General features: G+C 38.5%; 5 protein-coding genes across 6 annotated transcripts in view; 1 reads left to right on the top strand and 4 right to left on the bottom strand.

The window, feature by feature from the left end:
* The window catches only part of LOC137180222 (cell surface A33 antigen-like), a 5784-nt gene extending 3881 nt beyond the window's left edge, over positions 1-1903 (bottom strand). Inside the window, exons 1-3 of the mRNA XM_067585523.1 lie at positions 1598-1903; positions 559-728; positions 234-447 (exon numbers count right to left, since the gene is read on the bottom strand). Coding sequence (XP_067441624.1) covers positions 234-447; positions 559-728; positions 1598-1637 — 424 coding nt within the window. The 5' untranslated portion in view covers positions 1638-1903. The remainder of the gene's footprint in view (positions 1-233; positions 448-558; positions 729-1597) is intronic.
* A 6400-nt stretch (positions 1904-8303) lies between these two features.
* Positions 8304-19681, top strand: LOC137189341 (gastrin-releasing peptide receptor-like). Its single transcript, XM_067599125.1, has 4 exons — positions 8304-9028; positions 16581-16932; positions 17600-17713; positions 19007-19681. The coding sequence occupies exons 1-4, from the start codon at positions 8658-8660 to the stop codon at positions 19286-19288; spliced, it is 1119 nt and encodes a 372-aa protein (XP_067455226.1). The 5' UTR covers positions 8304-8657; the 3' UTR covers positions 19289-19681.
* Positions 19682-27965: 8284 nt separating this feature from the next.
* Positions 27966-38299, bottom strand: vegfd (vascular endothelial growth factor D). Its single transcript, XM_067585498.1, has 8 exons — positions 37256-38299; positions 33669-33882; positions 33464-33584; positions 31973-32042; positions 31701-31828; positions 31484-31599; positions 30241-30406; positions 27966-29799 (listed from the first exon to the last, which is right to left on the bottom strand). The coding sequence occupies exons 1-8, from the start codon at positions 37364-37366 to the stop codon at positions 29790-29792; spliced, it is 936 nt and encodes a 311-aa protein (XP_067441599.1). The 5' UTR covers positions 37367-38299; the 3' UTR covers positions 27966-29789.
* A 298-nt stretch (positions 38300-38597) lies between these two features.
* pir (pirin) lies at positions 38598-62817 on the bottom strand. Of its 2 annotated transcripts, XM_067585509.1 has the most exons (10): positions 62670-62817; positions 60968-61074; positions 60794-60886; positions 56851-56931; positions 52723-52929; positions 50581-50665; positions 48328-48372; positions 40225-40307; positions 39407-39473; positions 38598-39287 (listed from the first exon to the last, which is right to left on the bottom strand). In XM_067585509.1, exons 2-10 carry the CDS (start codon positions 61061-61063, stop codon positions 39169-39171), a joined length of 876 nt encoding a protein of 291 aa, XP_067441610.1. In that variant the 5' UTR covers positions 61064-61074; positions 62670-62817; the 3' UTR covers positions 38598-39168. The 2 variants fall into 2 exon arrangements, with proteins under 2 accessions (XP_067441610.1, XP_067441618.1); XM_067585517.1 differs by lacking the exon at positions 48328-48372.
* A 364-nt stretch (positions 62818-63181) lies between these two features.
* zgc:113276 (uncharacterized protein LOC553748 homolog) lies at positions 63182-69341 on the bottom strand. Its single transcript, XM_067598515.1, has 9 exons — positions 69134-69341; positions 67456-67649; positions 67147-67362; positions 65368-65785; positions 64970-65091; positions 64638-64877; positions 64301-64462; positions 63990-64079; positions 63182-63891 (listed from the first exon to the last, which is right to left on the bottom strand). The coding sequence occupies exons 1-9, from the start codon at positions 69339-69341 to the stop codon at positions 63727-63729; spliced, it is 1815 nt and encodes a 604-aa protein (XP_067454616.1). The 3' UTR covers positions 63182-63726.
* Between the last annotated feature and the right edge of the window lie 2748 nt (positions 69342-72089).

Genomic DNA, 72089 nt, shown 5'->3' with positions numbered 1-72089 from the left:
GTCATGCATGTGGCAGTAGTTATGCTGACTGCACACATTGCAGTCAGCATAACCAGGCACAATAGCCCACAAAATAGAGAACTGGTACAGTAAATTCTAAACATTATACCGGCTGAGTTTTAACATCTCAAATACTTAGAGTAGGACACCTTATGCACCAATGTACCACTCTTATCACCCACTTTTAAACACTAAGTAGCAGAATATTTCTTTGAAAACAAATGAAACATTACCTAGAACCACCAAACGTGTAGTGTCGGCTGGCTGGCCCTCATCGTCACCTGGGATCTGGACACGACACTCAAACTTCTTGTTGTCTGCTAGTGTGATGGAGGAGAGTTTCAGGTTGCCCTTTCCAGTAGCAATGTCCACGTCAGCGGACACTCGGCCTTCATATCGCTGTTTGATGTCGGTAGTCCCAGTTGAGTAGTAGCTGAGGATCAGGGTCTGTTAGAGGTTACATCAGAGGAACATTAAAAAGAGGAAGAAAACAAAGTTTCTTGTTGTTATTATTCAGAATACTGATGAATTAGGATTATGTTGATAGACAGATCTGACCTCTGGAACAACACTATCTTGCTTGTCCTGAACAGACCATGAGACGATGACCAGCTTGGGCTTGGCAAGTTTGGATTTAAACGTGCAGGGCAGTGTGATGTTGTCACCTCTGGCGTACTCATACTCCATCTTTGGGATGTCCACAGTGAGGGCACCAACCCCTGACACCACTGTCATAGGTTTCAAAACAGAGTCAATCAATATGGATTATTACTGTTGGACATCATACTCTTCAATTTACAAAAGCAGCAAATTTAGGCAGGTGAATTTATAACATTAATCTGCATTAAAGCCTTTATGTGTGTGAAATGTGTAAAATGTTGCAGTGATTCAGAACTTGAGATCTGCACAAATAACTCATTACCCCACCCTCTTACCCACATACACACAAAGCACAGAGAACACACATGGGTTTAAAGCTGAAACAAGTGACCAATTAATTAATTAATCATGGACAGAAAAGAAATTTGCAACAATTTAGTCTTCAATAATAGATTTTGGATTTTGTCGGAAAAAACAAGACATTTTAATTCACTAGAAACATGTGAAGGGTGTTTTTCACTATTTTCTGGCATTTTATAGGCCACAGGTTTTCTCAATTCACAGGAAATAATTGGTAGATTAATCGATTACGAAAATAAAAACACTAACATGATTATGTTATTGTTTAACTCATTATCACCCCTAATTTTAAAACGATTCTCAAGTTCTATTTAGAAACCACAACCAGGCCTTCGTTGCCTGTGTTAGATCCAGAATATGGGAAAGGAAACAATACCCTACAAGTTGAGTTAAAAGCATTTTAAATATTGATTATGTGGATTTCGAGAGCTTCCATATTTTTAGTTTGTTTGCTTATATTATTAAAAGAAAAACTGCAACTCAAGAACAAACAAATAAGACAGATCACCGTCATAACCAGGCTACGGGCCTGTTCAGTTTTAGAATACCTAAAGGTGCGCAAACAGGTGTGGCACAGGTACAGCTCGGTAAGGAGCAAAGGAAAGAAGTAAATGTTATTTATTACAGGAATACTCACGGAGACACAGCAGGGTCCAAGTAGAAATCCTCACTTCCATCGCCAAATCTTCTACTTTGTCGATCTAACCGATTTTAACTGATTCTTTTCCGTGTTCTTCCTCCTAAAATGAAACAGGGGACCGCAGAAGTCCGGTACTAATTTACATCGAAACCCGACAGTGTTCCCTGAGTGATGCGCCTGCTGGGTGCGCCCGGTCTCTTCAAGATGATTGACAGCGCTCTCCTCCAATCACCACCTGCTGTTCACGTAACATTCTTGTTCCGCCCACTTGACGTGTTTCTGCTTGTCCTCTCATCCAGTACACCTGTAGGTTATCTGGCTCTGCAGAAATATTCCGTCCCTGAGTGAGACAAAGTTTTTTTTTCAGGATTGTTTTGACACAGGAGTTGACCAAAGATATAACCAAAGCTGTCACAATCGCACATTTTTCATCATGAGCACTGCAGCTTTTAGTGTGAACCAATAGTCCTATTACTAGAGAGACTTAGTCTATAGAATGAATTCTTTATTCTTTGTATTTTAACGAGTAGATTTATGTTGTGTGAGAGAGATAAAAAAGGAGGGCATTAAAGGAATGACAAACACTTCACAGTGGGTGGGTGGAGACGTGAAAAACTGATGTGTGCTGTTTGAACATGAGAAGTGTTTTACCCTGTCAGACTGGTTTGACGAGGGTTTACCACCGAGAGGCACAAACACACACATAAATACACACACACACACACACACACACACACACACACACACACACACATACACGCACACACACACACACACATACACACACACACACACACACACACACACACACACACACACACACACACTCAAGCCAACAAACAACGAAATAAAAAGAGATAGAGAAGGAAAGAGGATGAGTTAAAGTGAGTGTAGGCTATTGTGAGTCTGCAGATTGACCCACTTGCATAACATTGTGAACTTCAAGGTTTGTCTTTGGCTCTATCTTGAATCTATTTATCTATCTATCGTACTGTATTGCTGTGTTGTACTATAGCACCACACAGTGGATGTGATTACTACATCCTGTTGCACACAGATGGAACCAGCTAACTGATATTAAATGCACCTCTCCTAACCCTTGCTCAACTTTCAAATAAATGAATGAATGAATAAACAGGAGAGCTTCTTGTGTTTAAAAAGACTTAGTGTTAGAAAACGAAATACATGTCCTTTATACCTTGACCCTGAATAAAAAATCTTAAAAGTGTGGAGTGAATCAGAGGTCTGGAGCCATGAAAATATCAGTCAGTGCTCTTTCTGACTAAGGTTAATTTGAAATTTGAAAGAAAAAAATTATAAGAAAGGATGTTAGGTGGTTTAGTTGGTAAGTGTCCATTCATATTTGGAATCATATGTAGTTGTTAATGTGCAAAAAGTCTTAATAAATCAGACTCTTGACAATTCTATAACTGACAGAAAATACTCATTGTATATACTTTACATTATATACTGTAATACTTTTCATTGTGTATTTCTGTGTGTCAAACTAGATTTTAGCATATTAGATTGTTTCTTAAAAGATCTGTGATGAGCGCATTTCTCCTGAACTACCAGTTTACATGACCCTCACGAGCAGTTACACAGTACACACACTTTTAGGAAACTGCTGGAAAAATGCCCTGGAAATTAGCAGGAGAGTAAGCGATCTGTAAAATAGAGTGTTGCCGAAATTGTTCATAGATGCTCACTCATTAAAGCATTTTCAAGAAACAACCATAATATATCGTTTGACGCACAGAACTACACGTTGTAAAAAGTAGTCTGTCAAACAATTGTTATGAAACAAATTTACTACGATTTTTTGCAAATTAAGAACAACATATGAACCACTTATCTACATATTTTCCATTTTTTACTACAGATACTATAATGTTTTTCATGTTTTAAACTGTAAGATATGACAGAGTTAGCATTGCTGATCTGTTATCATGGTTCTCTGCCCGTTTCTTTCAGAAAACAAAATGCTCAGTCATCTGTTACAGGAATTAAAATGATGTTCCTGTTTGCAGATTGTAGAAGTAAATGATCATTTATGACACATGAGTGCAGTAGGTGTAACTTTCAATAAGTTTCATTCTCTCTGGCCTCATGTCAAGCTGACATTTATGGCCTCAAGCTTTCTTCCTTAAGGTGTCATCAGTCATTGGTGACTGTGGAGCAAAGATGAAACACTGTGCCTTAAATTAAGATACAGTCAAGGTTGGGGGTTGTTATCCAATCACCCACCTTTTTATTTAGTCACTTGGAAGGTCTGTGACTCTGGTAACACCTGCTGCCTCAACACACTGTTAAATTCATGTAAATTCTGCAGCATTTCATTTAACTCGGTGCAAGTTCACATGAACTTCGATATGGCATTTTGCAACATACCACATATACCACACATAACAGGCAGTAAACTGCAACTAAAGACAAATGAGCTGTGTATTTCCGCTGTAAAATTAGGCAGTTATAGTGACTGAACGTAAGTGCCTCACAACATCTTTTGCTTGATATTTATGTGACATTTTGTGCTTCCACCTTTTCCTGGTGTAAATGATTAATTTCCTTTATTGTATTTTCACAAAACCAGAAGCCTTTTCAAAGGGTGAAAAATAATCATGAGTGTCTGTTTGCACTCATTTTTGATTTTTCCACCCATGCACATGTGTATATATGTGTGTATGTATGTGAAAATGTACAGTTTGTGTTTTACTCAGACCACATTCTCCTCTCTCCTCCAGGTTTCTTTTCCTGCCCCTCATCCCCTCCTTCTCCTCTGCTTTACACTGTAACCAATCTCATCTCTTGTGCACTTGCCAGTCTTATCTTGCCTCCACATAATGACTCTGGACCCCACGGCACCTTTCATTTTCTATCTCATACAATTAAACCACGCAAAATTGCCTGGCACCTCTTGACAAACCACAGAGATAAACAGGGATTAAGAGATGTTCTTTCTCTGTGGCATATTACATCCGGCTGGATTACCGGTAATCATTGTTTCTGTGTTTGTATTTGTGATATCTTGTTGAAAAAAAAACATTTCAGTGCATCACCTTCTTGAGTGCCTACTGATGGCCTTTTTCATCTCTGGTACCTGTGAAGTTCCATTATCCTGAGGCAGCCATGGGTCCATCACTTTCGACAGGAACCCCCTGGGTGTGGATGTGGAGCCACCAGGAGATCAGGTTAATGCAACCAGTCAGTCTGTGAAAGAACCACGTCTCATAGCCTTCACAGGAGCACAACATGACTCACACACTGGTTAATGCATCTGAACCACTTTGGGACTACCTGGGTCACAGTGGTACAGCCTGGCTCTGAGCTGAGCACAGATTCTCAGCATGCAATTTAAAAGTTCACTTTGCACTGGCCAATGGGAAAGGCTGTAATAGATGATTAAAACCATTAAACATGCCGCAATTCAAAACTTTTAGGGAATCTAAGTGATTATATTTAGAGGTTTAACTGTATTTATAGCCATGCTAGCAGTGTGGCTCTGTAGATGGCGATTCCCGTCAGTCCATCCACCACTTTGGCCCAGACTGAAATATCTAAACAACTGCTGGATGGATTGTATAGACATACATGGTCTCCAGAGGATAAATTATAATGACTTTGGTGATTTCCTGACTTTTCATCTGGCACCACCATGAGGTCAAAATTACAATTTGTCCAAATACCTGCAAAACCATCCGCCTCAGCTGTATTTTTTTAGTGCTAATTGGCAAATGTTAGTATGCTAATATGCTAAATTAAATTGTTGCACATGGTAAACATTATACTTGTTAAACATCAGCACATTAGCATTGTTGGAGTGATATGGTGGTGCACTGGTTAGCGCTGTTGCCTTGCAGCAAGAGGGTTCTGGGTTCAAACCTACCGGCAAGCCGGTGCCTTTCTGTGTGGAATTTGCAAGTTCTCCCCATGCCTGTATGGTTTCTCTCTGAGTGCTTCCGGCTTCATCCCGCAGACAAGAAACATGCAGCGTAGGTTAATTGATGACTCTAAATTGCCCATAGGTGTGAATGCAAATGGTTGTCTGTCTCTATACTATATTTTAGCCCTGCGATTGACCTGTCCAGGGTGCACCCTGCCTCTTGCCTAACGTCAGCTGAGATTGGCTACCCCGCCTGTAGACTCTTCAATCTTGTTCCAAAATGAATTTTGGTGATAGCAGATCATACATTTGATTTGATTTTCTAAACCACTCATCATGTTCAGAGTTTCTGGGGGCTGCAGTCTATTTCAACACACATTGTACAAGAGGCAGGGTACACTGTTGACAAGTTGGCAGTCTGTAATAACAATTCAGTTCGCTTCAAGTGAAAAAATCTTCATTTATTCCTATTATGTAGGCTTTGAATGTTTGTCTGTGATAGCCGGTTACTCAGTCATTGATCGTTGTGGAGCATTGGTAAGAAATCATATGGACCTGCCTTCAACTCTACAGATGAATCTTTACTCCAAACAAAATTATCTTGGTATACTTGGGACTTGGGTCTGCCTGTGTGTGTGTGTGTGTGTGTGTGTGTGTGTGTGTGTGTGTGAGTGTGGTTCTAAATGGAAATGCACATAGAAACAAACCACTTACACTGCATTGTCTGTAATGTATAAACTAGGTAAATTACTGTACGTAACTTTTATATTCCCATTGATAACAAAATTACTGAAACATAATGATCTTTACCAGGTATACAGCATTTCACTACTGTGAAATACTAAAGCACTTAACCCGAAAGATGTACTATTACTAAATCATCTTACATGCAATCAACAATATATCAAATCCTGACTTCAAATTTGCATATCCCTTACACAGAATTAGCCCAAAACTCCTTTAAATATTAAAAACAACACTGGACTTAAAATTAGCTTCAGTCACACTTTACACAGGAACCAAATGCTTCCAAAGAACCCAAAAACATGTGAAAGAAAATCTCTGTCTCTCTCCAGGCTGCGCAGACAGTTGTGTGCTGCAACTGCACAGACAATTGGTTTTCTAACGTGATTGGGATCTCTAGCCTCTGCCTATTCAGAACAATCTCTGTTATAGCAGTTGTTGAGGACATCTTCCAAATACACCACACATAAGGGGAAAAAGCACAAACAAGATAGTTAAAGGGCTATATGAACTTCTGGCTAGTTTGTCAGAAAATAAACAGACAAAACACAAAATATTAAGCATTGAATGAGCTATATATAAATATATAGTATAGGTACTTTAACTCATGTTTATATTGTATAAATAAGCTATACAAATGGATAGTAGAATGAAAGATGACTATTTTAAAAAGCAGGAGAAGTACAAGAGTGTCCTGATGGCAACTGTGAAAAGTGCTTTAATAGTACATTCATCAATTGTCATTGATTTGTTTGGTGTGAAACAAAGAAAAAGAAGTCAAATCTTTCTCGTTCACTCCAACAATAATTCAACAGATCTTTACAGTGCTGCTCATGCTGCCTCTGTCTTCCAGGGATATGCTGTGAATCCAGCGTATAAAAGAAAAGGTCAGAAGACTGAATAGCAGATTGCTATAAATGACGACCAACAGCTGCACTGGCTGAGAAGCAATAAAGTCTAAGAAGAAGGTCCTGTTCGTGCTCAACAATCACCTCTGTGTTTACACCCAGAGTTAATTGATTTTCAGACACTGTTTGAATTTACTCTCTATGATATTATCTCTGTCACATCATGTACAAGGTTTTTAGTTTTAGATACATTAAACTCATGACCCAGTTCTCTACCCTGCAGGAGAGACATTAATGCAGTTTGGGGGAGTCCTGGTGACCTAGATGTTTTAGACACTGATCATGTAATAGTAGCATCCCTTGTTCGAAACCATCAGGAGACCTGTTTTGCATATCACCCCCTATCACCATTATTTCCTGTGAGCTTCAATGTCAATGTCCATTAGTGGCAAAAATACCCAGTTTTGATAAAAACATCTAATAGGGTACATAATGGCTTTTGCAGTAGTCAGTTAACAGGATGAAAGGTAATTGAGATAAGACAAATATGCTACCTGTGCATCTAGCTATGGTTTTATAAAAACAGCCCATGAAACCTATGTTCTGTCCAAGTTTTAAAAAACTAACATTGTATTGTAATGTTGTATTTTATTTGAGTCATTTATGCTGTAAATCCATTTTTTTTTCTCCTTCAAAGCTGATTTTAACAAAATATCTAACAGTACACAATTTTCAGTCAATGATAGATAGATTTGACAATATTAAAAGTAAATACAAGGCTGTATCACTGTGTTAACACAAAATGTGTTTCCATTTTGATTCAACATCAGAAAGGAGAAGTGAGATGACAGATTTGGAAGCAAGACAAGACAGGTAAACAAAAAAAAACAAAAAAACAAAAAAAACAAAATAAACAAATGTAGAGCTGCAAGGACTAGTCGATTAATCGAGTAGTCAATATACAGAAAAGTAATTGCTAACTATTTTTTACAATCATTGTGAGTAATTTTTAAAGAAAAAATAGTAACATTCTCTGGTTCCAGCTTCTTAAATGTGAATATTTTCTCGTTGCTTCAGTCCTCTATGACAGTGAACAGAATGTCTTTGTGTTGTGGATGTTGACATTTTAAGTTGCATCTTGGGCTTCTGGAGACATTTTTCACCATTTTATGATATTTTATAGACCAAACGACTAATCGATTAATCGAGGAAACAGATTAATAATGAAGCCCTAAACAAATACTTATGATTCAATATTTAACATTACTTTTACCAAGAGCTTTGAACCCCTTTACAGCATTCTCTCTTAAGTACAACTGCACAGACACACATATTGATTGATCTTTATTGGTGCATGTTGTGTGCCGTTGAGCGCACTGGGTAGCAGCCCCCATAGCGGACCCCCGCGCTCAAACACTTGACATGAACACCACTCAAAAGCAGGACACAAAATTTTCACCACTGAGTTTTTACCTTTTCTCTGGAACCCCAAAGGACCTGCCCGTCTGTCTCTGAGTTTCAACTTTTATTTAAAAAAATAAATATATATATATATCTTGGGTTGGTTTGATCGGTGGGAGAGATGGAATATCTGTATCCAAATGCGTCGCGCAGCGTCACTGCTCTCCAAAGCTCGGCACGGACGATGTGGTACACCGGCGTGGCCATCGCTTCAGTTTACGGTGTAATCAGTGTGTTGGGGCTGATCGGCAACATCACCCTCATCAAGACGTTTAGCTCTGCCAAATCTATCCGCAATGTGCCGAATCTCTTCATGTCCAGTCTTGCGCTCGGAGATGTTTTACTGCTGGTGACCTGCGCTCCGGTGGACGCCAGCCGCTACCTGACAGAGGAGTGGCTGTTCGGGAGAGTGGGCTGTAAAGTCATCCCCTTCATTCAGCTTACCTCGGTCGGGGTGTCTGTGTTCACTCTCACAGCCCTCTCTGCTGACAGGTAGGATACGGTTTTGTTGTTATATATATATATATTTTTTTTTTAACTGACCCTATAAGATGTATAACTTTAAAAATGGCTTTAATGGCAGCCAAATGATCCAAATGCCATGTTGCATTTGTCGTTATAAAGAGTGGTACAGCTAGAACATATGTCCAAACTTGATGTTTATCATTACAGTGGAAAGCAAATATTTGTCCGTGTATTGATGAGGGGAGTATTACGCATGACAGAGCTGAGTGCCTCTGTTTTGAGGCTGTTGACGCGTAAAACCGATAATGGTAATCAAATGCTACAGAATCGATTGTAAATTAATAGCTGTCAATTAAAGATTTCCAAGATTTTTTTGTCAAATGGCAAACCCCTTAGAAGGAACTTTCACAGTTCAGGTGGCGAAAAAGTCACATAAGCCACAAGCTTAATAACATGCATGATATCAAAAACATTTAAAAGCCTTTCAGCGTAAATTTGAATGGTGTTGGAAAGTCAAGATGTGCTTCAATGATTCAAACAAGTTTAATGTTTATGCTATATATTTGAAGAAGATGCTTTAATATTAATATCAGAGCTTCCTTTTAAAACCAGAGAAAGAAAAAGCTGGATATCTCTAAATTCACAACAACCTTATGGGAAATATTATTTTAGTCACTTTCGTGTGTGTGATGTGTGCTTGCGAGCGTGCACGAATGAATGTCCAAGCGTGCATACTTTAATTCATCCTCTTATTATCTCCCATCGACTTCCCACGTCGTTATTTTTTCTCGCCCAAAGCGGCAGGAACCCCTTATTAACCTGTGTCACATAAGACTTTTCTACTGTTATAAATGAGCAACCTTGTGAGCACAAGAAACTGGATGAAAAGAATAATTTAAAAAAATGGCACTTTGGCGAATTTTAATTGACTTCGTGGTCCATATCTGTATAAATAATAATATTGTTTAACTCAACTTGATCATCCCTGACGTGTCAGTTTTAATTGAGACCATGGCCATGATGCACGTCCGTTTTGAGCTGAAAAAAAAAAAACACATTCAAAGCTTGAATGTATGATAGGCATGTTATCATGCTGTATCATTTTCTTTTACAGCACTGGCTATTTTTCAATTAAGTTACATCTGAATAGAGACTGCATTTTTCTTCTTGTTAAGGTAAGTCAATTTTCGCTTCAAGGTTGCATAACAACCTGCAAACTTTACGCAGATGTACATAGCTACTTATCTGTAGTGTGAAAAACACATTTTTGCAACAAACTATCATCACCACTGACATAATTTGTGACTGGTTTACTAGGCAGACTATAATGCATAATGCAACTATCAAGTTGCATTATGGGAAATGTAGGATCCACTGTTTTTGGAACTTGAAGCATATTAAAAGTCAGGATAACTCAGCTTCTTCTGCTTCAGTTTTAATCATCTATATAAAATCTGTGCTTTGTGAGTCCTCTATAGAAGCACATGAATAAAGGCATGTAAATCATTAAGTTTTACATACATGCATACATACAAATACATTCAATTTAATAAATATTCACTGTCAGGGTCCCAAGGCTATAGATGACACACTACTTGTAATGCTGGGCAGCTAAAAGTTATCTAACCTCATTTGTGACCTAAGCGATCTGTATATTAATGTGTGGTTTTGTCACATTGAATTATCCACACAAACCTCAGGGGAAAAAATAAAAATATAACTTTTTGACCTGTTATCCAGCACAGATTGTATCTTAAAGGGAATGTTTTGTCATCTCACAGGTGTCTACTGTCTGCCTGGAATGGAAAAATGTTTGCCTGTCGTGAAACCAAAGTGTAAATCTAATATTTCCACAGACTGCACCCACCACTGCCCCGTCCTGCCATAGCCAGTAGAGATGGAAATCACAAATCACTTTGCTGATTTGAATCATCTTGCTCAGTTCAGTTCAAATGTACTCTGTTCACTTTTTTCCTAAACTAAGCAATCACGTCACTGTTCAAAATGGCCAGACATTCAGCACTAATTCTGGCTGTCTTCAGTTCAGTAGCACGTTCAGATGTTGTTCAAGCTGTCACATTCAGTTCAGTACAGCACTATACAGGCACTGCACATATGTTTAATAGCTCAGCAGCCTATTATTTATGACAGAGTTATCCAATCATGATTGGTTCTGTTGCTTTTTGCAGTCTTTTAACACTAGAACTGCCAGGGGTCGCAACAGGTAAAATTTACCTGCGCACCTGGCTACTACATTTCTGATAGGATACTAAAAAATGTACTCTGTCATTGTATTAAGGCATTGTCTTCACAAAGGAATGTCTAAAGTCACAAAATCAGTTCTCTTGTTTTATAATCTTAGTCTCTCTAAAAACACTAATTGCTTTGCATGGCCATCAGTATGGCTTAGTCTAAAATAGACAATAATGAGCCATAATAATAAACAACCACTGCGCTTTGGGTATTTAAAAGACCAGTGTGTAGGAGTTAGTGGCATCCAGCGGTGAGGTTGCATATTGCAACCAACTGAATACCCCTCCCTTTCCAAGCGTGTAGGAGAACCTACGGTGGCCTTGAAAGTCACGAAAAACATGGAAGGCCCTCTCTAGAGCCATTGTGTGGTTTGTCCATGCTGGGCTACTGTAGAAACATGGTGATGCAACATGGCGGGCTCCGTGGAAGAGCACCCGCTCCCAATGTAGATATAAAGGGCTCATTCTAAGGTAACAAAAACATAATGATTCTTATTTTCAGATGATTAGACACTAATTAAAACATACATGAATATTATATTCCATTTCTGCCAAATCTGTTCCACAAGATGCCACTAAATTTTACACACTGCACCTTTAATGTTGCAACAAAATCGACATGACAAAGTCAGGTGCAAAATTTCACCTAATCAATTATTAATGATGTGTGAATAAGAAAACACCACCAAGAAATTTGAGGTAACCAGTAAAGCTTTTTTTTTTTTTTTAAATTTATAACATCACAACACAAATATATATTTTTCTTTTGATGTTCCATTCAGGAAAACAGTGTAAGGCAACAGGCAAATTAGGCTAAATCGCTTATAAACAATTAATAGTAATTTTACTTTTTTTTACAATTTTAGCAGACATTCACCTTGACTGTGGATTTTTCACAGACAGCGTTCCTGCACTTGGGGCACTTGGTGAAGGTGTTTTTGCAGGTCATTCTCCTCTGATCTTTTTATTATCTAATTATGACTTGACGTAGTTGTCAGATAACGCACTCCTACGAGTGAGTCATGAGTCATGACCTAACTGAAGCTGCAAGAATCTTGCGATTCTTCCTGGATTTCTCTCACAGTGGTGAATCTTCTCCTTTTCATGTATATTTGCAGCAAATCCAATAACTACACCTTACTCCTATGCTATCTATGGTGTCTGGGAATTTTGGGGTGCACACTCGTATAACGTACAGAATGCTGAGGTCACAAAAGGGGTTAATTTTACCTAACAGCAGCTCTTTTTCTCCTTATGTGAATGAATATTTATCCATCATACAGCTATAGTTACAGATTGGAAGAGAACCACATGAAAAACAAAGTTAAACCTTTGAGTCACGTATTAGCCACTTGCCTACAAGCTTCTAGTTCTAAAAGCATGTTCAAAGAAAGAAACCCTATTAACGTCATAAGTTTGCCACAGTAGGCTATTTTTCTACTAAAGGTCATCACTGCTTACTTCACATTGGGAAATAATTGGAGTGGCGGTAGAGGAAATAAGCTCCAAGGCTTCGAGGTTTACCTATTTGGTTGGATAAGCTTTGTTGTGTATTACTGGTAATCAATAATTTTAATTGCATGTCTTCTGCAACAGGAAGACGTTCAACATGTGGGTGAGAGTTGATGCATCCAAGGTGAAATGACTGCTGGGGAGGTGAGTGCTGATGTGTCCTAATTGTCTGCTGGAGACACATTTCACCAAACCCTTGTGTCTGTCAGCAAGCTCCAAACTTTTCCCACTCGTTTAATTCAGTGTCTTTAATTTGTCATTTGGCAGCATGCCAAGCAGCATCATTGAGGAAGAAGCATTCAGTACTGACAAAAATGAAAGACTCTTGTGGTATGCCTCAGATGAGAACTGAAGCCTGCAGCAGCTGGAAGAGGAGATTTGTTTTTCTGCAAATTATTTTGTATTTTACTTTGTATTTTTATTTTGTATTGCACATGTTTTAATTAATGATAATTAAATATATTTTATAGCGGAAATGTTCAAAGAAAAATGGGAATTTGAAATGGAAATTCTATTTTCAGATGAAATGAAGGGGGAAACATTTGAAACTGGACATAGACAAAAAGCTCAATGTGGAGAGAATTTGAATTTCATGCTGACATAATTAAATATAATAATTAATCTGATTGATGTTAGAGTTGGTGAGGCTTGGTAGGAGACTGTACTGTATATTTGGGACTGCCCAAAACTCCAATTGAATATTTTGCCAATATGTATTGGAAACATATTCAAATAAAGATTGAGATGATTTTGACTTGGAAAGCAGTGATTTTTATTCTTGGTGCCCTACCTGTGAACAACAAAATGAAGACACAGCAAAAAATAACAACAAAAAAACCAAAAATAAATAAACAAACTAAAACCTGGCTACAATTTTTCATATATGTGGTTATCTTTCAGAGCCTCCATGAGTTGTAAAGCCACTGTCTTTTCAAGGAGTGTTGCTATAAATTGCATCTTAGAAATGGGTTCTATTGCTGTAATTTAATGGTTCAAGGCCAGATGTTTTTTAAGAGAGAATGAATTAATGAATGATAATGTTGCCCTGTAGCTGCTGGATGTGGAAACAAGCAACTGTCTGCTAACAAGTTCAACATATCAACTCAAAAGGTTATGATTGAAGTGTTGTGTTCTCAGCTTGTTTCTGCTGCCCGAAAGCGGCCAAAAAATCTGTTAATGCAGGTTTAACTAACTCATCCAGTCTACACCAAATTTGGCACAAAGCAGATCTGGAAAAATCCAAAAGAAATGTATACTTTTTTTGTTTTCTGACATGCCATACTATATTGATATCCCTGTAACTGATTGTCAGTTCTTGTAAGTGTGGCCTATTTGACTCTCATGATTCTTTAATGCATCAAAAACTGCAACCAAATTTTAGACAAGTTATTATGTATATTATATGTTAAATATATTATATAAATAAGTTATTTTTTCAGATTCAATGGGACTTTTAATGTGACACCAGAGCAATGTTATATAAAGTTAAATGACTGCCAGAATGGCTGTCGATAGGTATGTATTTTAATATAGAAATGGATCCACATTATATGTATTACTATGATAAATTGTAAAGCTTTATTGTTTTAGCACTCTATTCCTCTGTTTAAAGTATTTCTTTTTAAAATCTCCCACATCAAGTTATTATTAGTATTACTTTTACTCTTCACACCTTGTAATATGTGTGAAAAATGTGGGAATTTTTCTGGCTGACCTCACATGCACATAGTGTTTATCAATGAGGAAGAGCTGGACGTGACCCTGAGGTTTCTATGCCCTGAGCAGTGTTGCTAAGATACTGTGGCAATTCTGTTATTCTGTTATTATATGAGTATATAATTGCTATAATTGCCATAGGGGGTCCCTGTTACTTTATATTCAACAATCTGACATCATGCTGACGCTGGAGCCATGGTTAGTTGCCAGTTTCTTAGGTACACCTAGTTAAAACTAATGCAGTCTAATACAACAGCCCTGCAATAAACCCGACCATAATGTTTAGTTTATGCTGAAATGGTCTCAGAGAGATGTTGATTCAACTTCATGGTCATTTTGGAGGCTTCAGTTTGTGGTGCTATTGAATATTATAGAGGTGTTTCTAATATTTTGCACACCACATTTATATCAATTAGGTAAATAACAGAAAAGCATCCCAGAATAAGTCAGTAAATAAATCAGTCCAATTCAACAGCACCACAAACTACAGCCTCCGCAATGACCGTAAAGTTGAATCAATACCTCTGTAACAATTTTAACAAAAACTGGACATTACTGTCTATCCATCATGTAGGATTCATTGCAGAGGTGTTGTATCCGACTGCATCACAGTTTTAGCAAGGAGTATTTAATAAACTAGCAGCTGATGGTATGTCACTAAATAAATTCAAAAAGCTGTATTGAAAGTGTTTACATGCTTTATTTAACATACTTTACGTAAAAGCAGCAGTATTATGATGCCAAAAACTCCATTACTATTGAAAGTCCAGAGGTATTAATGTAATTTCGAATTGCACAATTTTAACATGTAAGGATTGTCTGGATAATAGGTGAACCTCGGGTTTTGTCTACTTCATATAACTGTTGAGTAGTTAATAACTTATGAGCAATATTTTGTGTGTAATATTTTAAGTAGAAATTTCTGAACTCTGTACTCGATATATGTCAGCTATATTTATGGGAGTAACAGCTACAATATTTCTCTCTGTTGAGAAATGTAGTGTGAACAGGATATTCTATTTAATACACTGTTTTTCAGAGAAATACAAGCGCATGTTGTGTGGTTCAGTTATCTGAATCTGGGCTGTTGGATTGCTCAGTGCCACAATGTTATCAGTTCAGTTATGTTTTTCAAGGACTTTAATCAAGCAAAGGACTTTATTTATTGTAAAATATCCTTGAATTGAATGGTGTTTTCAAAATAGCATTTTTCACGTATTTTCTAAGAACTACTTCTCTATAAACTACTGCCCTAGAAAGGTGAAAAAAGGGGAGGATTGAGAACTAGGAGGGTAAATAGAAATGAAATGACAATGAAATGTAATAGATTGTGGAGGTGAATTGGTCAAAGACATTTAAGTACTTGACTTCCAGCTTTTCTTTCACCACCTTTCACGCTCTAAAAATTGGCTCAGAAATCTCTGTTTTTATTAAATTACATGGCTGAACACAAAGCCAGATGTTTCGGCATAGACACCTTCTTCAGTGCGGAAAACCCATATTATACCGCAGATATTTCTGCCTACACAGTGTGGCCAGTGCAGGTGGCACTGATGACACTCACTAGGGCTGACTCATCTCAATCAAAGCTCACTCTAAACAAAGACCAAACCAAACAAACAAAAACTACAATAGCCTACTTTAGAACAGCAAACGAATATAATGCAAAAAATACAAATACATAGTCATACATTTACACAAATGAACACATACGTAAATTAAATCAAATCAGAAACTCCAACATTTGAATTGCAACCATCAAGCTGCAGGCCATCATGCACAGTTCAAAATATCAGGGGGCTTTATGAAAGGTGTGAGAATCAGTTCTTCATTCATGCCATTGGGAATAAACTATTTAATCTATAAATCCACTTTGCCTCAAGTTTTAACAATGCATTGTTCATGTCACCTCCTGACTTCTTGGCTGTATGGTATCAACACCAATGCACTTAGGATCTTCATTCTGTGTGGTTTTTAACTGCATTATTACCAAATAGAAACACTAAAGTAAAACAGAGCATACTCCTGAAATTGATTCTTTATTGAAACAATACAATAAGAACTTCCAATCTCTAAGGTATCTATCTCTAATCTATCAGGTACAGAGCTATCGTGAAGCCCCTGGACATCCAAACATCAAGCACCCCTACCAGCATTGTCTCGCGGGCAGCACTCATCTGGCTCTTCTCACTGGTCCTGGCAATCCCCGAGGCGGTATTCTCTGACCTCCACACCTTCAACATCACCTCCACTAATGAGAGCTTCATCACCTGCGCACCTTATCCCCATGCTGGGGAACTGCACCCCAAGATCCACTCCATGGCCTCCTTCCTCATTTTCTACATCATTCCCCTACTGGTCATATCAGTTTATTACACCTTCATCGCCCGCAGCTTGATGAGGAGCGCTTCCAACCTGCCTGTGGAGGGAAATGTGCATGCAAGACGACAGGCCAGTGTTTAAGTCCAGCTGAAATTAAATTGCATGTTTTTTTGTCTGCTACACTATACATAACCACTATGTGAATCACTTTCTTACCTTCATTTAGAAAAAACAAAAAACTAAAAGGTAGAAATTCATACTTATTGTTATCCATCTAGGTATTTGGAGAAGATGTTTCCATATAGCCAAGCAAATCACTTCACTCTAAACCATATTTGCAGTAACATCAGTGTTGTATCATAGGCAGAGCAGATAGTCACACTGAGCCCGATAGCATCCTGCTCCAGGCTTCTTCTTATCTAACTTACAAACATGGACACACGCCTTGTCCTGCACCTTAGCTTGTTAAACGATCCACCAAACAAACATTCACAGGGGAAATGTGCACTTGTAACTTGAGTTAGCAGGTGAAAAAGCTAATTAGCTGGTCAGCTGCAGAATATCAAACATGTAAACATACCTGAAAACATCACTTTGGTCCATTTAGATGTTGGTGTAGTCCTTACTCCTCAGTACCACTGCTAATAACACCCTGTCCGCCCATGACTGGTGGGCTACAGTGCAAGTTTGTTTACTTTGAGTTTTGTTTTTTTGTTTTTTTTTTATTAAATAATGATTAATCAATCATCCAACAGAGTTGCTCTTTGGTTTTGAAGTTTTTTTCTACAACCAACAGGTTGAATCAAGAAAGCGACTGGCCAAGACTGTGCTGGTGTTTGTTGGCCTCTTTGCAGTATGCTGGCTACCGAGTCATGCCATCTACTTATACCGCTCCTATCACTACTCCCAGGTAGACAGAAAGCACTTCTCTTTATTTCGGAGTACACTTGTTTCTATCTGTTTGTATACACCAGCTGTGTTTCACAAAGATACTATCTATATCTGTTTTTTTTCACAAAAATGTTTCCATTAGAATCTGTAATCATATTTATACCTGAAGTGGGCAGGGCTTATAAAAATCAATTACTTTTTACTGCCATTTATACTCCTCATTTAGCTGTCCATCAAACATACAAAACATAACAATAACATATACAATATACAATAACACTTGTAGTATAATATTATAGCCATGTTCCTACATTAATTAGTCATAAATCAGCTATGTAACTGTTAACTGTCAAATAAATAAATATAGTGGAGAGGAAAGTACAAGTCAGAACTGTGTCTGGCATATATATATAGTTGATGCATCATCAGGGACAATGGACAGTCATTGACTGTCCCAGAGTTAGCTAGATAGCTAAATTTCATCAGCAGTCCCTGGGCAGGCAAATTAGTTACAGTATCAAATGTTACAATTCCTATAGGAGTATAGTAAATAAACATTATGTCATACAACACTAAAAGCACTATCCATTTTAAGTATTACATCACACAAAAAATAAGATAAAATACTCTCTGTTTACTATTAATGTGATTGTGGGTAATTTTCAAAAAATACTTGGCAGGTGATTGGCTGAACCATTTGTCTATCATCGTCTACCATCGTTTCACCTTGCGAGGCAGCTGGCTTTGCAAGATCACGCAAGAATCCTCATAGGATGCTGATTGGTCCAAACCAATGGTGGTTCAGACACAAGTGCATAACTTGAAGCGTAACAAGATGGATTCCTACATGATCTCATGATGTTGTGATCTTGTGAGTCAAACTGCCTTGTAAGATAATGAGTTTGCAAGGTAAACAAAATTAGCAAAGTTCAAAAGGTTGTACTTTGTAATTGTATGGCAGTGATGATTCCTTGTAGGCTATGACAGCATAGCATGATTTCTCTTCAAAATTGGAGGTTGTTTAGATAACGGGATGAGCCGCAGATGAATAAAAAGTTGGTCTGAAGTGTCTGACAAATAAATGTGAACACTTTTGACAAAAAATGGGCCATTATAGCTCAGTGAGCAAGATGAAAAGATGAAAGTCAGATGAAAGTTGGTATGAGGTGTCTGGAGGTGTTTTGTATCTGAATAGTGTATTCATATTTGTATACACACATCTCTATTCTGTATCTGTATCTCCATCTTATAATCTTGTAGAAAAAATTTTCTCAACCCTCTTTCTTCGTCCTCTGTCTCTCCCCTGCACTAGGTTGACACTTCGCTGGTTCACTTTGTGTGCAGCGTCGTAGCGCGTATCCTGGCCTTCACCAACTCATGCCTCAACCCATTTGCCCTTTATCTGCTGAGCAAGACCTTCCAGAAGCAGTTCAACCAGCAGCTGTGCTGCTGCTGCCGTATGATCCTCAAGCACTCCTCGCAGAGCCCGACACATTTCAACACACGTGTCACCTCTGTCCGCAGCACACATCACTCCATGGCAAGTCTGAGCATGATAAATGGCAGGCAGGGCTATCAGGAGGATTGTGTGTGAGGGAAGTGTGTGTGTGTGTGTGTGTGTGTGTGTGTGTGTGTGTGTGTGTGTGTGTATGTGTCTGTATTCCTCACTTTTTACTTTTTGTCCTTATGGGGACAAAAAGTAAGTCCCCTTAATGTAAATCATTAATTTTAGAGTGAAGACTTGGTTTAAGGTTAAGGTTAATGTAGGGTTATGTTAAGGTTAGGGTTAGGCATGTGGTGGTTATGGTTAAGGTTAGGATAAGTCTTCAGGAAATTAATGTAAGTCAATATTATGTCCTCTGAAGTGATGGAAACATGACTGTGTGTGTGTGTGTGTGTGTGTGTGTGTGTGTGTGTGCGTGTGTGTGTGTGTCTGGACATACAATTATGCAAACAAAAGAATATAGTCAAAATTATTTTACAAAATATTTTGATCATAAGAACATTACATAATTCATCAAAATATAAAAAAGATACATAGTAGTAGTACTGTAAAAGGCTACTCCAGCGATTAAATATTGCATTTCTATAAAGTTTGGGGACTTGAGAGACAGTGTTCAGAATCCAAGCACCAGAGGCCAGTATATCCCGACTATGACTACGAGTATTGGTCAAACTCAACAACACTGGATCCTACATTTTCCTGTCTCTCCCTAACAAATTACAATTTCATACATAAAACTAATTTTTTTCCCCAATTACATCTTGATGGGAAACACAAATGTTGCCTGGATTATGTTCACGGGCAATCTTTAATCCATCAAAGCAGGTGTTACATTTTTGCACCACGTGGAGGTCATGGTGGCAGTCAGGTGGAGGGTCAGTGTAAAAAGCTCAGTTCTTCAACAGTGCAGACTGAGACCCACATATGTTTAGATTTAGGCAACAACAGCATATATCATGGGACATATCATGGTTTTTGTGATTTTATGTCATTTATATGCTGTTAAGCTGTCTGATATTTATGTTAAACATAGTCAAAGGCCCAAAACTTGAGATGAACATATGTAAAAATGCTCCCTGCAAGTCAAAAGCTCAGGCTTTAACCTGCTCTCGAGATGATGACAGATTTTTCGCACATGCCCACGAACATCCTTTCATTCCGTAACCTTTGTTGCTAAGGTTGTCCATTGGGTTGTTCGTGTTGGCCACTTGGATCTGATTCAGGCTTGAGTATGTGCGGATACATTTGAGCGAATGAGAAAGAGAAGTGAAATCCTACTACTGCTGTTGTTTACCCTCCCGAACCACTGAGGGACAGCTTCCAGAAGCTGTCCAATCAGAACAGAATGGGTTTAAGTGGGTTGAACTGAGGGGCTGCATAAAGGGCCAGTATAAGATAAACAGGGAGATTTTTGAATTGTAAATCATGCAAAGATATTCGAGTAGAAGTTAGAGAAAGATGGTTGCTTTGGTTAAATGTTAATAAACTGTCTGTAAACTGTAAATGTCTCGTGCTTCAAGTCACTGTGGAATTTTTTCCTATTAAACCAAACCCACAATCTTTCCCTAACCTTCACTGTCTGTGTGTGTGCCTGAACATAGCCATAGTTAGAGTAGATATTATGGACAAACAAATGAATTTTCAGGTAATGTTTTGCAGTCTCTACTGAACCTATCTGCATATGCCAGATACGAAAATTAACAAACTTTCTTCATTGTGTTGCTAAAAATGTCACCCATGGGGCATTGTGTTTCTAGCCTATTAAAAAGTATTTCCTGTTGCAAATCAGTAATATGTAAATGTAATTTCTAGGAAATGGGGTAGACCCTCGCCATAATGCAACACAATAAAATCTCTGACATACACCCTGTGCCTGTGTTTCAAACTGCACATCTCGCGTTTGTGTTGCAGGCTCCAAGCCCAAACTGAGATAACTGGAATCAGGGGTATTTATTTAGATGTGGCAAACCTCCTCCATAGCGACAGAGGACATTATTCAACTGTTTCCGCAGGCTGTAACTGAACTCCATGTGTAAAACTGGTTGAGTGTCCCTTGATGGGTTTCATCAAGCTTACAACTTCTGACAGAGGTACAGTGTTTGGCAGAAGTTGAGAGAGGAGAGGCATGAAAGGATTGCATTTTGCTTCTGTGAACAAAAATAATCTCTAATGAAGCTACATGTACAGTATATGCTGTATGTAAGTGAAAACATCAACAAAGAAGAAAACAATGTCAGTCTAAGAATAAGATCATCAAGATTATGACACCTTAAATTAAGTAAAATAAACCCCCCTAAATCATAAACATTGTACTTTGTTATGATTTTGGCACCAGATTATGGTGTGTGATGTCACCAAAAGACAAAAGTTCAATCATTGTGCTGGAGAGTGTGGTTTCTTTTTATATTAGTGTATTTTCAGCTTAATATTGATATATATTATTCTGCCTGCACCCTGTCACTGTGTATGTACAATATTTCTAGATGTCAGATACTGTGATAACTGTGAAGTTCAGAGATGTATTTAAATGTTGTTCTCTGGTTACAGAATGTTTATTGATCTGTGTATCAGTTGCACACAGTGTGAAAAATAAACAGTGAATGTAAATGTGTGCATTAGAAATCATATTTGTGATTTGGATTACACTAATAATGTGTGTTTATATTTTTTGTAGTTGTGTGTGTGTTAATGCAATTTATATGTATTTACAGAAGGTTCAAACTGTTGGTGTTTAGCTTAAACATATTGCACCATGTATTTCTCTCACTGATCAAAAAAAAAAATAATGTAAAATCTATAAAATCAATAAAAATGGCAGACAGTTTAGTGTGCTCTATATCTCTTTCTACATCATTTTGAGGTTGTACTCCATAGTGAAGGTGGATACTCATAGTCGTCTTTGTACTTTGGTTATATTAAGAGTCTTAGTCCTGTTGACTGTGTATACAACACATAGTCCCTGCACCCCTGGTTTCACTGGGCATAATTATTCTGCACTGTCACATGCTACGTTTACAGTCACCGTATCACATCGTAATGTCCTAATTTGGTGTTTCACAGAGGGTGAGGATTATGCCCAGGCTGTGATGAGTGGGTGTATAATTCAGTCTGGATAGTGTTTGTTTAATTATGGTGTGAGCACCATTCCAAATTTCTGTCCTGCATGGTCTCAACCATCTACTTAACATGTCATCTTTATAGTCGCGCTCATTCTGTGGGAAGTCTGGAATGTAAATATGGATTTGTCGTTATCGTTTTAATTTAAGGAATGAAAGGAGCACAAATTAAATGAACAGGGTTTAGTTGAGACTAATAAAAGCATATTAGCACATGTTTGAAATCCCTTTAAAAATGCCCTAAAGGAGAAAAAGGTCACTTCATGGCCTTTTTAAAAGTCCTGTATTTAGAGCTGAAATGATTAGTCAGTTAATCGATTAGTCAATTGACACAAAAAATCAATCGCAGCTATTGTGATAATCGAAGTATCGTTTTTGTCTTTACTAAGCAAAAAAGCCAAACAGCTGGTTGCAGCCTCTCAAATGTGAGTATTTGAAGCTTTTTGGTGTCATACATGATGGAAACTGAATTTCTTTGTATTTTAAACTGTTAATCAGACAAAACAAGACATTAGAAGACGTCACCATGAGCTCTAAGAAATTATAACAGACATTTTTCACAATTTTCTGACATTTTACAGACTAAACTTGTTTAGTTGAGAAAATAATCAGCAGATTAATCGATAATGAAAATAATTGTTAGTTGTAGCTCTAGTTGCGTTTTCATGCAGGACTTTTAAGGTTCAAGAGGGAATTTTTTTAGGAATTTAAAAGGAATCCAACAGAAATTCTAGATACATTTTGCAGGGACTCAAGATGAATCCAGCACAATTCTCCGCTTCCTTCAGGAATTCAAGATTTTTTCTGCTTTTATAACTCCAGCATGATACTGTTCACTGAAGGAATTCTGCATTGCCACCTCTCATACTTGCACCTGCAGGATTACAGCAGCAAATATGACATCAAGTTTAAATATGATGATGAATAATGCTAATGATTTTCGTAATCAGTTAGGTTCATTAATTGTTTAAAGATCCCCTCCAGACATGTTTAAAGACATTTAAAGGTACTCTGCTTTGAATAATTTCTGTCTGATATGGGTTTTACACAAAAGATTCAATTAACAAGTTAAAAATCCTTAAAATGGCACCTCCTCCATGTCCCTATATCCCTATATATATCTATAAATATTCAATATTTTTCATTTCAAAAGTTTAACTATTAGGCACAAGATGTCTCCTACTTCACTGAAATGTCAGATCTCAGTCTGTGTGCGCTGGAGGCTTCAAGTTTCCATATCACATATTATCACACAGCAGTAAAACAATAAATCTGTTATTTATGGCGTGTTTCAACATGTGAATGCATTTGTGACAACATACATGACCTCTCCTTCCTCTCTGTTAGTTTCGAAAAACTTGGTGAAGTAATAGATAGAGAGAGGGAAGTGTGTCTCAATGAGTCACGTGAAGTTTGAACTTTGAGTTTCAGCGTCATATCTCTATTGAAAGTTTTCTCTTGTCATATGAACAGGAAGTGAGACTACTCAGAACTCTCTCCATAAGAGGAAAGAAATGAAAAGCAGAAACACCTCCAGCTGTCCTAAAACTGTAATTCAGTCATCTTAAAGGTCAGTGTTGAGTGTAGGTGTTGTAACTGCTCACTGAGCAGTGTATTGATCCATATGTGGTTGGCACCCTTGTTCGCTTATGTGCTAACCAACCATGCATTTCAGAACTGTCAAAGAACATCAGTGGACTGAATGTCTTCATGTCACTTCATAGGAAACGTATCCCCTTCAGATTAAGAATCTGTGACATGGGAGCCTTCTTACATCTGATCTGTAATCGTCCTTCAGTAGAGCAAAGTGAGTCTTCTTTCAGACCTTTATGCCATGTTTCAGTTTGCAGTGAGTTTTACCTTGAGACAAAGTCACACCATGATAGTAAGAATGATATATTAAAGTTTTTTTTTCTGATTTCCTGTTATTTATATTATTTTGTAATGTTGAATATCTATACTAAACATGGTCACAGTTCCAAAACTTGAGGTGAACATATGTAGAACGTTTTGTTTGTGATTGTTTTTTCTACTTTACTGACAAGCTGACGTCAGCTTGTCACTCATGCCCATAAACAGCAGTACGTTCCATAGGCTTTGGTTAGGGATGCACAATATTATCGGCATGTCATTGGTATCGGTCGATAAAGGCTCTAAAATGAAATATCTGTATCGGCCATTTCTGCCGATTATGAGAGGCCGATTTGTTGCCTTCACCTCCGCCACCTGACTGTGCTTCCCTCCACGGACTGTTTCACCCTGATGGTCCCGGTGCTTCCCACGCAGGCTCCACTTCACTTAAGATGCCCGTCAGACCCGCTTAGGTGCATTACCGCCACCAGAGATTAAATCCTACACATTAATCCTGTCTGTCTAATGAACTCAAAGAAAACTCTACTGCTCCACCCACTTGGCAGGTTCATTAAAGTTTTATGGCTGAGCTCCTGAACTCCAGTCTACCTAAATTCTTCCTTCATATATTGTCTTTCTTGATCATACTTAGTTCAATCTATGCTTGCATGCATAATAGTCTCCTCAGCCAGCTGGAAAAAAATATGTGCCTATATCGGTATCGACATTGGCAATTGACCACCGTGAGTTGGAAATATCGACATATCGGATATCGGCAAAAAATCAAATATCGTGTATCCCTAGCTTTGGTGCTAAGATTGTTGCTAAGGTTTTTCCATGTTTTGTGTGCGTCATATTTCAGATCAGATATCGGCTCAAACATGTACAGACGTATTTGAGAAGTTGAAATTTTGAGTAAAGAACAAGAAAAAGTTGTGAATTCATACTACTATAGTTTGTTGCATGGTTTGTTGATGTATATGTCTGATGAGAGGCAGCTTCCAAGAACTTCCGATCAGAGCAGAGTGGGTTTCTTGGGAGGGAGGCCAAAGGAAAGGGCTGTCTGATGGCAAGGTAAAGTGGTGAAAATATTCTAAATATAGCGTACACTTAAACTGATATTGATTTTTTTTAGGTGGCTAAAAGTGAGCTGCTGGCCTCGTCACAGCAGTATATTGCTTAGCTTCTGTGCCGGTACTCCTGTCTGCTTCTCCAAACTGCGGGGGTGCTGACTCCTGAAGGAGGACAACCGCTTGTTCTTTAATTCTGTTAACTAATCTTTGATTCTTAAGGAAAATCAGGGACAGACTCCTTGGATTCCTAAGTTTGTAAGAGCAGACCCTCGGCCTGCAGAACTGACCTTTGTAACCCTCCAAGTGGGGGTTTGATCACCTCCTGGAAACGATTTTGATAAGTTGAATTATGACACGAACTAAAAGCATGAAATGACCCTAAAGGCCACTTGGACCGGAGAAAAACAACTCCCACCTTATAGATGGAAGACAGGCTCTTATCACCAAAGCCATAAACAAATCCACACTCCTGAGGACTTCGTGAAGCCCCTTTCAAATCTGAGACAAACCTGAAATTCATGTAAATTAAATGTCTAATCATCATGTAACTTATATCATGTTATTTGTCATGTAAATACAAGAAGAACAGTATAACTTTCATAGGTGTATGACTACCTACTAAAGAGATAGAAGACTTAGATTGTATTATCCTTTTATACTAACAGGTAACAATACTGCTCCTCTATTGACAAGAGTTAAATTCCCTTCTGTGAAGAGTTAATGAATGTTTAATAACCATGTATTTGTATTTTAAGTGTTTAACTTGTGATCCATTAACTTCATAAACAATCATATTTTAGTAGTTAAATTAGACAAGTAGTTTGGTTGAAAGAAGAAGAAGAAGGAGAAGGAGAAGGAGAAGGAGAAAGAGAAAGAGAAAGAGAAGAAGAAAAAGAAGAAGAAGAAGAAGAAGAAGAAGAAGAAAAGGAAGAAGAAGAGGAAGAAGAAGAAGAGGAAGAAGAAGAGGAAGAAGAAAAAGAAGAAGAAGAAGAAGAAGAAGAAGAAGGAGAAAAAGAAGAAGAAGAACGCTTGAAACTGCTCTCTGAGAGCAAGACTGCAACCCAGAAGTGAAGCTGGCCTGAAGACTCTTTCAGAGCAGCCTGAAACGTCTTGATTCTTTACTGGCATTCAACACCTCTGCATCCACTGAGATGCGCCACAGCCCACAGCTGATACAGGCTTTTCCACTGCAACACCGTTGGTGATGCTGCGTCAAACAACCTGGACCTGCCAAGATGACGCCTCGACCACGACGACCTCAACAGTAAGGCATAACGTGGCTTTGTGATCAAGGGTTGATGTCGAGACTATGAGACTGATTCATTGATTAAACTGAACAAGGGTTAGTGCTCCCTCTTGGCACTAACAAATCCTAACCAAAAAGGAGGTGGTGCCCTAATGATGAGGTAATTCATTAATAAAGTATTAATACTCCTACACTCCCATACACTGACTATGGATAACTACATCATACAACAACACTTCAAAAAATGAGAACTATCCCTTTGAAGAGACAGGAGCTAAAACAGCCTGTTTCTGATAGAAGTTGAACTCAGAGGCTGTGTAAAGGGTCAGTATGAGTTAGTGTGATTCATGCAAAGATATTCCAGTGGAGATTGTATCATCATCATCATCATTGTCATCATCATCACCTCTCATTCTTCATTCTTTATTTGGATCCTCCTTCGCTCTGACAAAGTGGTCACTAGTCTTCTTGGGGTTCACACAACAGCAACAATAAAACAAATAGCAATTTAAATCACATTGATCAAGAAAACAAGCCAAGCATAATTTAAAAAATAAGTGTGAGGCTTGGTAAATGTAAATATAATCATATTATTAGAGTCAATAGACCTTCCACAAATGATATTTCCCCATTACTACAGCATGTAGCTTTTCCTCAGTGCAAACAGTTTGTATTCTAAATATCATCTATATTTATTTATTTTTGTATTTTTTTTTTTAAGTTTATGCTCAGTTGTTCTCAAATTAATGGAAATCATAGTCTCATACCTTTAGATTTATCTCTTAGTTTCATATTTTCAATATATGGCTCTGCTTATTTTTTCCCTTCATGAAAAATAAATGTTATCCAAACAAAACATAAATGGGACACACAGTGTCACACACAGTGATGGATATTCTTCTCATAATTTCTTTTTAACAGTGTAAAAAAAAAAAGAATTTTCAATGATGTAACAGTGAGAAAACGGGAGTACATGTTAGGAAACAGCAGTACACAAACAGTACAGCAAGGGGGAGACAAACCTCCTTGTAACTTCAGGCCTCTTTAGTAGTTTATATCATTATATAATCTGCAATGTAAAGTGTTAAAATAATAATTTAAATTTCATTTCGTGAAATATATAGAAATTTATATTTTCATTTTAGTTCTATTACCACATGGACAAGGATCAGTCTCGGAGTTACAAGCTTAATCCAATGAGAGGACTAAAAAGGTGACAGCTTCTACTCGGTGTCTGCCTGTCATTTCCAACTGATACATTTTATTGTGACCTTGGTAACAGCCTGTATGGACCTGAAAGACAGAGTGGGGCTGTCATGAAAGAGGAGCAAGAGCACAGATGCTGCTTACTGTAATGTTGCTTTTAGACATCTTTGTTAATGTTATCCTGTCTCAGAGCTCTGAGAAATGATTACATTGACACATTAGGGTCTGGCCATTTTATGATGGGTGTGAAATCACTTGTGATGCAAACAAAATGATGAAGAACATATACTGTACCCTTTAATGTTTACATCTTATAGATCAGCAGCACTGCTGAGGTGGGAACACCAGACTGGAAATCAATACATTCACCAAGCAACACCAGTAAAATAAACACATTTACAATGACGGTCCTGTTTTATGAGTCGTATTTACAGTCCACTCTGTCTTCTGCTGTTGCTGCTGCAGGTTTTCAAACACTATTAGAGAGATGCAGCTTGCCCGGAGACTCAAATACTTTTCAAAACACACACAGGTGTAGACTTCGATCTCCTCTGCCACCATCTGGCTAAAAAAGCTTTCTCGGATACAGAAAGGATAGCAAGGCAGCAGAGACATTTCTTGTTTAGTGCCTATGAAAAATTATTACCCCACCCGTGGAAGTTTCCATGTTTTATTGTTTTATAACAGTGAATAAAAGTAGATTTAATGTAGCTTTTTATCCAAAAAATAATCTTTAATGTCAAAGCGAAAACATATCTCTAATTTATGACAATTATAATACACAAAATACTTGTTATTCACCCCTTGTAAGTCAGTATTTAATAGATGCACCTTTGGCAGCATTGAGTCAGTGAAGAAATGTCTTGTTCAGGTTTTGCATATACTGTATGGACGCTGCAGTTTTCTTCCAGTCTTCTTTGCAAAACTGTTCAAGCTCTGTCAGGCTGCACGAACAGCAAACAGTAAGCAGCCTTTTTCAGTTCCTGCCACATCATCTCCTGACTCTCGGTAAACCACTCCAGGACATGATCATTTATGTTGTTTTTAAACCATTCGTGTGTAGCTTTGACTTTAATCTTGGGCTCATTGTCTTGCTGGAAAACAAATCTTCTTCCAAGTGGAAGGTTTCTTGTAGACTGCATCAGGTTTTCCTGCACTTTGATGCATTCACCTCACCCTCCATCCTCACAGAGTTACTATCAATTAAAACCCATTGATTACTCACAGCTTATCTATATTTAACTAATTATGTGACTTTTTAAAACCAATTAGCTGCATCGGTGGTGATTTAGGTGTGTCTCATTAAGTGGGTGAATACTTACGCAAACGTGCATTTTGTGTATTTGTCATTCATTTCGATCACTTTGCAGAGATCTGTTTTCACTTTGGCTTTAAAGGGCATTTTTCTGTTGATCAGAGTCACAAAAGGCACAAGGCTTTGATTAAAAGCTGTAAATTGATAAAACATGAAAACTTCCAAATAGGGTGGATATTTTTATAGACTCTGTTTGAAAATGAAATTTAAAAGAACAAGATCAGCGTTAATGTCTTACTGAAGTAACCAGACTTAACTTACTTACTTGGCATTTCTCAGTTTACAACTTCTTTTTTCATGACAGAATTTAGCAGCCCTTTGTTGCCCTCAAATCATTCAACAAGCTTAAAACTTTTCTGTCTCAAGTTGTGTTTTGCAGCCTCTAAAGGCAAAGTTCTGTACTCAGTGATTTTGAATAACAAGAAGAAATGAAGATTAAAAACAGAGGAATACTGGTGAAAAGTCTGCCAGAAGATGAACAATAATCCATAAATTCATAACAAGTTCAAATTATAAAAAATAATCTTTTAATATAAACTACATGTTCAGTGCACAAAGAACAAATGTACAAATCATAAACTTTACACATTGATTGAAACATAAAGGAAAGCATGTTAAAAAAATTAATTAACATGGTCATGTGAGTTAATATCATCTTAATTAGTTAAAGTGATCGGCATAAATAGGATTGTAAATAAATTATGAGCCTTTTTTTTCTCTGCCTCCAAACATCCTTGGCGAGCAGGTTGTCGTAATTTATTCCACCAGAGGACTTCTACTTGGGCTACTTGCATCTATGAATAAAAGAGGGATCAATTAAAAAATGTGCATGAATTTACACACAACAGACCTCATAAAGTCTTCTGTCTGGATGAAGTGGAACTCAGCAAGAGGAAATGATAGGAAACAATCACCTTGTTTATTCAGTTTGTCATGTCTGAGAGGCCACTTATGTTTCCAAAACCATTCGAGCATTTTCTGCTGATGGTTCGATAATGATAGGCACACAAATGAAAATAAACTATCAATATTTAATGAGTGTGGTAAAGTAACCCTTTAATTATACTGGATTCTTTTATCCCCAGCTGATGTTTAATAATTCCTGATAAAAATTTTCCTCTCAGTATTTCCGTTTTTCTTACCACTTACAGTATATGATAATGATGAGGACATGTCTACAGTAAATATCGTCAGACAAGAGCATCATTATATCAAAGTCTCTCTCTGGCACCTACCTGCAGGAGGCTTGATCGAAATGTTGGTGCTTGTGGGCACAGATGGAAGAGTTGAGATGACAACGATGAATCGGCCTTGGCTGGCGAATCGGCTCAGGTCTCGGAAGACAGTCACAGCGCTCTACATCTATCTCACAGTCAGGCATCCATGAGCCGAGTGGAAACTCTAAGCAAGAAGTAAAAATGATTATTCAACTCACAAAGACAGTATAAGTACAAGAAATTAATTTTCATCTTGTTAGCTGAATCTCCATCTCTATGAAAACAAATCTCTTAATTTTTTTTACCTTAAAATTCCATTAATTTACCCATTAGTAATGATGGAATTAAGATATTTGTTAATGGGTTTTTAAGTTAAGTTAAGGTATTTTTAATGGGTTATTTGAACAGTTTAAGCAAAAGCCTTTTAAAATGGTACAAAAACCATGAAAACCACATCTTAATTTATATCTTAAAATGCCTTAATTTTCTGATAAAGGGGAAAATTCAGTAGGTGTTTTCATGAGTTTTGCTCCATTTTAAGGTTTTGTTGTTTTTTTATCCTTAATTGTACTTAATCAGAAAATTAAGGGCTTTTCAAATTAATGGACAAATTAAAGGATCTCTGGCTACCATACTAAACATATGGCATGTTTTCAGGGGTAAATTAAGGACTAATTAATGATATTTTGAGGGATTCATGTTCCATAGTGCGTACTATAACCATACAACACTGGTCATACTTTGAAACTAGTGTTAAACACCTGATCTAGATATGGGGCTGGATTTTGGATCACAACATCGCTAGTGCTTTTTTAAAACAGACAAGACAGAAGACAGCCATGCTAGCAACTCTGTGAGACTGTACTTGGGCACAGTGATGCTTTGGGCTAAATGCTAACATGCTGATGTTTAGTAGGTATAACTTTGTTTACCATTGTAGTTTAGTTAATTAGCACTAAACAGAGAGTATAACTGAGACTGATGGGAATTCAGTCAGGGACTTTTCATCTATAGCATTCACCAAAGTTATTAGGATACATCCTCTAGGAACCGAGAATGTCTCTACGAAGTTTTGAGCCTTTAATAGTTGTTGAGATATTTCAGTCTGGATCAAAGTGTCATAATTTTGAATTCCTATTTAAAGTACAGTTGTTGAACATAAAATCTGAAAATATGATGTTTTGAACACCTTAAAAAACAACAACTGGGGCACACATCCAACAAGCCTTTCTATATACAGTATATATTTCCAAACACACACCTGGTCTGCTGGAGGGGTAAGGTATGCATCTGTCACTTGAGCAATCCCAAATCAAGCCACTGGCACAAAGTCTCCTGGAGTCCTCTGCCTCTGACAGCTGTCCGATTGGAGAACAGCTGCGAAAAAACCAGATGGATTAGAACAGAAATTTAAAAAAAAAAGAAACATCTCACTAAATTCAGTTGGAAAATAAGACTGACGGAAATTTTGGACTCACCCACTGCTCCTGTGAGGTTGAGCATTACGTCGTATTATGGCAGGCTCCATGCATCTGCATTCAGTATGATTGGCTACTTTTATAAGCACAGGCTCTGGTACAAACTTGAATGGAATCACACTAAGGACCTGAAATGCACAGAATCACACACAGACACACGCACATCCGTGTAAGAGCTTTTGACTGCTGAAAACAAGTGCTGTTTGTACCATGTAACATCCAATACTCAAAACTCAAAAGGATATTTGGTTGTCTGAGATTTAGTCACTCACAGTTTTATTGACAAATACAGTAGTTGTGTTTCTGCAGGTGACGCCCTCTTGATTGCAGCAGCCACTGCACCTGTCAGTAGGAAAACAAATTCACATCTGGGTAAAGTGACATGCATGGCATAAAATATAGAAAATAAAGTGGGTTGTTGTAGTTTATTCTGAGGAGAGGTTGTAACTATGGGATTTTTCTATATTTAAAAGATCATGTTTGGTCAGAGGTTAAACTGAATCTACAGCATATGAATACTGATAAAAATAAATCATCCCAATAAATCAATGTACAATGTTCGCTTTCTTGCCAAAAGTTAGATGAGAAGATTGATACCACTCTCATGTCTGTATGATAAATATAAAGCTACAGCCAGCAGACGGTTACTGCACCCAGCCAAGATATATACCGTAGTCCAGCACATAACTTTCCATAAAACCACTACCTGTCATTTTTACACTTCCGTTTTTGTACAGACTTAAAAAACTAGATAGAGCATGTGAATCAGTGAGCTTTAGAGGTGCTGGTAGGGAGAATTGTTCGCTTGGCAGAGCCAAGCTAGCTGTTTCCAGCCTTTATGCTAAGCTATAAGCTAACCAGCAGCTGGCAAAAGCTTCATATTTAGCATAAAGACATGAAAGTGGTATTGATTTTCTAATCTAACTCTTGGCAAGAAAGCAAATAAGAGCATCTCCCAAAGTGCAGAACTATACCTTTAACAATATGATTAATACATCATATGAAAATGGTTTTATAAATTGTTTTGAGCTGAAATAAAAAGAGATTTGCTGTATTATATTAAACACAATATGTTTTTGATGGGCTCTTGTTGTTTGCAGCAATGTTTCAATGCCACCAACAGCCGCTAGATGCTGGCTCCAAAACATCCCTGGCTTCAACTGAATTGAGTCATTATGGTCTCAATCGCTAAATTTGGGCCCTCTAATAAGTGTGCTGGTGGTCATTTTGGAAATTATTGCTCAATTAATAAGATTTGAAGACTTATAGTAGCTCTGATGTCTGCCATTGACAGCTGTGACTCACAGTTATACTGCTGTATACTATTGATTCACAGTTATACTACTGTTGTGATTTTTCAGTAGGTTTAATGTTACTTGATTATGATACCTCCCCCGTGGGCACAATTTAGCTAAAGTAGCTAACATTAGCCTAAGTGTGCAAAGTGTTCCCAGTTCTGCATCTGGTTTCATGTTCAACTAGTCTCACATAGCCAGATCTATCTCCACACTTGATTTAAGCACTGTGTCAGCACTGGAGAAAGGTCTGGCTGAACCCATTATCATGCTATGGGGGGAAAAAAAACACTAGCTTGTCTGTATTTCTTTTTAACCATTCGAAGTTTGTTGTTGTTTCACAGGCATTTTGAAAACTGTAACACGCAGATAGCGGAAGAGGAGGAGAATTCTGACTGAAATAGTCTGCCAATGGCAGGCTTATACCCACAGTCTACATCCTGTGAGTCAGACTAATGTTCAACAAACCTGTGGACGGACACACAGGGAGGCTTGAAGAACATTGAGGGGTCGGTGCCCAGTTCCTTGGCTACGTCGACACACGTTTCCCTGGGCATGCACTGAGTCCGCTGCCACTCTTCATCTATGGCTAAATGGGAGACAGACAATGTTCACAACACACATATACACACAGACTTGAACACTTGAACACGTGCTGTATGTTTTATCCAACCTCTAAGTATCTCCAAGCTGTAGGATTCGGCAGCGTAGCGTGTAGAGCGATGTGACCCTGCTGAAGGTGGAGATGATAGGGTCTCTGTCTGGGTCTCTGGCTGCTGAAGCCTCATACGACACTTCCACAACTTCCAGTCAGGAAAGTCCGCAAGCCTCAGCAGCTCATCAAGGCTGGAGGCTGACCGCACCTTCCTTTCCCACTGTTTAATTACCTGCAGGGATCACAGTGAGTCATACATATGAAAAACCTCCTCCATTAATTCATAGTTTCACTTGATGTAATTTTGAATGTCTTTTGGGTCCCTAAAAAAATACACATTTATTTAACTTTTTAAAATCTGACAGAGTTGTGCAACACCAATCACGCATCATGTGCAGCACAGGAAAAACTTCACAAATGTTCTCTCTAATCTCAAGGATGCACGCACTGCAAGATTTGAAAATAATTGCACATCACACACTAAAGGATATTATTAAGATGATCGTGCCAGAGGGAGTAATGACCCCTTCATGTGATCTCACGTGATCTCATGGGGAAGCAGACATAAACAAAATGAAGACTGACATGGTGCAACAACTTGCTTTAGTGATACTATGCAGTAAGAAAAAAACTAAAGCAGAAGGCCAAATAAGTCTGGATGAAAAATGGTTGGGGAGACGCTGTCAGCACACGTTGTCTGTTCTTCAGCGAGAACTGGAGGTAAGATTTTAACTGTCAGTTTTAATATCTCTCAACAGTAGTATGCTAGCTAATGTTAGCCTCAAGGGCTAGAAGATTTACCGTTGCTTGACAACACTGTCAGCTGCTCCGGGACTAACGTTAGCTTGTAGCACTAATGTTTAGCTAACTGGTTTTAACTAACTGGAATTGTTTTGGTATAATGAAAATAAACCATTGGTGCTATTGTGAAAAAAAACTGTCAACATGTTCCAACATAGAGGCAGGAAATGTAGCCATTTCAAAAATCCTCTCATTCACTCTCATCTCCTTGTAGACTTGTCTCTCTCATTGGCTATTGTGGTCCCGCTCGGAAAGCAGTGACCATCCAGTAATCATTCAGATTTTAGCTCCTAAATATCAAATATGTTTGAAATTATCAGGGCGGCCCCGATAAGTCTGAAAGCATTTCTTGAAGTTTAGGAGTGAAGTTTAACCCCTTACATTACCAGATATCTGATCTATCAGATCTGGGCTGGACATCGGTACCAATCAAGGTCCCAGAATAGATTTCTCTTCCAATTGTCAGGAGGGGTGAATCAGGGATAAATCTTTCCAAAACTCCTGTAGTTTGAGCCCGGTTTTAATCTCTGCCATCGCTGTTGGTTGGTGTGAAATGTATCCTGGGATACTTAGCTTTGGTGGCCTTTGGCCAGCGCGGGAATGTCATACCAGACTCCAGATTTAAAAACTCTGTATACTGTGAAATAGAGAGAGATTTATCTGGTGGTCATAGGCTTAATCAGCACTGTGTGCTCATTTGGCAAGGGCTTGAATGTAATGGACATTCATTTATATGTACAAGTCCCACACTCCAGCTTTAAACATGTTAGAGACTATAATGTCTAACAGTCTGTCTATCACTTTGTTCCAGACTGAAATATCTCAACAACTATTGGATGGATTGCCATGCAGTTTGGTACATATACCCATGGGCCCCAGAGGATGAATCCTATTGATTTTGGTGATCTCTGACTTTTCCTCTAGCGCCAACATTAGGTTTGTGGTTCTGAGTGAATACCTTGGTAACTATGGTAACTATGATTTGTAGATACAATCTGTTGTAGATATTCAAGGGCCTTTTTTTGATACCTTGACTTAAATTCTAATGCCACCAGCAGGTTTTTGGATTAAGTTGAACTATCTTGACAACTATCGGATGGATTTCCAATTAATTCTGTTTGTACAGCCTCACAGAACTTCTAGACAGGCTGTAGACCGTTTCAAAAATTATCATGCAAAATCAAGTAAGTAAAACATAATAAAAAAACTGAACTGGGTACAATTAAATGCATTCATAGCTACATTACCACGCATCATTATCTACTAACATGTGTCTTACACTGACGCTGAATTGATATGACTTTCGCTTCAGTGTGGAGTTACTTGAAGCACTTGGCCTGATGTAACACCCATTAGTCAGAGTATGATTATCAACAGCTGCTCTGGTCTGCCCTTAAACCTCTCCGTCTCTAAACACTGCTCACTCTAAAGTCTCATGACGCTGCCACTAAAGAGTTTGGATTTATGTACTAGAAGGATGACATGCATATAATGCCTAAACCACCAGCATGCAGTATCAGATTGTCCTTGGCACCTCTCCCTAGAGTAGAAGAGCTGTGATTCAGGGGTGGGAGAAAACCATAAAAACACCTGTCATGCTACCACAAAGGGCAAAGTTCCCATGATGACATAACCCAGAACAAAATGGAAGCAGAGTAGATGATTTAAACACTAGATGTCTATGGTTTGTGCGGGATGAGTTATGCAGAGTCAAATGCTTAAGTTTAACTTTTTGTTTAACATGAAATGTAAGGTAATAATGTTTGTGTCCTGGTGAAATAAATCTTTTTTCTTTTTTTTAAACTGTTTTGCTTTTGTTTTAACTTGTTGAAAATTTTTTAGGGGGTTTAGGGGCAAGAGTGTGATTCATCTAAGTGGGACAGGGGTTAAAATTTAGGACTTCCAAGGCTCATTTTTGAGGCGGGAAAGCCAAAGCCTGACACCGGATGGTCTACAATGGGGGTGTAGGCACAGCAGAGAGGACAATCATGGAATATTGCACTTGTCTACGCAATGTTTGCTTTATTTCTGCTGGACAACTGTAATTATCTGAGCCCTCTGATGTATTCAGTGTGTTACAGAACAGGGTGGGGCGGGCTGGCTGACTGACTGCTTCCACTTAAATCAGAGAAGCAACAACAGAAAATAAGGAGGTTTCCCCTGAACAACTTCAACCAGGGGATAGACCCACTAATGAGAAACAGAGAGGGACAGAATCAAAGGGGAGGTAAAGACTAACAAAGTGAATGGGGAGAGAAAAATAGTGAAGATGAATGACAGTTAGATAAAGGCAATCGATTTAAGTAGCGGCGAGAAGAACAGGAGTGAAGTGGCTCAATAATCCCTCTGATGCACATACAATGTCAGTGTGCATTTTACTACCTGACATGCATTTCCTCTTTTACTCATTTACTTTTACAAGAAGTAAGCACACACATGATTAATATTGATTATGGTTCCAAGGGACAGAACAGAGTTAGCACGTTAGTGTATGGCACTGGTAGCGACTGGTCAAGTGTGAGGTTTATGAGATAGTGAGGGAAAAGAGGGAAGAGGCTACACTTGCAAAGTGTGCACAAACACAAAATCACAAAAAAAAGATTGAAATCAATTTAAGAGAAATGCAATGGACAGTTTTAGATACTAAATTTATGTTATCCTTATCGCCAGGGGAAACAAAATCCATCTTTATAGACTACAAAAAGTAATACATTTCAAGGGGTTTCTTGAGTTGCTGCCTTTATAAGTTTTTTTTTTAAGATATAAGCTACACTTGATTGCATAAAGGTTCATGCTACACTTACCCTACTTCCTCCCATGTGCATGCTGTGGCCCACGTTTATCCAGTTCAGCTCCACCAACAGAGTCACCAAGCAGGAGATTCTGCACAGAGTCCGTTTTGTCTTCATCATCATCCCCTTGACTCTGCTTGCTGTCTCTGAGAAGCACTCAGCAGTATGAAGTTGTCTTCCTTTTACTGCTGGAAGAAACCACTTAGAGCTGGCTGCCTCTCTGACTCAGTTTCCCAGACCAGCTGAGTCCTTCAGACCACACACACTCAATCCTCTCAGCGCAGGTATGTGCAACACTAACTCTTGATCTTCCAGCTGCGCAGGAGTGTGTGTGTGTGTGTGTGTGTGTGTCTGAGCCAGACGTAACCTGTCACAGCAACCCAGACACCCGTAGGCCAAATGGAGAGGGCTAAAGAGGCTTTAAAACATGCACCTCTTACTGCTGACGCTTTGATGCAGAACCTGAGGTGTCCGGTTAAGTAACGAGGCTACTAGGAGTTAGAAACTGAAAATTAGCTCAGAAAAAAAAAAATTAAGTAAAGATTCCTTTGAAGACTTCTTATCAGCACACTCGCTTTTGTCCAAATGGATTGAAGGCCTGTGAGATATTTCAGAGCCTTGAACTAGATGACCTGAAAAACCTTTTTCTTTTATATATTCCCACTTCCTGAAAAGCCTGCAGACTTTTGGCTTCCCCAGACACATAAACTGCTAATTTCAATGGTTACAATATCTGTATGTTAAACTTCCTCTCTGTCATTCCTCGGTTCACCAGCTCTACTGCGATTTGTCCGTGTTAAAAGGCCCTGAGGTGCAAGAGAAGAGACAAATACTTCCCCTAAGATCTGGGATACTGCTGGGAAAGTTTCTATGAGAAGCTAGTGTGTCTGTCTTGGTGTGTGCCCTTAAGTCTCTCCCGCTGCTGCTGGTCCTCCTGCCTTTTTATTTGCTTGTGTGATCCCGTCTTCTCTTTTCTAATGTCTGCCTGTTTGTCTGTCAAGTGATCAAGTCCCCTGCCTGTTAAATCCCCTATCAATGTCTTTTCCTCTGGAGTTGCCAAACCGCACACAGCCAAAGAGCAGTAACATGTGTTTTAAATGTGATCCAGACCTCTGTAACGCGTGAGGGGGAAATAAGATGCCGGCACCACCCCTGTCCCACCGACACCCCACCCACTTGCCCATCCAGGCCCATTTGACTCTTAATGTAATCTGCTGTGAATATACATAATGGAGGAAATATGAGAACAATATTCATAATTTCTATGCAAATGAGAAATCCCAGCTTGGGCATCTTTTCTGCCAGCTGAGAAACAATGCTTGTAACAATTAAGAACAATTAAACAACACAAAAACATTTTTAAAACAATGTTTTTATGACGTCTATGGAGGTTTTGGTTATAGAGGTTATCTAGCAGCTGGAAAACTGGTTACTTTTGTTTTACAGCAGCTGGATAAATTACGTGAATGTTTCTTTAACATCAAGACATTTGTAAAACCTTCATACTTACAGTATGTTAAATTATTTTCATAACAACAGTGTGCAACTTGTACAAAACATTGTTTCAGAATTTAATACCAGCTGAACTACAGTGTTATCTTGAACAGCAGAAGGAAAATGTCATAAACCTTAAATTTAACAAGGGGAGTGGAGAGCAGTTAGAAGCACATTTTCCCTAAAATCTATGTTTTACAAGGGAGAAGGGGTAAACTACAAACTCCACTCCCACATGAAGCTCTTCTACATGTAACATGTTAAAACAGAGGTTGGAGAAAACTTAATGACCTGTAAGAATGTACAGCACGTATCCTGAAAAATAAATATGCACATTTTCACACATTGAACATGAAGGGAGTATATCTAGTAATATGTCAAACAAGTAAGGCAAACATCTGTATCAGGGACAAGAGTGCAACATATAGTGTTCAGACAGAATCTCGGATCTTGGATCTCCAGTTAATCGCCCTTTCAAAGCCATTTCTGCCCATCTGGTAATCTTTGATAGTCTGTCTGATCTCTTCCTCTGTGGTCATTACAAATGGACCTGAAGAACAGACACAACATAGACAAGTTTTACACTGTAGGTATTGATTATGTTCAGTTTGTTTCTTCCTAAACATTTTTTTTGTTCAGTGACTTGAGAGAATAACACACATGACATACCGTGTTGTACTACGGGCTCTTTGATTGGTTCTCCAGCAATCAGCACAAAATGGGAAACTTCAAAGTCCTGAGGAGAAAATAAGAGGAAATGGTACTCAACTTTGTCTGCATGTGAAGAATTGGCTACAGACTTTCACTTGTGATGTCTAAATCACTGTTTAATTCACGTTTCTTCTGGTGAAATTTTTAATTTGTCCAATACTTTGATTCATGAACAAACAACTGCAAAACTAATGACATCCTCATTGGCCTCAACAGTGTTTAGTGCTAATCGGTCTCACATTGCTGCTAGCATGCCTGTAGACTTGTTGTCTTGTTTTATCTAAGCTCTGATTTGTTTCTTGTGAAATATTTTAACATTTTCTCATAATAATCTTTTATATTGAATAATCTGAGAAGCAAAAATCTCATGTCCACACTAAGACTATAACATGTGAGGACGGGTCACAAGTAGCTTCATTTTAAGGGGTAATGAGCCATAAAGGATGGGGAACACTGGTCTTAATCAGTGGTGTATCAAAACCAGGGGGAAAAAGTGGAGCAGAATACATTTATCTGATTAATTTGGGAAGAATAACCACACAAAAATGATTTGATGCTAGCAGGACAAGTAAGATTCAGGTTAGCAAGTTTTATTCAAATTGAAATATTAAATGTGAAGTACAGGATGGACAGACTTAACAGGGATGGAAATAAAACAGGTTATGCTCATCAAACAAACACATTAGTCAAATTCAATATGATGAAAGACATCCAAACAGGGGCATGATAGAAACACTTTGGAAACCTCTGGTCTTCATACAGAGAACATCTCTCACCTTGTTTTCAACTTTGACACAGTCTCCATCTCCAAACACCACTGTGTGATGGGGCTCCACCTTCTGCTGCTCCTGATCTGGGCCTTGAAAACAAGAAAGTCCAATGTTTTGTCCTTAAACAATACTGGAACTCATGACCATTTTGAACATCGCCTGTGTCTCTGTGTGAGACGACAACAATTTGTTGTCTAAACTGAAATCTGAACCTACTTTGTTATGATTTTAATTGATCTGGGCCTCACTCAAATACATATCTGAGCCGCTGTGATCTTGTGTGTAAGACATTTAGTCTGACATTAGATAAAACCAACCAATTCATTTCTCATGGTTCCTGTTAGTTTCAGAAATACACTAAAAAGCTCAAACATACCAACTCATGTATAGCATAATCCATCATTTTAAATAATGTTCATTGGGTTTTATGTCCCTCAATGTGACTCAATCATGCAGCTAATTATTAGATTCAAACAAGAGTATTTTCACTTTTTTCCATTATGACAGCAGGAGTCAGTGCAATAATATCTACACATTCAATTCTGGCAAAATGGGACTCCTTCGTAAGTCATCTTAGGAAAGAAACAACACAATAAACATGCTATTTAAGATGATCCATTGGGTTTTTGGTCTGTGAGCTCTCTTTGTTGTACTTTGAAAACAAGAGGGAATCTATGACATCTGGGCAATAATAAAAAAAAAAAGCATTGGTAGACTTAAAGCTGTGTTGGTCATTTGGAGCAATAGGGAGGGAAATGAGAAGAAACCTGAAACCTGGGTGAATTCACCCAGAAACCAAATCAAGTTTACTTGCTGTTTATGAGTTGGCACGTGCATCATTAGTAATAATTACATTTGTTTCACAAATAATTTCCACATGGCTGTCTATGTGTCATAGAAAACCCACTGTGAGTAAAATGGAAATATAGGCACCTGCATGTATCAGACATTTTGACCTGGTTTAGCAGTTTCTTTGAACCACTTACTGAAACTAAACACTGAGAAAGCCTGACACTTCCACTTGCGGTTGGACGCATTCAAAACCAGCTGGTCCTGATTTGGCCAGACGACATGCAGAGTTGGAGACTCAAGATTCAAATAACTTCTTTAATGTTAGCAGCCATTTTCATCCTCTCATGTCATCAAAACATCTGGCAGTAATTACAACCAGTCTTAGAGATCCTGCAGAGTAATGATGGGGAGTAATCAAATCTTAATGAAATTCTACGAAAGAATATTAAAAGGGGGAATTCTGACTGAAAACAACAGGTTTCAACAAACCAACAAAACCTCTGAATATGAGTTCACTGTCTTAAAGGGTTTCTTCTCATGCAAGGGGAATTCCCTGATCACATGATGCTGTCAAATAAGCAGGAAATGCAGTATTTCACAGTATAATGTCAAACAGAAACATTGATACAACACCATACTGCTTTGTTATAACCTGTGGGTATGATTGATATGAAACCAAAATATGAGACGGTCATATTTTATTCAGAGTAGCACAATAAATGTAAAAAATATGATGTGATGATTTAATTTTTTTTTCTCCTGTCTGGAGAGATCATAGTTTAGTGACGGTATGAATACATCAAGATGTAAGGTGGAACACATGGGTGTTTTGACTGACTGTAGAGGAGAAGTTGCAATTGGACTGAGATCACACACATTTATAGGAAGGAAAGTGAGGGGGCAATCAAATACACAGAAAAAAGTTCATGAATCCAACTAAAGAATATTGGTATTACCTTGGCTATTACTGTCTAGATAGATAGATAGATAGATAGATAGATAGATAGATAGATAGATAGATAGATAGATAGATAGATAGATAGATAGATAGACTGATTTTGTATCAAGATGGCAAGAGGAAAAGATCCAAGTGACTTTGAAAGAGGGTTCATTGTTGGGGCACAGATGGCAGAAGCTTCAGTCACAAAGACTGCTCAACTGGCTGGTGTTTCAGTGACAGTGACCAAAGTGACATCTGCTTTTAGATCTATGGGAAAGACATTGGTAAATAGGGTTGGACATTTTATAACCGTGATGCTTGTGCATTAGTGTGATATGTAATAAAAACAGAAGAGCAACTCTTCCTCAGGTGACTGAGAATGTCAATGCAGGACGTGATAAGACTGTGTCAGCAAGAACAGCCTGTTGACAATTACATAGAGAGGGATATTATAGTAGAGTTGCAGTGCATAAACCCCTCATTACAAAAATGAATGCATATTTGAGAGTTCAATGGTACAAAATCATAGGCACTGGTAGAGATGTGGAAAAAGTGATATGGTTAGATGAGTCATCCTTCACCATATTCTCAACAAGTGGGCAAGTGCATGTGTGGCATACAGCAAGAGACTGGTACAGGCCTGAATGCTTGACCCCTACAGTGAGGGGATCTGGTGGCTCTGTTATGCTTTGGGGGGCATTTTGCTGGTATGGTTTGGGTCCACTTGTCCCCTTAGAGGGAAGGGTCACTGCAAATCAATACAAATCAATACAAAGTTGTTCTAAGTGATCACCTTTATCCTATGATGAAACATTTCTATCCTAATGGGAGTGGTCTCTTCCAGGATGACAGTGCCCCAATTTATGGGGCATGAGAGGTCACTGAATGGTTTGATGAATATGAAAATGATGTGAATCATATGCTATGAAGAATGGTGTTCCTCAGCCTTGGCATTGATTCTACAAGTCTCTGGAACACTTCCGGAGGGATGAACACCATTCTTCAAAAAGATATTCCCTCATCTGGCATTCTGATGATGGTAATGGAGAGCGCTGTCTTACACATCAGTCCAAAATCTCCCATAGGTGTTCAATTGGGTCGAGATCTGGTGACCGCAAAGGCCACAGCATGTGATTCACATAATTTTTATACTCATCAAACCATTCAGTGACCCCTTGTGCCCTGTGAATTAGGGCATTGTCATCCTGGAAGAGACCACTCCCATCAGGACATAAATGTTTCATCATAGGATAAAGGTGATCACTCAGAACAACTTTGTATTGATTTGCAGTGACCCTTCCCTCTAAGGGGATAAGTGGACCCAAACCATACCAGCAAAATGCCCCCCAAAGCATAACTAGCATTCAGGCCTGTACCGGTTTTTCCTTTAATTTGTCACCCATCTGTATATATCTATAGAAAAATAAACACAAAAATATATGATATAAACTCATTACAAAGAATATTCTAGATAAATATAATAAAACATAAACATAGGATAACATACTATATACACATTAGATAAGTGTGCAAAACTGCTTAAGTTTTAAAAATGCAAAGAGGTAGAGTAGGAGTATAAAAAAATGTGCAAATTCACCATGAGCAAAGTTATTGAAGGAGCAAAACAGAGTTTGGTTGAGACAGAAACTATAAAGCTGAGAGCTCAGAGAGTTCTCTGTTAGACAGAGGTGAGGTGTTGTAGAGAGTTATTGCTTTGGGCAGAAAGGATTTCCTGTATCGGTGCTTGTGACAGCGAGGTTGAACCAGTCTGTTAGAGAAAGTGCTCCACTGTCTGTCCAGTAGGAGGTGGAGAGAGAGTGGTCAGGATTATCCATAATGGATAACAGTTTGTTCAATGTCCTCCTCTCCACCACAGCTTCAAAGGTGCCTGGTTTGCAGCCAATTGCGTAGCTGGCCTTGTTAATCAGTGTATTAAGTCTGTTGGTTCTGCCAGCTCCAATGCTGCTCTCCAAGCAGACTACAGTGAAGTACAGTTCACTGGCCACAACAGACTGGTGGAAGATTTCCAACATCTTTCTGCACGCGTTAAAGGATCCCAACTTCCTCAGGAAATAGAGTCTGCTCATCCTCTTCTTAAACGCAGCCTTGGTGTTGGTCTTCCAGCTAAGTCTGCTGTCGATGTGGATGCCCAGGTACCTGTAGTCCTCCACCACGCCAACATCCTCTCCCAGAATACACAGGGGTTGTGTAGCTGTCCTCTTCCTTCTGAAGTTGATCGAGATCTCCCTGGTTTTGGCCACGTTCAGAAGCAGATGATTTCTTCCAAAGCACTCCACTCCACCAGTGCTTTGTAGTCATCCTCCCATCCATCACTTATACACCCAGCCACAGCAGAGTTGTCAGAGAACTTCTGCAAGTAGCATGACCCGGAGTTGTAATGAAAGTTTGAGGTGTACAAGCTAAAAAGGATAGGAGACGGCACAGTCCCCTGAGGAGGTCCTGCACTATTCTCAACCACTTCAGACAGAGCACTGCCCAGTCGGACAAACATTAATACACAAAACACACATTTGTAGTAAACATGTCTTCATTCAATGGATGTTAAGAATTATGCCCTCGGACCTTAAATCAGAGGTCTCAGCGACATCTTCAAGGCACTAAGTCTTTCTAAACTGTCAACAAAAATGAGGGTGATACAAGTCTTGACGACAGGCTTTCTAGCAGAAAAACAATACAACCCAGCCAACACTCAACAGCAATCATACAATTCAAAATAATCTAAAATGACAACAAAGCTCACTCAACGCAAAGAAAAAATGAATACTGTTGATGTGAGGTGTGAATGAAGATATACACCAACAACGTGAAAGAAAGAAACATTCTATTATACACAGATGTTATCCGTAATTCCTCCAATAAGATGATTTACCGATTGCCTTGAGTGCACAAAAGGAATATTTTCCAGTGCATAGAAAAGAGGTTTTCAGTGTCCTTTTAGGTGGAACTGCCAGAATGACTGGAGGGATTTAATTATGTTTAATGGGCTCTCGACCAGCCATGACAATATCCTGTAAATACCCAAAAACAATATATGAGAAACATGTGGCCAAATGTGACAAACAATAAAAACAAATTCCAGTTCGATACTAGATTAGCTACAACATTGTCGGCTCAGCAAGTGGCAGAACAGGAGCTACTACAAAAAGTTGCATCACTGACGATCTATCCATTGACATGGGGGCCCCCTGGGTCAGATGGATGTCGATTGACAAGATCTATCCATTAAGGAGGTGGCCCCTGTACTGTACTGGGTGAGAGCCATTGATTGGCTTTATGTCTCCCAGCAACTTTCTTTATTTAAAAAAAAAAGGATTTGCGGGGCCCTACGCAATTGTGTATTCAGCATATAGGGCAGGTCAATGCTGGGTCTAAAGTCGGCCAAAACCAGCCTCTCCAGCACCTTCATCACATGAGATGTGAGGGCAACTGGTTGATAGTCATTGAGGCCAGATGGAGTCGTCTTCTTGGGAACAGGAACCAGGCAGGACATCTTTCACAGCTACATTATCTTCTCCTGGTTCAGGATCAGGTTGAAGAGGTGTTGCAGAATAGCCGACAGCTGGCTGGCACAGGTCCTCAGAACCCTGCAGCTGATACTGTCAGGGCCTGCAGCCTTGCCTTGGTGGAGTCTCTCCAGCTGTCTCCTAACCTGGCCAGTAGTCACAGTAAGGCGGGGGAGAGTGCTCGTGGTCTCAGTGGAGGAAAGGCACTTCAAAGGTACAGGGTTGGGGTCCAAGGAGCTCACCAGGAGGGATTGAGGGGGAAGGGGCGAAAGCATTGGGGGCAATGGGGGTGTGTGGAGGTTTGGGTGTGTGGTGGTGGAGGAGACAGCTGAGGGCTGTGAACTAAACCTGTTGAAGAGACAGTGCAGCTCATTTGCCCTCTCGAGGCTGCCCACTGGTTGTCTGTCTCTCACCTTGAACCCAGTGATTTCCTTCATTCCAGTCAACACATCCCTCACATTGTTCTGCTGGAGTTTGGCCTCCAACTTCCTCCTACAGAATCCTTGCACTCCCTCAGCTTCACCCTCAGTCCGTGCTGTACACTCCTCAGTTCTTCCCTGTCTCCAGACCTGAAGGCTTTGTTCTTATTAAGAAGTACTTTCAGGTCACTGGTGATCCAGGACTTGTTGTTGTAGGGAGGCAGCGTACAGTCCGGGCCAGCAAGGTGGTGTGTTCACAGAATTTGACGTATTCTGTGATGCAGTCTGTCATGCTGTTGGTGTCCTCCCCATGTTGCTCACAAAACACATCCCAGTCTGTAGACTCAAAGCAGTCCTGAAGTGCCTCATTAGCCTGAAGTCTTGCAACAGTGAACCTCCGCATCAACTCATGGAGGAATGTAGACAGCAACAAAAATGGTGGACGAGAACTCCCTCAGCAAGTAACTTGGCTAGCAGTTGAATGTCCGGGCCACAGAAACATTCCTTCACATTAACATGTCCAGGATTGCACCACCTGTCACTCACATACAGTGTAATCCCTCCTCCCTTCTTCTTGCTGCTCCATGTGATGTCCCTCTCCATCCAAACAGTCCTGAATCCAGGAACAGCCACACTGTGGTCCGGGAAGGGCCAGTGCAGCCATGTCTTAGTGAAACACAAAATGCTGCACTCACGATATTCCCTCTGGGTCTTGATCAGTGCGCCAAGCTCGTCCATCTTACTTCCCAAGGACATCATGTTTCCCATGATGATCGCTGGAACAGAAGGTTTATATTTCCTCTTCTTCGCTCTCTGGTTAGCTCCAGGATTTCAGGCCTTTCTCCGGGCAGTAGCACTGGTTTACTCAACTCAATCAGCTGGCCGTGTGAGTAAACAATGCCCTCACTCCTCTCTCACATGGTTCCCCGTTACAAAGAGTGTACAAAGTAACAGTGAACCACAAGAAAAACAAAAAGTAGCCATTGCCGCTCAGTCACTGGAACAAAATAGTAAAAAAACAAAACAAAAGAAAACAATACAATACACCAAAAGAGTTATTTGTCACTGTAATCATTCTCCCTGTTCTTACTGGCCATAAAGTGTGATATGAAAGTTCAACAGTTTGCTGAAGCATGAGGGTTCTTCCAGAGTTACAGTCTTTTTTAGTGCAAAATTTCCCCTTCGTGTTACTATCTCTCCATTGTTGCTCAACAAAATTGCTGTCTGGCTATTTGCTGAGCCTGTTGGAAATTACCGCCATGGGTGCAAAGTTTTGCGTCACTACAATTTTTTAACTTACCGAGATATTTAATACAACTACAAAATGAACTGCAGATCATCTGATTTGCATAAAACAGCTAAGTCAGAGCTGATGTCAGTCTGTTTTGATGTGTGTTGAGCATATCTGTAAAGGAAAGGAGTGCAAACAAAAGTGTTTTCTGCTGTCGAACTTAGATCGTGATTGAGAAGAATGCACTACTGGACCTGCAAGCATGTATTCATCCCACATGAGGAATCCAAACATGAGGAAATATTAATTAAATATCCTGATATTGTCAGCTCAACAAAAAGATCAGTGAGTTATGAAAAATCAGTGGGAGAGTTTTGGTAAAACTTAGAGGCCTTTCACAAAATTGTTTTTGTACATAGATAGTAAAACGGTTAATAACTGGCTGCCTCAGTCATATCACGCGGGACTGGGGCTGCTGAGCTTCGGTCTTCTTTTTTTTTCAGAAGATAGACGTGAACATCTACACAGGGAAGAGTTTTATGGGTAACCCAAGCTTGCAAAGGCTTACAAGAAGCCAAACCTTTATGTGCTGTGTGAAGCTGAGTGTTATGTAAGGTAATTAGTCAGGAGGTCGGTGTTTCTCTTACATGAGCTTGGAGAGGCATGTTCCAGCCTTAACTCAGACTGCTACAGCCTCAGATTACCTTCAGCTGAACTTTGGAATACATTTCCACACAGTACGTACGAGGATGCTGCATTTTGTTCCCCATCTCTTACACTGGAGTCATATCAAGCGGGATCACTTCAAGGACAATATGAACAGAAGGAATGAATGTACATTTAGGTTTGTGAGTGTTATGATATAAAAGAAGCTATCCTTTAATGTCATTGTTTGTATTATTCTAAAATATTTGCACTGTGTATTTTATCCGCTCACTGCTGGACTTATCTGTCAACATGACCTGTATCTTTGCAAACTCTGTACATTGTATATTTGAATATTATTGTATCCTGTATTTGCCATTGTTTTACAAGATATTTCTGTTATCTCTCTCTTTCGGGTATCTAATTGTATTTTTCCATCTTATTGCTACTTTATTTCTTCATTTTGCTGTTCTGACACCTGCTCCAAATTAATTTCTTGTAAACATGTACTTGGTTAATTAAGTCTGATTATGATTATAAGAGAACATTAAAACTCACCAACATGAACGGATCCCGATAGGGTGTAGATGAATGTAGTCCATCCTGTCAAAAACAGACTTTTATTTACAGTGTATGTATAATGGTGAATTGGATGAAACACTTTCAAAGAATTCTCTTCTCTTAAAGACAATATATCAATATAAAAAGGAAAAGGAAATTAAAATGACCCCTAAAACTTAATATCCTAAGAGAGAATGCATTAATTCACAAATCATAAAACCAAACATACAATTGGACGACTTCTTTTCTGACAGTTTATATTTTTCTAACCAAAACTTCACAGATGAGCACAAAGGTGAGGTGGTGAACTTGAGGGCAGAATAATACAGAAGTAATGATGAATTTAAATGTACAATTGTTTTCCTGTGCTTTGTCATATAAAGCTTTCTTTCTCGCCATGTCTCGCTCTCAAGTCAAGTCAATTTTATTTGTAAAGCCCAATATTACAAATCCCAAATTTGCCTCGGGGTCTCTACACTCTGTATAGCAATGCAACATCTTTTGTCCTTAGACCCTTAATTCAAATGAGGAAAAACTCCCTAAAGAACCCTTGAACGGGGAAAAAAATGGGAGAAACCTCAGAGAGAGCAACAGAGGAGAGATCCCTCTTCCAGGACGGACAGACATGCAATAGATGTTGTGTACAGAAAACACCACGGTCTCTCTGTTAATGTTAAATGCTGAGCTGTCCTGTCCTCCAACAGCTTTACAAGCTTTATGAGCCCTGCGGCGCTTCTGTTAGTGTTGTAAATGTCCGCTGATAACACGTTTGTCCCTCTACTCCACAGTAGAAGTGCAGTCTTTGATCAAAAACCGAGTGTGAACCTTGCCTATACTGAACTAGATCCTTCTTGGTGAAGACTGTAAAACAAGACTATTACTATTAATTGTGTGGCAAAATATCAGAGTTCTATTTCATTATTACTGTGGATTGTAAGTAAAATCTTTGAGAACCTCTAAATCTTGTGTTATATTAACATCATACTGCTTGAATTTTAGATTGTGAAACTACTGTATTTGTTGATATATTATTAATTACAGTTTCACCATTTGTCTATGTAATAGTCAAATCACAGTAAAATCAGTAAAAAAAAATGTTTTTGCCACTTGGGGGAAGCAGAAACAAGCTGTGAGCATAACATCATATTTATTATGTTGTTAGCAAACAGTTGTCTATTTACACATCCAGCAGAAAAGCAGCAATATTAGCATTCATTTGGAGCTGTGTTTGTGCCCACCTGGCAAATGTAAATCTAATTAACTCCTTGTTTAGTGTAGTTTTTGGGCTCCACCAACTCCTGAAGGAAATGACTCTTTAGCTGTTAAATGCACCACAATGTTTACCTCAGCTACAGCAGGTTCTTCTAGCTTTTTTGCTGAAAGCAGCCGAAAATGACACTGATGAGAATGGAAAGGATGAGCCAAATCAGTAACGTTGTGTAAACCAAAACAATGAGCTGAAAGACGCTATAAACCTCATTGGAGCTGAGGGTAACTGCAGAGTCAGGTGATAATTGTCTGTTTACATGCAGATACATCGTTTGATCCATTGTTCATATAAAAATATGAATTATAGCCACTTTAAAGCGAGACTATGTAACTTTTGCTGAAAACGAGAACTGGTCACAAGTGACAATTCCAGGATATTGATTAATGTTAAAACAGAGTGTCATAGTAGCACAAGTAGAGAGGAGCTATGAAGTCAGCAAACAAATTCAGTAACACAAAATATATCAGACGTTTGCTAACATTAGCCACCATAACCTACTGGTTATACCAGAACACGCTGTAGCAGCAAAACTTATGAGCGTGTTGAACTGAGCAGCTATGTGTTTTATTTAAGAATTTCCCTTTTCATTTTCAAAAGGATGAGAGTCTTATTCCTTTTTTCAAAAGTTACAAAATCTCGATTTAAGGGTCATGATTTGTGTCAAAGATTTTTCTTTAAAAAAGCAGAGGTTTAAAAACTACTTTTCATTTCAATGTTATGTTCCAAGGTATCACATGTTATTCTATTTCCTGCTACAAGAGGACGATATTCAATACATTTTTTAGTAAACTGAGTCATCCTTTAGTGAAGATACTTCAGAGTACATGCTTTCAGTGACAGTTAAGAGTAAAATGAGGAGGGATGGCTGAAGGTCAGTCAGAGCACAAAGATACAGTGAGATGCTTTTATGAAAATATCATTAGAGACCACTCTGGAAATATGTGACTAACCAACCATTTACAAATGTTATTTTATAGTACCTGAGGGGACTGGCTGGACGTACTGGGCTCCTGCCTGCAGTCTGAAGTCCAGGTACAGGGTTGGTGTCCTTGTGAAGACCCTGGACTACGGAAAAGAAATGACAGTCATAAAATCTGCATACTCTCTCTCACACAGCCACAAGCTTTATTTTTTTTGTATGAAACAGAAAACCCATTCATGCAAACTTTGAAATAGTGGCGCCAGTGACTGTCATGGTCATTTGCTTACAAATTTAGAAACATCTGCAAGGCTGTTAAAGTTGTATTGCTTTACTACCCAACAAAGGAGTGCTGTGGCTTCACACCCTACTGATCACCACAGCGGTTTTCGGAGAAAGTCAGACTCAATTATTCAGAGTTTTGTGGCTTACATTTCTTGCACTAAACAGCTCTTTTTATTATACAATATGTGTGTGTGTGTGTGTGTTTGTTTTTTTTAACCATGAGTAAGACATTTCACCAGGTGTCCTCAGGCTTATTCCACATCTGCAGTTGTTGCAAATAACCTAAATAAGAAACTCTCAACATTGCGGCTTTGCAAAGAGGAAACATGAGTCAGAAAGTCAGCAAAGTGTGGAAAATTATAGCACCTGTGTTTTCTTAGAGTTCCTTGTCCTCATTTTGTGCAGAATTACTGCTGTCATCTGTTAAAATATAACAAATATAGGGCATTTCTACAGGCTATTTTCAGGGATTCTTCTGCGTAGTGTAGGGCAAGTAATCAATCAGTCCTAACATATTACTCATTAAAAAAGTAATTACATTATTTTACTAATTACTCAACAGCACAAGTCCGGTCCTCGAAGTGAAGCTGTTGGGTTCATATACGCACCAACTCTGAACTAAACCAACTGATTCCTGATTGTTTACCATCTAACATTAGCATAATGACAATTATGGACTTACTGAGAGTTGCATTTCTCCCCTTTTCCCTGTGCCAAGCTAACACATACTGGAAAAGTCCGTCAACCTAACACACAGTGACCAAACTAATATCAACCCTCCATCGAACTCCTGATGACCCTCAAATTGTTGAAATAGCAGAGATTTACTGGGATTACTATTATCCATTGTGCTGCTCATTACTGAAAAGAAATAATCACATTACTGTAAAGTGTTACAGACAATATTCCATTGTAAAATGTTCAATAGTTTGACTATCTGCTGATTTCTTGAGGGACTTAATACAAAATCAGTGACTCACTGCATTTCCTCCCAATCTCCTGTTCAGTTTTCATCACCAGATGTTGTGAACTGTCCTTGTTCAAAGAGCACCTCATTAAGTGAGAGGAGTGGGGATTTAAGTCTAAATAATCTGTTAGTTTTTAAAAGATCTGGGTATTATCGTTAAAATCCCAAAATGATAAGCCTCATACGGTATTAATACAACAGAGAAATTGATATTTGACTTGTAGTGGAGGAGGAGGAGGCTACTAGAGTTCAGTGACCTCTGTTAAACCCACAGATTTGAATGCCGGATGACAACTGTGTCTTCTGCCCTGTAGTAACCTTGTTCACTCTACACATACACACACACACACACACACACACACACACACACACACACACACACACACAGAATTGAAACCATTATTGGCATAATTCACTCTCAGATTAATGTTTGCCCTTCATTTCTCTTGAGTCGTCACTTCCTTAAGCAGTCTTCAACTATCAACTTCCAGTAATGTTCACAGGTGTAATAAAACAAGTACATAGACAGACACAGACGTGCACACATACACAAACACACACACGTCAGGACTACAACACTACTAAGTCATCCTCGCAGGCCTGGACAATCTGCTCCTCATTTGCTGTTTCCTCTTCAGACAGACACTCCTTAAACTCACAGTGGTCAAATACTGTGGTTAACTGCCATTTCCTTGCACGCATGCACGCACGCACACACACGCATGCACAAATGAACACACGCACATTTATGTCATTGTTTGTCGGTTTTTCCAGTTTGACTCGAGCGTCCAAGCAAATGACCAATCACCATGAGATCAACAGCTACTTGGGAAGTAAACATCACGTTCAGTTTCAAAGTGCTCCTCTTGTTGTGGTTCAATTTGCCGTTATGATGTTACAGTGACATCACAACCCTGTAGGTGAAATATGAGAACACACACACACACACACCTTCACTCCTAAAGCTTCTCCAGATATCACAGCAACTGTAACTCCTCCCTGGCTTGGTTTGGGGATCTCTGAGCTTCGGAGCTCCTGGTACGCTGGTTCCACCATCTTGTCTCGTTGCGGCAGGTTCACCCATAGCTGTAAGCCCACCACCGGCTCCTCTGACACGGGCATCTCAGCATGGACCACTCCCCGTCCTGCAGTCATCCACTAGAGGACAAGGAGAGGCATATTACACATATACCAAAGACAAAGACACACATGTTGAATTAGTTTTAGATCAGATTTCTGTCAGTGAACCACCTGTTGTTGGTACAGTTATGCATGCAGATATCACTGTTTTAGAACAGGTTCACAATGAAACACATAATTTTGAAACAATAGTCAGGTACCTGTATGAACATTGAAACTGATTTTTCTTGCTGTAATCATTCCTCCTGTTCATACTGACCATTAAAATATCCTTTAATCATGTGTTGATAATGTAAGGGACAAAATCCAAATCCTTATTTTGAGAAAAAATGTATTTAAAAGTTTATCTGAAGATGAAATGAAGCTTCAGTCAGTCTGTGTTAGTCAAACAAGTCAGTATCATTCAAAGTTACTCTTCTCTCTGCCTCAACGGACCGTATTTTCCTGTTCAGCTGCAGCGGCAGGATAGTAACAAAAGAAGGGAATTTGGTAACTTTATAATATATCAACTTGACTTGACTAGTTTGGACGCCTGAAGTTTCATATTATCTTCAAATAAACTTTAAAATATAATTTTGCACAGAAAGAAGGCTGTGGGTTTTGTCCCCTGTGAATTCACAGAGAGCAAGTTGTCTTTCAGAGATTTATTGCAATACTCAGACTACACATTTGCAAATGCGAATCCCTCAGTTTGCTAGACTGGAAGAGAGCCTGAGTGAAGTTCAAAATCATATTTGGACATTTAAGCGTGTCATCACAGAACATCTCATATTCATCATCCTGACAGGTGTCTTTTAATTAATGTACAATATTCCTTCTATTCATTCATGACCTCATCTATGTTTCTTCCTTAGGGAGTTTTCTTCTCTGCATCTGTTTATGGAGAACTACAAGTTGAAGGCCAAATCTCACAGCTCACACTTTAATTAGCTCATCCACACCTGTTGAGAGCCAGCAGTGAAACATGTTCACATGAGAGGAAACTATTTATTGTTCACTTAGCTGTATTGTTTGCATACATTGAAAATGCCTTACGAATGGATCTTTTTATGTCCAGTGTGAACAGGAGGGATGATTACAGCAAGGAAAACATCTGTCAGTGTTCATTTGGGCACACGACTGTTGTTTTAAGACAGATTTGAAAAAATATCAACATGTTCTTTAATAATGAGATATAACTACAATGCAATGCAACCAGCTGTCATGTTGGATTTATCTTTTTTTACTGCCAATATTTTCTTATATTGTATCTTCTGGGTTTGATTTTCAGAAAAACAAGCAATGTTCCCCCATTACAAAGCCTTTTAGTCACCAGACCACGTCAACAAGTTAACATATTCATAGTAAAGGATTACCTAGCACAAGACATCAATCTAAATGTCAATTTTTGAAGCTAGTTCCAGGTAGTGATTCGAAACAGGATGCAATTAAGTTTAGTTTAACAGCTCCTTTTGGGCCAGCTGGAAATTTCCACTGTCTAGCTTTGCTTTAATGCAGCCAGTCCTTTATAATTCATCTGTGACTGTTCATCATGCTTCTTGGTTTCTTTTATTGAGGTATGCTCTTTATTTACTCTCAGGGATCTAGTGGATGATAAAACATGCAGAATATAACAAAGGATGACTTGAAACTCAAAGATCAGAGGCAGCATTTGACATGAAGTTAATGAGTGGCTCAAATTAAATTTAAAACATATATAATGATATAATAGAAACACAGTCTAACCTGGGGAGAAGCTGCCAGTTTGGGCACATTAAGTCCTGCTAAAGAAGGTCGTTGTATAAAAATATGAAGACTGTAATTCATTTAAAACTGACACAACTTCAAATAAACATTAGGAATGAATCTTCTGGGATTTTTAAAAGTTGGTGGAAGAAATGTCTGTTCCAAAATGTTGGTGTGATGTCTTCACCACTTCCTTCAATGAAACACTGCTTTAATCTGAGTCAGTGTCTGAGCTTTCCCTAAAGGACAGGCAGGCGTCTGTTTGAGTATCTGCAGCTCCCACGTGACGTCCGAGCCTACAGAGGGTGCACATGGTGGGGTAGAGCAAATTCAGCTGCACTGACTGATCCTCTGTTGCATATTGAAGCTGAGTCAGCAGTCTGTGTACGTGTGTGTGCGTGTGTATGTGTGCTTTACTACTTTAAAAGCACAGGAAACAACCCACAGGGCATGATATCCAATTAGTGTGAGTGCACAACATTGTAATGCATAATATATAATGAGTTTGTGAGGATGTGTGCGCCAATAGGTTTAAGTCTTGTTCTGCTCTTGTAAGTTTAAGTTAACAGTAAGTGGACTGAATGCCTCTGATTAAAAGGTCACGACTTGCTTTAAATCAACCACGTTTACATTTACAATCAGAGGATTAGGCTGATATAGATAATGATCATGTTATATAACATGTATGCAATATCTGAAAGAGCAGGAAATATAACCACTCCATTTGGTAATAGCAAAATTAAAGGAATAATTCATCATTTTGCTAGACACACTTTTTTGCTTTCTTGTCAAGAGTTAGATAAGAAGATTAAAGTCCAGATGAAACAGCATTAAGAGAGTATCCGACTTTCTTATCGTGACATATTTATGAGTGAAGGATAGACAGGTGGGACATAACGTTGGGAGGAATTTGATTTGAACGTTGAAAAGTGGCCATGTCATAATGAATCTTAGCTCTGTGCTGCTAAAAGTTGAAGATTGATTGATAGGTGGATGTCATGATATTATTGGTTGAAATTGGTTGGTTCAAGCCAATGCAAGCACACGTCATATTTTGTTTTACAGGTAGAAAACACAATTGGATATTGATATAAGAATGCAAAGAAATGGATTGTATTGTATTTTTTTGGCATGTATTGTTAAATAGGTGCACAATATGACTGACTATATGACATATAATGAAGCTACAGCAATCAGCTGGTTAGCTTAGCTTAGCATAAACAATGGAAAGGTAACAACATTTACCTTCCATCTCCTCTAAAGCTCACTAATCAACATGTTATATGTTGTTTGTTTCAGCCACACAAAAAGCAAAGTGTAAAAACAACCAGTTGTGGGGTTTTTTTAGAAGTCATGTCATCAATGTGAGGTTGCCAGACAATCAATGCACGGCCAGAAAATGTTTTGGCACATAACCCCCCGGTGTGTGTTGTTGTGCTGTTTAACACTTAGTTTTCTGTACAAATTAAACAAGTTAAAACATGTTAATTAGTGAATTTTAGAAGTGGAGGTAAGCAGATTTTCTTTTTGAACAACTAGCTGTTTCCAGTCTTTATGCTAAGCTAAGCTAACTGGCTGCTCGTGGTAGCTTTGTATTGACCATATAGACCATTGACTGTATATAAATATGGACGACGTGACTCAACTTCCTGCCACTGTGCAAAAGTGAAGCCAAAATATCTCCTTTCCAGGTGCTGCCGTCTTGCATTTGTGATGTCATTTGGAGCCATCATCCTGCCACCCGCAGTAGAGTCGGGTGGCAGGATGATGGCCCCTCAGCCATCGCCACCTGACGGAGGTTTGAGAGTGGCTGTTGCAGCTCTCAATCATGACACCACACCCCTTTTTTATAATGTCAAATAACTAATTAAAAACAAACTTATCAGAAAAATGAGCACTTGGACATACATTGGTGTGATAAGAATGACCTAAAATGATGAAAACCATCTTTGGTAAAAAAAAATTTATTTGACGTGTACTTTGATTTTTTAGTTTGGCTCATGTCCCTTCTCCTAACATGGAGGGGGCGGGACTTATGACCTGTACTGCAGCCAGCCACCAGGGGGAAGTGAGAGTGATATCAACCTTCTAATCTAACCCTCGGCAAGAAAGTGAATGAGCGTCATTCCCAGAATGTTGAAGTATTCCTTTAAAAAAACATAAAAATATTGTAAAATCATTATAAAACACTATAAACATATAATTTCCCATTACTTGCAGATCTCCAGGTTTCAGTTGTCCTGAATGGCCACAGAAGTCTTCATGGGCTGTCATCCCCTCTAAAACATAAGTTACCTGTTTGAGGAAAGACACAAACACAGATGTAGCATAAACAGCTATGGCAGACACGTGCATAATTGCCTCATAGATGACTTAATAACTGTATTAATGATACCATGTATTTATAATAATTAAGTGAAATATCATGTTCCAAGCTTCACTCACTTAGGCCACAAGCTTACAAACAAGTGCTGACCTAAAAGCATGTGTGTGCTCATTTTCACCGCCCCAGTGGTCAAGCTGGACAGGAATAGTGTGGTGTCAAAGGTTCAAAGGTGAACATCTGTGTGAGGGAAGAGAGCTCTGGCCCCTGCCGCGAGCTGCCTGTGATCCATCTCCACAGCTGTGTAACTTCAACAGTCATGCGAGTGTGAGAAAACACACCTGCTGAAAGGCATGCTGGGAGTGTAGCCGAGTCCTGTCCACCCACACTGGGAGATTTAAGTTGCATCTGCCAAATCAAATAAACTTGGTGGAATGTCTGGCAATCTAAGGATAATATTTGGGGTCTTTAAATTTGCATTTAAAAAGATACAAGTCAGACCTGCCACATTCGACAATGTGGTAGTTGTATTACTGCTAATACTACACAGACACATACAAATTTAAGAATGACTGTGGAAAAAATATAGTGATATTTAACAGAGTTAAACCAGAATTTGTAGAAACAAATGACAGGTTTATGGTGAATTTAATGTGCACAATTAAGCTAAAATCCTTTACAAATTCTGTATTTTTTAATGAAATCAGTTTCAAAAACAGGTTTATCACTATGTGGTTCACACAGAGACTAACAGAGTAGGTACCAGAATAAGACCAAATTATTGTATTTTCCATCCTTTGAGTCCTGAAATAAAGAGTTATTCGATCATACCTTTTCCCAGGACAAACTAAACGGCTTCTAAAGTTGTAATCAAATAGTACGCGCTGCATTTACCGTTTAAAAAAATGGGTGCAGCTACTTTCCAAACCATGCTCAAATATAATTTGCTGTCACTAAAAGCAGCATTAATTAATTTGGCCACACGGGGCAGCAGAACAAGCAGTAAAACACTGATGTACAGTATTACCTCATTTTGGTTAATGTATTAGGAAACAGTTTCCTATTTACAAACCCAGCAGACACAGAACCACATAGCTTTTATTAACAGTTGTGTTTCCGTCCACCTGGTGAATGTACATCTAATATTTACTTTCAGTTGTGCTTTTGGTCTCCAGTAACTAATGAGGGAAATATCTGGTTCTTTAGCTGCTAAAAGTTTCACTATGTTCACCAGCTAGTTGCTAATTTTGTGCTGAGCAGGTGTGCAATGAGTTTATCAGACCTTTTTTTGGGGACTGAAAATGGTTTCCTGCAGCAGCTGGAATCAACACTAAGGAGAGCAGTGAGAGTGAATCAAAACAGTGAAGTTGTCGTCCATGAAACCAAAACACTGAGCTGAAAAAAAATGCTCCAGAGTGATGAGGAGAGCTACAGAGTCTCTGTGGCCTCGTCATTATATGAGACTTTCACATAACACATTTGATCCAATAACAATATGAATTAGTGCAGCTTTAAAGTAAAGGTTATTCTAAAAAAAATCAATCATGAACAGGTTTTTAATATTATGAAGTTTGAAAGGGTGTGAAAAATCTTCATGTCCATACATGCAAGATAATAACTGCATTAATCCTTCTGTTATTTTTTTTATTTATAAATTGATCATTGAATCTGTAAAATGTCAACAGTGATGAGAAATCACCATCACAATAAGGCCCAAAATTATGTCTTAAAATTGTTTTTAAAAAACCTAAATGTATTGAAATTACAAGTGACAAAAATAACCAGTTGTAACCAGCAAAAATGTCATATTTTTACTTAAATAAAAGCTATTATTCACTTATCAATCTTGGCATATAAGTAAATCAGTCAATTAAATAATAGATTACTGAATTTCATCACAACTCTAAAAGAAAGGCATTAAAACAAGACTGCAAAGAAGGAACTAAATGGGAGTGAAGTTGTGTTCTAAACTGTGTATAATAGGTAAATTTTAAATATGTAATTTCACACTTTCATATTTTATAAAAATGACCATGAACTGGCCATGAAAGGGGCTGGCAATAGAAATAGACCCAGCAAGGACTCAACAGCAGAGCTGTTTTAGATAGATAGATAGTTTTTGATGATTTATGGGGAGAAAAGCAGTGAAATGTTGTATTAAAAAAATGCAAAGTAGAGTATTATGTTGAACATGGATGTGTGTGCAAGAAGCTACATCAGTATTGTGTTATCAGTAAGTTTTTTTGAACTCACATAATTATTTGACCTTTCAGTTTCAATAAAACTGGGACAGCCGAAATGTCAGTATGTCAGTGACAACGGTCAAGGAAGATGTCCTTTGGCAGAGAAAGAGTACATCACTTTCAAATGCACAGAAAAAAAAAAAAGCAAAGTAAGGATGGCTCAACAAAAGAACAAAAGCACCTCAGAAGTCAGGGGTATTCCTCTCTTTCATAAGAAGGGGATTTTTTTGTGAGCTGTCATGATTAAAAATTTGACCCAAAGCAATCTGAGATAAACTTGAGTTTAGGCAGTAATAACAGTACCAGTGGATGATGACTCTCTGGCTTTCTATATGACTTTTGAAGTCATATAGAAATAAATAAACTTATATCATCATGTGTGGGAGGCACTTGAGTGTGCTTTCTTTCTTGACACTGTCCTGCTGTTGCCATCTAGTGATCAAAGAAGGAATCTCAGCCCTCAGTCAAACAAGTTGGTCCCTCTTTTGTGTATTCGGTTGAAGGAATTGTATCAATTCAATACTATTATATTATTTTGAGATGTTAGGGGCATTTTTCTAAATGAAGGAGAGGATCCAACAAAAATATTATTAACACTGGGGAGGGCCTAACTATTTTAATTACCCACAATAATTTCAATACAATCCCTCAGGCTGTGACTCAGGAGGGAGAGCTAGTCCTCCTTTGATTGCAAGGGTGGTGATTCAATCCCTGACGTCTCCTGTCCACGTGTCAAAAAAGTCTTCTTGAGCAAGACATTGAATACCAATTGCTCCTGATGGAGGCCAGCATCTTGAATCAGAGTGTGAGTTTGTGTGTGAGTGAGAAGAAACATTTTTAATTGCTTCGTCCCTTAGGGTAGAAAAGCCACTACATAAGTGTAGTTCTTTTGCCATTTATATATTTTCATTGTTATGCAAAGCCTTCGCCCCAATGGCTAGGTTCTTTGGTGAGGTTGAAAGCATGCAGGATGTGTTGCTTTGTATTGAAAATGGATATTCAACCTTTTACCACTTGCTGGGTTAATTCAATTCAATTCAACTCAATTCAATTTTATTTATATAGCACCAGATCACAACAAAAGTCATCTCAGGGCACTTTTCACGTGGAGCAGGTCTAGACCATACTCTTTAATTTACAGAGAGAGAAACCCAACAATTCCCCCATGAGCAAGCACTTGGCGACAACGGTAAGGAAAAACTCCCCTTTAACGGGGAGAAACCTCAAGCAGAACCTGGCTCTAGGTGGGCAGCCATCTGCTTTGACCGGTTGGGTTAAGATGAAAGATTGTGAGGAAAGGATGATAGCATTGTTTTGTATGTTTAGTACTTATAGTCATGAAGTCACAGCTTATCAATGGAAAGAGGACACAAACTTAGACACCACACTGACGAAGGCACGAAAATGTCTGATGAGGTGAATAACGCATGATGTAATGTGTGACTTATTTTAATTTTGATAAATATCCTGAACTGAGTCATATAGCAAAGTTTGATATAAGGACACAATATACTTTACATATCTGCAGCGGATTCAGAACTTTTTGTTGGACTCTCTCCAACTTATCGCGATTACAGTAAAAGAGTCTCACCGTCTCAAATCCTCTGTGAGGGTGGTCTGGGAAACCTGACGGCTTGCTCACTCTAAACTCATCCAACATCAGAAAAGGATCCAGGTTCCTCAGCTAGAAATAAAATATGTACCGTATTACATAATAATAAAATGGATCAACATTTATAATAAATCAACCTGTTGAGGCACTTACCTCCTTTCTACCGATGCTCCTTCGGACATGAGCACCGACTCCCTCAGCTTGTCCCACACTCAAAACTATTCTTGCGACTCTCCTCATGTTCATCATGCTGAAAGTCACTACAAAACATAAAATATGCTTTAATGTTCATTAACTGAGGACAAAAATGACAAATAAAAGTTTTATGGACAAATTAAAATGGTTTGTTTTAAGGCAACAAATGCATCTTTTTTTTATCTTGTGCACAATTTTCTTCTTTCTAAACAACTACTTTGACTCTTATATTCAAGCTGCCAGGAAAACACCAGAGTTAATGTGATCTTTTAATATAACTGCTTTTAACAAGATTTCTCATCATTGATACAGGACAACTGTGAACCACTGTGAGTTCATGTTAAAGATATATTATTGTTACAGTCTTATAATAAGCTTCATACATCACATAAAATGTTCATCTAGCCATCTTTTTTCTACACCCACTTCCTCCTTTTCAGAGTGGAGCTTTCTAAGCATGCAGTGGGTGAAAGGTAGGAAAGTACCATGGGCAAAACACAGTTTCCACGTCACCTGTGTACTTCTATATATATCATAAGAATTTTCTTTTTCCTAGAGGTATTATAGGAAACATCTCAAATTGATTTGTACAGTAACTTGATGTAAAAGCAAAATCTTATAATCTTTTTTTATATTATGTTTTAGAGCTGGATGATATATAAAATCAAATATCACAATATTATTGACAAATATCTCAATATAGATATTGTGTAAATATTGTAGGAATGACCATTGGTGCTTTCATAAAATATTTACATAATGAGATTCTTGATAAATCATCATCAGTAATATGTATATAATGAGTGGGTAAAGACAAATAATAGCTAAAACAGTCTGGTGAGTTACATCAGAGTTACATCATTTTACTGTAACGCAGCCTTTAAAACCAGAAAAAGACAACACTTATGAGATATCACTATATTACGATATCCAAATTCTAAGACAATACCTTGTCTGATATCACGATATTGATATAATATCAATATATTTCCCAGCCCTTAAAAATCAGACAAACAAAAACAAAATGAAATATTGCAAAGTATCATGATGTGTCAAAATAACCACAAAGATTCCAAATTCACAGGGGTTTTTCCTAGTTTCAAAATACTCTTCATAGGAATTAGAAACTTCACTGGAGGTTTTCAACTCTAAATATAGACCCTCGGACCTGACAGCAGCTGAACAGTCAGCTGAGCGGCTCAGCTGGTCATCAGCTGATCCCAGCGCCTCCTGCTGCGGACCCCTTTCGCTTTATTTAAGAGAGTTATCAAAATTGTATTAGCCTACATCATTTCTGTGCTGGATGCTTCCTGCTCTGTCTTGCATGTATCTAATATTTTACGAGCTTGAAAGACTAATCCTCAGAATGACATAAACACCTTGTTGAAGCAGCTTCTGCTAATATTGAGTCCCTGCTGTTTAAAATTAAGCATTTTTTCAACACTACACTGCGGTGCCTATTTACCCTATTAACTGCACATTTTAAGATATTCTCATTGTCCATAATGGAAGCTTTACTTTACATCTGATGCAGCAATGATTTAACATTAGTGCCAACGTGAAATTACATAAATACTTCATAAGTTAGATGGTAGCAACTGATGTACCGAATGGCTGCAGACAAACAAACCAAACCAGTTTATCAGGCAAACCCACCTACCAGAAAGTACAAGGCAGCCAGTCCCGATACAGTTCTGATTGTTTTGAGTGTTTTTTGGGGGGCAAATTTGAATAAACGCCGGTTTGTTATCGGGACAGTACCCCTCCTCACCTTCACAGGTAGGATTACATTGCGGAAGTCAGGTAGGGGGCGTGGTTAAAGATATTTCCGCAGTGTGACGCCAAAGGTAAGAACCTGGAGATAACAGAGCATCAGTGTAAAGTGTTGTTTTTATCAAACACCAAAAAGAGAATAATCAGTAGACTTATTAAGTCACAGACACAGTAAACCCACCACTGAGCTGAAAAACCACACCCAGAAAAACCACAACCACAAAAATTCAGATAAGGAAAAATTCTTTATATTAAAAGTATCCAAATCTAATTATATACGGACTAATACTGGAATACAACCAAGTGTTTTTAATGTATTCTTATGCCATAAAATATTTTTTGTAAACACTGATGTAAACAATTCAAACAAGTGACACATAAAAAACAGATTTTCCATCAATATGGAACTGAGATATATAACTGAGATTAATTAATGTTTAAAATTGACTGATTGCAGGATTTGTATAAGGACAAGTATATTGCATGAACTAATGCCACATACCACAGCATTTATATTTATAGCTAATTTGTGAGCTAATTTTGTCCCTAGATGGACCTTTAAAATACATAAAACCCAACAATAAAATATGATATGGGACTGTACAATACACAAAACTAAACAATACAGTACACTAAAGCACAAAACACACTGAACAAGAAAATACACACGAAACACAAACAGATACAATAAATGAATCATAATACAACAAGCACCAGATCACTCAGGATTACATGACTGATCCCTCTTTTAAAAATGTTTCAAATTGAGTTTAAAATGGTCGTAGTCATGATCCACTCTGAGTTGAGATTGTTGTTATAGTTCCCCAGATGAGTCAGTTTCACAGCCACATCATCATCAAGTCCCACTAGACCAGAATGATCGGGAACTGATGACAGCGCTCACACACATTATGCATATGAGTTGCTCGGGCTAAATGGCAAAGTTAAAGCCACAATAGGCCTTGCATTTGTTGTATATATTCTTCAGTTTTAGATTTCCCACCGCTCAGCTCAGATGCCTCTACGTTCTTCTGTTGCCGCAAAATGTCCTTGGCGATTCTCATACTGGCTGCCTGTCCACCAGCCAGGTTTACTGCGTGTGGTCCAACCTGTGTGTGTGGAAAGAGGAAGAAAACAAATTAGGGGACGCTTTCTGTAAAGTGATTGTATAGATTGTTGTTGCAACTTCTTTTTTGCAAAACACTACCTGAAGAGCGGTGTACTGCCCCATCAGATAGAGAGGGCATCCTTCTGCCCACTGTAAGCTTTCTGATATACACGGCCAACCATCTATCACCTTCATGGGGACAAACCGGACACATTTTATGAATCTTTCAATGTTGTCTTGTTCAGGTTACATCATGAAAATATAAGTTGATTCTGAAATATCGTGACATTGTCCTTATTCTTACATTAATTTGTTGATTTTATCATGCAACCAATTTTTGTTTCCTCTCATGTTCATACTTCTATACATGCTGTAGAAATATAAAAAAAACATTTTCCAGTTTAACACACCTGAATGGGGAATTCCTTCATCACCTCAGAAAGCAACGGGTCCTGTTTGACATCAAGTTTGCACCCAGTGGCAAGCCAGATCATATCTCCAGTCCAGTGGTGCCCGGTGCTGAGGGAGAGGCTCCAGGCCTGGCTCCTGTAGCACCAGCTGGCTTCACTAACCTGGTCAGTTGGATGAGATTCAGGTAAACTAGTTCACGCACAGTATATTACATTATGTTTCCTCATGTGACCTCACATTATCTCACCTAATCTCATCTCACTTCACCTCATACTATCCCATCTAAATTCCATTTAGCTCACATCACCCTCAACTTTACACCTTGTGGACCTTTACCTGACAGTATGTCTTAACATCCACCTGCCCTTTCAGTATGAATGGCTGTAGGTGGATGTAGGCCTCTGGGGTGACAGCTCCTCCTTTCCTTGCCTGGCGAATCATTGCCAGCCGTTTATGAAGACTCCTTTCATTATAGAACTGTCTTAGGTAGGCTTGGCCATCCATCTTGATGCCATGTTCCACGTGCGAATAACGACCCACCAGGCTCTCCACATCACCCACATCAAACTGCTTCAACTGTAGAAGAAACAATGACGACTGATATGTGTGGTGGAGGCAGACAGGTATATCTACTGTATTTCTTTATAGTTGCAGTTCCACACTGTCACCTGGAGGTGCTTCCTCATGACCCATGTCACATGGCTGGCACCTTGCTGCAGGGCAATTGAGACGACATGAGCGCTGGTCAGACCTCCACCAACTACCATTACTCTCTGCCCTGCCTCACACACTACACACATACGCATACAGTACTTGTAAAGGAAAGTGTTGCAGTGATGATATGTCCACTGATTTCTGGAGAAGCAGTGAAAGATCAGGTAAAAGCAAAGCATTGAATATTCTGGCATACAGTATGTGCAAGATAAAAACACCAGCAATTGGGAGCAAAATTTTAAGTATAACTACATGTTGTGTTTTTGCATAGCAATACTAATTATCCTCACAACTCTTGGACTTTTCTGTATTATTGTGATGTAACATAATCCTCAGAAGGAGTCAGACTTACCTTGTGTGGGAAAAGTCTCTTTCTGTCTCTGACAATCAGCTTCTTTAAGTTTTTGCTGAGCAATTGGTAGATGGTGCATGAGGTGCACGGTGTGCTGCAAGCGCTCCTCTGGGTAGCTCTCTCCAATACTTGTTACCCATGAGGGGATGTTTGCCATCTGGGCACGAGTTGGACCTGTTGCCATAACGACCCGGTGGGCTTTTAGGATGACCCCTTCTTGAAGTTGTACTTCAAAATATTTTACCCTCTTTCTCGCCCCATCTCCTTTTCTATCAGTCACTCTCATGGCCACATTCTTTGTTTCGCCCTCTCTCATACAGTCACTCTCCTCTTCACTCCCGTCCTCATCCTCAGTCACAGGGGTGATGTGCGCCACTGTTCCCTTAGCAAGCACTTTGTTCAAGCTGTATCTCTCCACCTGCATGTTCAGATTCATCAACTCAAACAACTCAGTAAATAGCAGTTCTCGGATTACGCTTTTCATGCTACTTAAAGCCATTATGTGTATGATTTGAAAATGTCAGACATTGGCAACTCCAGCGGTAGTATAAAAAATGATAACAATGCACACCAACCTTTAGTATCCAAGCATCATGCAGATTTTCATGAGTCTTCAGTCTTTGTGCGTGTTTGTATCCCTCACAGTGTGACTGTGTAGGTAAGTAATGCTAGGTTCAAGAATTTAACTGAGTATCAAATTAATCAAAGTTTCCTTTATGATTGAATGAACTAATACATTTGTTTTGTTTGAGCAAGCTTTGAATTATATGGTTCAATCTAGAAAGTGTAAAGTTTTAGGTCAAAGATTTGATTTAAATTCTGGAAAAACTGTTCTTTCTGTATCTTTAAGGGGACATGTCATGCTTTTTTGTTATTTTCATACTGTTATGATGTCGGATGTCTATGTTAAACATGCTCAAAGTTCCAAAATCTGAGGTGAACGTATGTAAAAATGTTCCTTGAAAGTCAAAAGCCCCAGTTTCAGCCTTCTCTGAATGCTCCCTTTGCAAAGTTTCCTCTGCTTCCTCCTCATGATGATGTCAGATTGTTCGTACATGCCCACAAATGGCCGTCAGCTACGTAGTCTTTGTTGCTAAGACTATTCCACAGGTTGCTCACATTGTCCACTCACATATTTGATTGGCTCTAACATATATGGAAGTATTTGAGAAGTTTACATTTCAAGTAAAGAACAAGAAAAATAAGTGAAATCCTACTACTACTGTTTGTTTACGTAGCCTCTGGGCCACCAGAAGTCTGCCGAGGTGCAGTTTCCAGAAGCTGGCCAATCAGAACAGAGTTTGCTCACTGAGAGGGGGTCCTTAAAGAGGCAGGAGCTAAAACGGCCTGTTTCAGACAGAGGCTGAACTGAGGGGCTGCATAAATGGCCAATATAAGACAAATTAGTTTTTTTTACCAGTAAAATCATGCCAAGATATACCCGTAAAGCCCAAGAATATAAACATGGACCTGGAAATGTGAATGATACGTCCCCTTTAAAATATTCAACTTCAAAATGTGCTTCAGGAAATAAGACAACAAAAGTATAAAACAGAATTAAAACTATGACAAAAGTTATTGGGATACAATGTTGCATGCTTCTTTTATTCAGGATGAAGACATGAATGTGAAGTTAGTCACAGCAATAGTTAATACAAATATGTATGGTTACAAACAATTCAAGCAAAACACAATGCTTCAAAAATGTAATTAACTTCCTCTAAATGCAGTGTAATATTCAACCTATCATGCAGAAGACACACATATATATTGTCCGACCTGATCTTTAAAGAAATCCACACTTAGTTTGGTTCCTGGGAGACTGAAGGACAAACTCTTCTTGAGTGTTGAGTTAATGTTTAGACGTTTCTTCTCTTTCTTGCCGAGCCGCATGTCATTGAAGTAAGCGTCTTCGTCCAGAATGTAAACCTGGTCTGGAAGACTGTGAAGCTCCGCAGATCGATCATGCTTTAAAACAAACTCCTGCAGTGCTTTCTGTTGAAGAACACATACACATGCTTTATTGCATTCATACTGAAAAGCACCTTTCTTGTTTTCACTTCAGGGGGAAGTTGTTTGTGTTCATACCTTGTTGAGAGGGTCTGTGTGCACCAGTGTGTGTGAGCGCAGATGAGGGATGTTTAGAGCTGTGAACTGGCTCTCCCACAAAGTCGTCCACTCTCCGTAAGAATCCACCACACGGAGACTAAGCGGTGGGCAAAGGATTCTCTCTGATATCGTTGACTTTGCTAGTTGTTCCTCCAGCGTCAGCCCTGCAGAGACTAATCACAAACCACACATACCAGAACTGTAAGCATCTTGTTCGATTAGGGTAAGTCAAATGCACATAAAAAAACATCACAATGACAGAGGAGCATTATTTTATTTAGGGTTTGTAAGCATATGAAAGCACAGGCAGAAAAATCAACAACTGAAATGTTGTTAACACTGAAAGGAAAGCTAGTTTGAAAGAAAGATATTCTAATGGTATGTCAGAATTATGAGAAGTTAACACCCTGACTTTATAAACCAAGATTATTTCATTCTGGATCAATATTAAGTCAGAATTATGAAAAAAACTATAAGATATGATATAATATGTCAAAATTATGACTTAATAAATCAAACAATTAGAAAGACGTATTCAGTCATGTTTCTTGGGTCTAAATCATAATTTATATTTACATAATTAATTTGGACTTACTAAGTCAAATTTATGAGATACTAATTTGTAATTAGGGCAGCAACTAACAATTATTTTCATTATTGATTAATCTGACAATTATTTTTATTCTATTTTATGTTGATTTTAATCAACTCATAGTTTGGTCGATAAAATAATGAAAAAATTTCTCTGAGCCACAGATGGTGTCCTCAGATTGATTCTTTTGTCCAACCAACAGTTTTAAATCCCCAAATATTCAGTTTACTAATGTATAAGATAGAGAAGAGCAGCAAATCCACACAATGTGGAAGTTGGATCTAAAGAATGTTTGGCATTTTTGTTTAAAGGGCACATAACATAATTTTTGTGATTTTCTGTTATTTTTATACTCTTATAATGTCGAATGTCTATGTTAAACATACTCATATATGTAAAATGTTCCCTGAAAATCAAAAGCCAGGGTTTCAGCCTGCTATGAATGCCCTGTTTGCAGTGTTACCTCAACTTCCTCTTTGTGATGACCTCAGATTGTTTGTGCATTCCCGCATGCGGCCATTTGTCGTTGATGTTGTGGCATGAGTTGTTTGTGTCATCCACTCACATATTTTGCATCAGATTCAGTCTCAAACATATACAACTGTATTTGGGATGGTTTCAATTTGAGTAAAGAACGAAAAAAAAGAAGTGAAATCCTCCTACTACTGTTTGTTTACGTAGCCTCTGGGGCTGCTGAACTCTGCTGAGGGGCAGCTTCTGAGAAGTCGTCAATCAAAAGAAAGTAGATTAATCGGAAGCGGTCCTTAAAGGGACAAGAGCTAAAATGGCCTGTTTCAGACAGAGGATGAACTGAGGAGCTGCATAAAGGGCCAGTATAAGATAAATATGGAGTTTTTTGAACTGTAAATCATGCAAAGATGATATGAAGTAGAGCCCCAGCATATAAATATTTACCCGGAAATGTACATGATATGTCCCCTTTAAAAAAGTTGCTAATTCATTTTCTGTCAATAAACCAACTAATTTCATTTAATCAACTAATTATAGTTACTAACATTTTATACCATAATTATGATTTAGTAAGTAAAGTCAAGCATACTCTACCAGCTGTTACCCTCCTCTTCTTCTTGCCACTGTATCGTTTGTTGTTGGATGTTTTTGGGTTTGGCTGAAGTCTCAGAGGGTCCAAGCAGGAGGGAGAAGGGGATGAGTCCTGCCCAGGATCTGAGTTTGGGTCAGGGTTGGATAGCAAGCTAGCCAGGGTCAAGGCGTGAGGCCCACCCCCTATTATTAACACATCAAGTATCACCATCTGAAACATACACACACACACACACACACACACACACACAAAGAGGACAGTGTAAAACCTCACGCAGTTAGAAACAAGCATGGAAACATAAGTAGTACTTTCAAAGCCTGTTTTTGTAACCAGTTAGTTCCTTAAATTATAACAGGTCACTCTTACTCAATGGAAAGTTCACTTTGATCAGTAAAAGGTCAAAAAAACCTACAACCCTCCAAAGGGAACAGCAGAATAATCAATAAAAGGCTTAAACTTTTGAAGATTTTTCTTCTTGAAGTTGTTCTATTTTTATTCATGTTGAGCAAGGACATATCATCACGAACATCAGACATTCTGTTTCAGTTTCATAACATTTTCTGTCATGTGTTTATACTGTGTATATCTGGCCAAAGCTTAAGAGCCTATTGAACTCTGTAGGGATTTCTTCCTCATGTGAAACAGTTAAAAAAAACCCTCTAAACTATGGATTTTAATTTCAAACAACAAAATCTGTCCATGCCTCCTCTGATAGGTTGAATAGTGTGTTATTTAATGTGTTACAGTAACTTAATCACACTCACACCATTAGTTAAGGAAGTAAAATGCAATGCAAAGGTCAAAATTACTCAACACCTTCAGCTGCTACAGTGATAAAAAAAAACCTTCCTCAGCAATCAGACACACACAGTCTCACTGTACCTGGTTCTGTTTGAACTGTCAACTTCTGGCAGCTTCTGAATGAAGGGATAGTGAATATTTGAAACGTGGTCTGTATCTCAGCACTGTGTACTGTAGTGTAAGGTGGCAGACCTGAAAGTTTGCGACAGTGGCGTGTGCCTCACATGTAATTCAATCCACCTCAGCATCTAGCTGGCTCAAACGGGGGAAAGCTGGAAATAGCTTCCGTGTGTGTGTGTGTGTGTGTGTGTGTGTGTGTGTGTGTGTGTGTGTGTGTGTGTGTTGACTCGTATAAATTTAGTAACACAACTCATCCCAGTATCAAAACAGCAACAGATAATTTTGCAGCAATGTGCACACAGACTACTCCTCTTTCTTGTCTTTTCCTTTGTTTAACCAGAAAAATCTCTTTTCAGAAACACCTGAAAACACCAACAATAAATACAATTCAAACAATATTCAGGCTGTTTCAGGTTAGAAAATAATATTAATGATATTCAGTTAAGATGCATAACACAATCTAAAGCTATCATACAAGCAAAAAAGTTAGAAGCCAAGGAGGTGGCCTTGTTGTTATGGATACAATAATAACCACAGGGTTATGGTTAGTGGACAGTTGTAGTTCAATTTTTTTTAAAAACTGATACTTAAGGTTGGAAATGGGGAACGAACCACGGCCTCCTGTGTCAAAGTCCAAGGTTGAGTTATACATTCCACCCAACCCATCACCTCCACATGGGGAAATTAATCAATTTATATAGACGTCATCTCAACTGTGCCGCTGTTCTGGGTCATAACTACTGTTGCTGCTAGATGGCATCTGTCACTCAAACGTAACTATATGTAATTTTTGAGCAACTGACATTACGATCTATTGTGTCGTTTTCCTTGGGAGGACAGTCTTGAAATACAGTATCCAACATTTTTAGACACTCAGCAGATGCATTCATAAAAAGCAGGTCAATTTTATCTATTAATGGTACAAAAGACACAGTGGACACACATCCTTCAGTGTGTTTCCTTTTTAATTAAATACTATTCATAGTTTCACCCTGACATGAGGTAAAGCCAAAATAACAAACTGACCATTGTAATGAAGTTTAATCTGTCTCTTTTGTTTCTAGTTGGATAATTATTATTGAACCACACAACAGAGTGATTTACTGTTACAGAGGAAGTCAAATTCATCCAGTAGTTCCCATGTATACAGCCGTGTAGTATGCCACAGAGAGTTGTCATTTCCCCTTCTCTCTAGTCAGGATTTTGTATTTTCGTGCTTATTTTTACAATGACTCATTGTAAAAACAATGACACATTGTAAAAGTGACACAGCCGTTAATGGTAGTACTAAAAATTAAGGAAGAGAACAGCATGTGAAAGAAAAAGAAACAGATTTTTTTCTGTTTGAATTGTTATTAAAGGTGTGGAAAGAGGAGGATGGTGTGTGTGACAGTGTCAAGCCCCTTTCACACATGCACTGCAACCCTGAAGTTATCTGGACATTACCCGGAGGAGCTGTATGTGAGAACGTAAATGTCCGAATCAATTGGACCGGACATTAAATGGACTTTACTCTGCCAACTCCCTAGCACAAAGTCCAAGTGGGTCTAACTGTGGACTTGCTGTAACTACACGACACACCCACTTTACTACATGATGTACCCACTTGGTTAGGTTTAGGCATGAGCAGCGAGATGGTTAAGGTTAAGGTTAGGGGTCAGGGGGGTGTGTCATGTAGCAGGTGTAAAGTGGGTGTGTCACGTAGGTCTGCAAGTCTGATAGATCCTTCTCACAAAGTAATGTCCGATTGAGCCCATGTGTTGATACAGCAGGTCATTTTCTAAAGAATTCACAGCGAGCGAGCAGGTGTGTTGATGACGTTTCTATCATGCGACTGGCGCTGGATAAATACAGCAGGCCGCTGTGAAGCTAGCGCTAATGGGAGAGAGGACTTCTTGTGATTTCTCATAAAATAAAAGCCGTTTTATTTCTGGTGAAAAGGTTTAAAATTCGGAATTACAACCACAGTGTACTTTTTGCATCATGTCCTGCCTCCTGCATGCTCTACCCAGGCGCCATTTCTCGCCTAAATCAAAC

The sequence above is a fragment of the Thunnus thynnus genome, chromosome 1 (assembly GCF_963924715.1).
Source record: "Thunnus thynnus chromosome 1, fThuThy2.1, whole genome shotgun sequence".
Classification (NCBI taxonomy): Eukaryota; Metazoa; Chordata; class Actinopteri; order Scombriformes; family Scombridae; genus Thunnus; species Thunnus thynnus.
Note: the sequence above shows the minus strand (reverse complement) of the source record. Positions and strands in the feature narration are given on the sequence as shown.

Coding starts and splice junctions, on each gene's coding strand:
- LOC137189341 (XM_067599125.1), top strand. CDS start 8,658: ATGGAATATCTGTATCCAAATGCGTCGCGCAGCGTCACTGCTCTCCAA. Junction 16,933..17,599: donor ATGTGCATGCAAGACGACAG/GCCAGTGTTTAA, acceptor TACAACCAACAG/GTTGAATCAAGAAAGCGACT. Junction 17,714..19,006: donor GCTCCTATCACTACTCCCAG/GTAGACAGAAAG, acceptor CCCCTGCACTAG/GTTGACACTTCGCTGGTTCA.
- vegfd (XM_067585498.1), bottom strand. CDS start 37,366: ATGATGATGAAGACAAAACGGACTCTGTGCAGAATCTCCTGCTTGGTG. Junction 31,600..31,700: donor CAACCTCACAGGAGCAGTGG/GTGAGTCCAAAA, acceptor GTTTTTTCGCAG/CTGTTCTCCAATCGGACAGC. Junction 30,407..31,483: donor TTACCCCTCCAGCAGACCAG/GTGTGTGTTTGG, acceptor CTTCTTGCTTAG/AGTTTCCACTCGGCTCATGG.
- pir (XM_067585509.1), bottom strand. CDS start 61,063: ATGATGAACATGAGGAGAGTCGCAAGAATAGTTTTGAGTGTGGGACAA. Junction 60,887..60,967: donor GGAGCATCGGTAGAAAGGAG/GTAAGTGCCTCA, acceptor TTTTATTTCTAG/CTGAGGAACCTGGATCCTTT. Junction 52,930..56,850: donor TGAAACCTGGAGATCTGCAA/GTAATGGGAAAT, acceptor CTTGTCCTCTAG/TGGATGACTGCAGGACGGGG.
- zgc:113276 (XM_067598515.1), bottom strand. CDS start 69,341: ATGGTGATACTTGATGTGTTAATAATAGGGGGTGGGCCTCACGCCTTG. Junction 67,650..69,133: donor GAAGAGGAGGGTAACAGCTG/GTAGAGTATGCT, acceptor GTTTGTGATTAG/TCTCTGCAGGGCTGACGCTG. Junction 63,892..63,989: donor GGCAGTACACCGCTCTTCAG/GTAGTGTTTTGC, acceptor CCACACACACAG/GTTGGACCACACGCAGTAAA.